General features: G+C 49.3%; 1 protein-coding gene across 1 annotated transcript; it reads left to right on the forward strand.

The window, feature by feature from the left end:
• Positions 1-12,430: 12,430 nt before the first annotated feature.
• Positions 12,431-50,689, forward strand: WNT4 (Wnt family member 4). Its single transcript, XM_038747275.1, has 6 exons — positions 12,431-12,481; positions 13,644-13,732; positions 19,252-19,487; positions 48,243-48,374; positions 48,740-48,882; positions 49,815-50,689. Exons 1-6 carry the CDS (start codon positions 12,431-12,433, stop codon positions 50,280-50,282), a joined length of 1,119 nt encoding a protein of 372 aa, XP_038603203.1. The 3' UTR covers positions 50,283-50,689.
• Positions 50,690-72,089: the final 21,400 nt, after the last annotated feature.

Consider the following 72,089-nt stretch of genomic DNA (forward strand, 5'->3'; position numbering starts at 1 on the left):
AGCACTTGGACAGTACAATACAGCAATAAATAATAATCATGGTATGTGTTAGGTGCTTACTATGTGCTGAGCATTGTTTTAAGTGCTGGGGGTAGATACAATAAAAACAATAATAATGATGATGGCATTTGTTAAGTGTTTACTGTGTGCCAAGCACTGTTTTAAATGCTGGGGGTAGATACAATAATAACAATGATAATGATGATGGCATTTGTTAAGCACTTACTATGTGCCAAGCACTGTTTTAAATGCTGGGGATAGATACAATAATAACAATGATAATGATGATGGTATTTGTTAAGCGCTTACTATGTGCCAAGCACTGTTTTAAGCACTGGGGGTAGATACAGAAATAACAATAATAATGATGATGGTATTTGTTAAGCGCTTACAATGTGCCAAGCACTGTTTTAAGTGCTGGGGGTAGATACAATAATAATAATAATGGTATTTGTTAAGCTCTATGTGCCGAGCACTGTTTTAAATGCTGGGGATAGATACAATAATAACAATAATAATGATGGTATTTGTTAAACGCTTCCTATGTGCTGAGCACTGTTTTAAATGCTGGGGGTAGATACAAGAATAACAATAATAATGATGATGGTATTTGTTGAGCACTTACTATGTGCCGAGCACTGTTTTAAGCACTGGGGGTAGATACAATAATAACAATAATAATGATGATAGTATTTGTTAAGCGCTTACTATGTGCCAAGCACTGTTTTAAGCACTGGGGGTAGAATCAATAATAACAGTAATAATGATGATGATATTTTTTAAGCCACTTCTTATGTGCCAAGAACTGTTTTAAGTGCTGGGGGTAGTAATAATAATAATAATAATAATAATAATAATAATAATGGTATTTGTTAAGCTCTATGTGCCGAGCACTGTTTTAAATGCTGGGGGTAGATACAATAATAACAATAATAATGATGATGGTATTCGTTAAGCACTTACTATGTGCCAAGCACTGTTTTAAGCGCTGGGGGTAGATACAATAATAATAATGACATTTGTTAAGTGCTTACTATGTGCCGAGCACCATTTTAAATGCTGGGGGTAGATACAATGATAATAATAATAATAATGATTATAGCATTTGTTAAGCACTATATGCCAAGGACTGTTCTAAGTATTGGGGTAAATACAAGGTAATCAGATAGTCCCACATGGGGCTCATAGTCTTAATCCTCGTTTTGCAGATGAGGTAACTGAGGCACACAGAACAGAAGTGGCGTGACCAAGTTCACACAGCAGACAAGTGGCCAAGCGGGGATTAGAACCCACTGCCCTCTGACTCCCAAGCCTGTGCTCTTTCCACTAAGCAACACTGTTATGTTGCCAACTTGTACTTCCCAAGCGCTTAGTACAGTGCTCTGCACACAGTAAGCGCTCAATAAATACGATTGAATGAATGAATGCTAGTTGTCCCACGCAGGGCTCACAGTCTTAATCCCCATTTTACAGATGAGGTAACTGATGCACAGAGAAGTTAAGTGACTTGCTCAAGGTCACACAGCAGACAAGTGGTGGAGCCAGGATTAGAACCCACGTCCTCTGATTCCCAAACTCGAACCCAAACCGCAAACCCTCGTTCTTGCCACTAGACCATGCGGCTTCTCTAATACGGAGAGACAATCCCTGCCTACAACGGGGTCCTAGTTTAGAGGATGGTGTTCTCTGGAGCCGACTTTCCAAGCGCTTAGTACAGTGCTCTGCACACAGTAAGCGCTCAATAAATATGATTGAATGAATGAATGACCAGTGGCTAATGGCTTGGTGGGCTGCAGCCCTCATCCGGAGCCCTCCCCTCCCCCTCCAAGTGGGCCTGGTAATAATAATAATAATAATAATAATAATAATAATAATAATTGTATTTGTTAAGTGCTCACTATGTGCCAAGGACTATACTAAGCACTGGGGTGGATACAAGCAAATCAGGTTGGACCATAGTCCCTTCCCATGTGGGGCTCACAATCTCAATACCCATTTTGCAGATGAGGGAACTGAGACACAGGGAAGTGAAGTAACAATAATAATAATAATCATTATTATTATTATTACTATTATGGTATTTGTTAAGTGCTTACTGTGTGCCAGGCACTGTACTAAGCTCTGGATTGAATACAAGCAAATCGGGTTGGACATAGTCCCTCCCCATATGGGGCTCACAATCTCAATCCCCATTTTGCAGATGAGGGAACTGAGACACAGGGAAGTGAAGTAACAATAATAATAATTATCATTATTATTATTGTCAATATTATGGTATTTGTTAAGTGCTTTCTGTGTTCCAGGCACTGTACTAAGCTCTGGATTGGATAGCAAATCGGATTGGACATAGTTCCTGTCCCTCGTGGGGCTCACAGTCTCAATCAATCCCCATTTTGCAGAAGAGGGAACTGAGACAGAGGGAAGTGAAGTAACAATAATAATAATAATAATTATTATTATTATTATTATTAAGATTATGGTATTTGTTAAGTGCTTACTGTGTGCCAGGCACTGTACTAAACCCTGGATTGGATACAAGCAAATCGGATTGGACATAGTTCCTGTCTCTCGTGGGGCTCACAGTCTCAATCCCCATTTTGCAGATGAGGGAACTGAGACACAGGGAAGTGAAGTAACAACAATAATAATCATTATTATTATTATTATTATTATTACTATTATGGTATTTGTTAAGTGCTTACTGGGTGCTAAGCTCTGGATTGGATACAAGCAAATCGGATTGGACATAGCTCCTGTCCCTCGTGGGGTTCACAGTCTCAATCTACATTTTGCAGATGAGGGAACTGAGGCCCAGAGGAGTGAAGTGACTAGCCCAAGGTCACACAGCAGACAAGTGGCAGAGCCCGGATTAGAACCCATGACCTTCCGAGTCCCCACTTTACAAATGAGGGAACTGAGAGGCACAGAGGAGTGAAGTGACTAGCCCAAGGTTATACAAGACAAGCGGCAGAGTCCTGATTAGAACCCATGACCTTCTGAGTCCCCATTTTACAAATGAGGGAACTGAGGCACAGAGGAGTGAAGTGACTACCCCAAGGTTATACAGTAGACAAACGGCAGAGTCCTGATTAGAACCCATGACCTTCTGAGTCCCCATTTTACAAATGAGGGAACTGAGGCACAGAGAAGAAAAGAGACGGAGAAGCAACAGGAAAGCGGAGTCACTTGCCCAAGGTCACACAGCAGACGAGGCCCGTGCTGTATGCACTACGCCAGGTTGCCTCCCCAAGCCATTCTCGGGGGCTACTTACGGGCCCGGGCATCCCCACGAAGGACCCTGGTGACCTCTCGCCACCCCACGGGGCCGTCTTCCTGACAGCAGTCAGACAGATAAGAAGCCTAAACCTAAAGCAAGTCCTTGCTCCTCTGCCTCGAGGGGCAGAAGGGACCATCATGTCAGGGGCACAGAGTTCGAGGGTCCCAAGCCCCCTGGAAACTGGGATCAGGCCTCCCCAGTCAGTTGTGAGGATGATAATGGTGTGGTATTTCCAAAGTCACCGGGAATACTGGTGGCATGGTATTTGTTCAACGCTTCATTCATTCATTCAATCGTATTTATTGAGTGCTTATGGTGTGCAGAGCACTGTACTAAGCACTTGGGAAGTCCAAGTTGGCAACATATAGAGACGGTCCCTACCCAACAGCGGGCTCACAGTCTAGAAGGGGGAGACAGACAACAAAAAACGTATAAACCAAATAAAAGAAATAGAATAAATATGTACAAGTAAAATAGAGTAATAAATATGTACAAACATATATACATATATACAGGTGCTGTGGGGAGGGGAAGAAGGTAAGGCAAGGGGGAGGGGGAGAGGAAGGAGGGGACTCAGTCTGGGAAGGCCTCCTGGAAGAGGTGAGCTCTCAGTCGGGCTTTGAAGGGAGGAAGAGAGCTAGCTGGGGTAGGTACAATTTTAAAGACAAGTTAAACACGGCTGAATCCCAACTGAAAATGGGGAGTCAATCACAGAGGACAGACCTAATAATAATAATAATATTAATAATAACTGTGGCATTTGTTAAGCGCTTCCTGTGTACCAGGCACTGGACTAAGAGCTGAGGTGGATACAAGAAAATCGGCCCCATGCTCCCTGTCCCACGTGGGGCTCACAGTCTCAATCTCCATTTTACAGATTAGGTAACTGAGGCACAGGGAAGTGAATTGGCTTGACCAAGGTCACACAGCGGACAAGAGGATCCAGGATTAGAACCCACAGCCTTCTGACTCTCAGGCCTTGTGTGGTGCCCTGCCAAAGAGAGAGCTGCTCTCTCTGACCAAAAACTTTGAATGCAAAGAAGGACAAAGAGGTAAAGGAGAAAACAGGGTGAAATGCTGCAAACATTACATTCATTCATTCATTCAATCGTATTTATTGAGTGCTTACTGTGTGCAGAGCACTGTACTAAGCGCTTGGGAAGCACAGACATATAGAGACGGTCCCTACCTAACAGTGGGCTCACAGTCTAGAAGGGGGAGACAGACAACAAAACAAAACATATTAACAAAATAAAATAAATAGAATATGTACAAGTAAAATAAATAAATAGTAATAAATATGTAAAAACATATATACATATATGTATATATACATATATGCATATTACATGCAGTAACACAACAGGGGCAACCCTTTTGTGTGCCCAAAACCCCAGAACCCACATTCGCCTTTTCATCCACACACGCACTTGGGCGAACTTCACCATCGGTTGTGTCTTCAGATATGAAGGACAACTATATATATATTCATATATATTCATATATAGATACAATATAATCAGATCAGATCATTCCTGTCCCTCGTAGACTCACAGTCCAAGGGGGAGGAAGACCAGGTAGTTAAATGCCCGTTTTCTAGATGAATAAATGGAAGCACAGAGAAGTGAAGTGACTGGACCAAGGTCACACAGCAGGTTAGGGGCAAGACCAGGATTAATCAATCATATTTATGGAGCACTTGCAGTCTGCAGAGAACTGTAGTAAGTGCTTGGGGGAGAGATTTAGAACCCAAATCCCCGACTCTCAAGCCTCCGCTCTTCTCACGCTGCTTTGCGTTACTTTGAGTTTCACTAAGGAAAACAGAGAGGGTCCGGGCTGGTCCTGTCAGCCCTTTCCTGGAGCATTCGATGAGTGGAGGAAGGTTTGTGCTCACCAGCAGGACTTTTGGCAAACTACTGCTCCCTGGGCATCCTTAAGGCAAGAGGAGGCCTCCAGGATGGAAATGCAGTTTGCATCCAGGAGTGAGTGGGATTATGAGGAGCCCATCCCGCCAGAAGGTGGGGAAAAGGAATTTATCTGTCTGCCTTCCTCTCACCACGGTGGCTGTGCCTGCTCTTCGCGGGGGGCTGGACCCCTTGAGATGAGTTTGGCCTGGTGAGAGGGCCAGGACACATCCTTCCGAGGGGCGAGGGAGCTGGCACCGATACGTTGTCCCGGAATCGGGTGAAGATAGGATGTCACCCCTGGACTACAGAGGGCATAGACTCTGCGTGTGGCCACCGGGCTATTAGGCTCCCTGGGGAAGGGGGGTGAGTCTCTCCAGTGAGACCTTACCCATCCGAAAAAGTGGCAGGCTCCAGGTATTTGGGGCCATAGCTCCTGTACCTTAGCTGTACCGTCACTTCCCGTGCAGGAGGAGCTGGTATAAGCGGCTATCCATGCGCTTACGCTTCTGTTCCGAAGAGGTCTGAACAAAGGAGGAACAGTGGGAGAACGGGGAGGTGGGTTCTTTCCAGATGCTGGCAGGGGTGTGTGGTGGAGCCGATAGATAGCCATGCTAGGGGAGTCTGAGAGATGGGTTTGAAAGGGTTGGGTCATTGGGAATGGGATGATGGTTTTCATCCCACCCCTGCCATAGGCCCAGGCACCAGGCCTCAATGGGGCAGGAGAGAGTAGGGATTCGCAGCTGTCTGACCTGCAGAAGGCACCCAGGGCCCGCTGGGGCCATCCTCAGGGTTGCGGGAATGGACTTAAAAGCGTACGGTCCCGTTCACGTGGCCGAGGGCCTGAGTCTGTTCTGTTAGCCACTGTGGAGTGCATGCTGTTCTGAAAGCTAGGGGGGGGATTGATCTGAAGATGGGGCGGCTACTTTCTGTGGGAAGGACAGAACTGTGAAGTCCAGAGGCTCACCACCTCTTTTTTATGGCATTTGTTTGGCTACTATATGTCAAGCACGGTTCTAATCTCTGGGGAAGGTACAAGTTAGGTCGGACACAGTCGCCATCCCCCATGAGGCTCACAGCCTAAGTAGGAAGAACAGGTAACCCCATTTTACAGTTGAGGAAACAGGCACAGAGAAGTTAAGTGACTCGCCCAAGGTCACACAGCAAGCAAGTGGCAGAACGGGCATTAGAACCCAGGCCCTTCTGATTCCCAGGCCTGTGCTCTCTCCACTAGGCCAGGTATGTCCAAGGTGAAGCGACAGAGTGAGGATTCTGGCCCCTTCCCAAGGCTGGAAACCAGGCGTTACCTCAGACCCAGGTGTGGTATGCTCAGCCCAGGTGCAGGTGGCATCTCTGAGGATCTCTGAACGGGAGCCCAGGATGGGGCATTTCCAGCCCACGGGCGGGCCCTCGGGGCCAAGAGGCAGCTGAAGCAGGAACTTGCCCCTCAGCCCACGGCATCCCCCTCTCTCAGCTGGGCCGGGCCCAAGCTTTTCCTCACCTGAGCCTCGGCCCTCTGGAGACTGGAGCCTGCCAGAGGGGTTTGCTAAGGCAGCGTCCATGACCCAGCTGTCTGGAAGGCTTGTGGTTCCAACAGGCTCTCGGATGAGTGATTAAACAACTCAGCAAGTGTCTGACAAGACAGTTTTCCCCAAACCTGTTGGAACTCGCTAATTCCAGGCCTTGCCGATGCACTGGAAAGCCTGGCGAACAGACAACCTTCTCCTCAACTCCTCTTCCCCTGGCCCCGCCCTGAAAGGCTTCTCGGGGCTCCGGTTCATGGCCAGGGTGAGGGCTCTGACCACGCTGACCCTGTAACCAGCCGGGTCAAGAGGGACACCTGTGGGTCCATTTCTAGAGGAGGGTCTCTGCTTCTGCTCTTTTCTGAGCTGGTTTGTAAAATCTGTCCATCAAACCAATCAAGGTGCTGTAAACCTCAGCCCCTTGGGATGAACCCCAGATTTCCACCAGACCTGCCAAGCTCCAACTCCTTAGGGCAAATGTCTGAGAGTCTGCCAGAATTGGGATCCCCTGCTGGGGGCAATGTCTCTCCATCCACCACCTGCATCTCCAAGCGAACTTGATGCCAAACTGCCTAAATCTTCCAGGGAGAGGTAATCCAACCTGGGTCTGGAGGAAAGAGGATGGCGGAGGAGGGAGAGATCCATTTCCCAGAGGGAAAGATCTTGTTGGGTTAGCTGCGATGGGCTAGGGCTAGCTAAGGACCAGGGTCTCCAACTAAGGGCCGGGGTCTCCACTCAGTACTGAACCTTTCTCTCAGTCCTCATACCGTCCTGATGATGAACTGTCAGAACTGTTGAGGTCCTTTCTTAGCCTTTTTCCTGGGCTGGGCAGCCCCAGCTGAGGCCCTGAAAAACGGGGTCACCAGGCACTGGGAGGTTTCCCAGTTGCGCCCCTGGATCTCCTACCACAAGAAGAGAGACCCCAGTCAGGTCTGCCTCTCTGAGAGCTGGGAGAAGCAGGAGAGAGGAGTAGCCAGAGGTTCAGATCAAACATCTTCCCTACCCTGTCGGGGGAGTGGGTACTGCCTGCTGGCTTCAAGGGGGATTTTGGGTCTGATTCATTCAGTTTCACTGTCTCCACTGGACAAATTAACCAGACAACTGCCAAAGTCTTCTTGATTTAGCACTGAGGAGGCTGAGGGCAAGAGGGAGCCAAACAAGGGAGCTGAGGCTCGGCTCAGGAAGACCCCTCCCAAATAGATTCATTCATTCAATCATACTTATTGAGCACTTACTGTGTGCAGAGCACTGTACTAAGCGCTTGGGAAGTACAGGTTGGCAACATATAGAGACGGTCCCTACCCAGCAGTGGGCTCACAGCCTAGAAGGGGGATGCTCTCCCCACCGCTGCCCTGGCCCCACAGCCCCAAAACGTCAGGAGGAAAAAACAGAAATTCCCAGACCTCCCCATCCCAACTCTCTCCTGTATCCCCAATTCCTATTTCCACCTGATGCAGATTCCCTCCCCAGTCCACTCCTACCTGCCTCCTGCACCTGGTCCAGCCCCCAAACAGTTTCCAGCCATCTTAAAGCATGTATGATCCCACCCCAGGAGTTGGCAGGCATGGGCAGAAGGGGTTGAGTACATGGGGAACAGCAGCAGCTTGGAGGTCGTAAAGGGAAAAGAGAAGGTGGGGAAAGGTGCTGCAGAGCAGTGGCAGTGCATAAATCCCCTCTGCCCTGGATTTGCCCCCCAAACCACCCAGCTATATCCCTACCCATCTCAGCCCACCCAGCATGGTCAGATTAAACTCATGCCCTTCCTTCCTATACTCCTCTAACCCCATACCTCCAGCACTACTTTTTTGTCCCCCAATATCTTCCACGTCCTACTTCTCTCCCTGGCTGCTCACCTACCTCAGTGAACCTAGCCTCTGTTCCTTCCTCTGCCCCCAACCAGGCTTCAGTTCCCATTCCCTTCCTCCAATGCCACTTCCCAGATTTTTTAACTCACGATAGAAACTGGGTGTTCCATACGCACCTGCCACCGGCTCTCCTAGATCACCTTAACATCCCCTGCCCATCCCCGTCCCCCACTGCCCCCAAAGGAGAGGGGTCAGCCAGAGGGTTTTGGAGAGGACCAGGAGGTGCCTTTGACCCGCAACACCTGGCATCCCCACCTCAGGCCCACCTGGACTTGCCCCAGACCGGCTCACTTCTCTCCCCTCCTCCAGTCTGGAAATTCATTCATTCAATCGTATTTATTGAGCGCTTACTGTGTGCAAAGCATGGGACTAAGCACCTGGGATAGTACTCTATAATAATAATGATGATGGCATTTATTAAGTGCTTACTATGTGCACTGTTCTAAGCGCTGGACAACAGGCACATTACCTGTCCACAACAAGGTGGAATCAGCCTCTGAATGAAGGTCTGATTTGGGATGGGGCGGGGAGGGGGTGAGCCCTGCCTGGCCTCTCCCTGCCTTCTCAGCCCCCCAACTCCTTTCCCAGCTGTTTCCCCCAATCCCCTCTTCCTTCCCAGCCCCTTTTCAGCCCCCTCTCAGTCCTCCAACCTTTCTCCAGCCAACCCCCAGCCTCCTCCCAGCCCCTCTACTCCCTTCTCAGCCCACCCTCTGCACCCTTCCCCAGGCCCCTCAAGTCCCCTACCAGCCCTTAATAGCCTCCTGTCCATCCCCCAGCCATCCGAGCCCCCTGCTAGCCCCCTTCCCCACCCTTCAACCCCTGCTTGAGCCGAGCCCCACCAGATCCCGCCTTCCTCCCCGGAAAAGAGTCGGGGCCGAGGAGGCGAAGGAGGCAAGTTTTCCTCCAGGAACTTGTCTCTGCAAAAAAAAAAAAAAAAAATCCTGGAAAAGCTTGGGACGAGCCCAGCTAATTTTAGTTTCTAATGCAAACAGCAGGTGGTTGAAGGGATCGGATCTTCCTGGCAGCTCAATCTCTCTTCTCCCCCCCGCACCACTCTCCCTCCCAGAGAAGCAGCGTGGCTCAGTGGAAAGCGTCCGGGCTTGGGAGAGGACATGGGTTCTAATCCCGGCTCCGCCACTTGTCTGCTGTGTAACCTTGGGCAAGCCACTTCACTTCTCTGGGCCTCAGTTCCCTCATCTGTAAAATGAGACTATGAGCCCCACGTGGGACAACCTGATTACCTTGTATCTACCACAGCGCTCAGAACAGTGCTTGGTATATAGTAAGTGCTTTCTAGGCTGAGGCCTGGGGAGGTGGGCCCCGGGGTAGCCTCGGCCGGACTCGGGGTCCCCTCTCCGGAGCCGGGAGGGGCCCGGTCAGCCCAGGGCCGGGGGAGGAAACTCGATCGATAGGGGTGGGATGGCTGGGATCTCTGGCTTAGCGTCTGGAGCAGGTGGGAAATCAATAAGCCGGTGTTCAGTGGCAGGAGAGAGCCTAAATCTGGGGTTACGGAGGGAACCGGAGACGCCGCTTCGAGATAAGCTGCGGCCTGGTCCGGGCGGGCAGGAGCGGTCACAGGAGTGCCGGAAAGCCGCTTTCCTCCCCATGTTGCTTCAAATCTTCCCAGGAATGGCCTGCGCTGTCGATATTTGAGCCCGCCCTCCTCCTCCTCCTCCTGGGCCACCAGAGGCATGTGGGTCTCTGGGGGAAAGGTTGGTCCGCAGCTCCGGGCCAGGACCTGCCAGTGGCGGCCAGCCCTTCTCTGGCCTCCCGCATCGACCCAACTGCCAGGCCTTGGCTCTCTCCACCCTCTGCAGCCCGGCGGGCAGGTGCCCAGGGGGGCCACCGGGACCGGGCGGGTTTCCACGGCTGCAGGACTGGCTCCTGTCCACTTCAGCACTGACACCCATCTCCCCCTCTCCCTCCCTCTGCCCTACCCCCTTCCCCTCCCCGCAGCACTTGTGTATATTTGTACATATTTATTACTCTATTTTATTAATGATGTGGATATATCTATATATACATATGTATGAGAAGCAGAGTGGCTCAGTGGAAAGAGCTCGGGCTTGGGAGTCAGAGGTCATGGGTTCTTATCCCGGCTCTACCACTTGTCAGTTGTGTGACTTTAGGTAAGTCATGTAACTTCTCCGTGCCTCAATGGGGATTAAGACTGGGAGCCCCACATGGGACAACCTGATCACCTTCTATCTACCCCAGTGCTTAGAACAGTACTTGGCACATAGTGAGCATTTAACAAATGCCATTATTATTATTATTCATTCATTCAATCATATTTATTGAGCACTTACTGTGTGCAGAGCACTGTACTAAGCGCTTGGGAAGTACACGTCGGCAGCATATAGAGACAGTCCCTACCCAACAACAGGCTCACCATCTAGACAACGGGCTCACAGTATTATTATTATTATTATTATTATTATTATTATTATTATTATTATTATTATTATTACTACTACTATCAATAATTCTATTTATTATGATGGTATTGACACCTGTCTGCTTGTTCCGTTTCGCTGTCTCCCCCTTCTAGACTGTGAGCCCGTTGTTGGGTAGGGACTGTCTCTATCTGTTGTTGACTTGTACTTCCCAAACGCTTAGTACAGTGCTCTGCACACAGTAAGTGCTCAATAAATATGATTGAATGAATGAATGACCCCACTGGGCCTGGAGGCCGGGGCTCGGGAACCAGGCCCCATGGGGGCTGCGTGGGCCGCTGTGGGCTGGGAGACGCGTGGCTTGGGTTCCCGGGCCGTCCCTGCCGCTGTGAGGATCAGGGACTCACCTCTGCGTGGGTGCAAGGTCAACAGAGGGGAACCAGGGGCCGGCCCCGGGAAGGGAGAGGGGCTCAGTGAACCAGGCATCCGGGCAAAGGGAAACGGGCAAACTGGCAGGCATCAGCGGAAGCCACATCACACATCACTTTCCTCCAGGCCAGCCCAAGCCCATCTCAGACCTAGCCCATCATGGGAGCAGAGAAATAATAATAATAATAATAATAATAATAGTGGTATTTGTTAAGTGCTTACTATGGGCCAAGCACTATTCTAAGCGCTGGGGTAGGTACAAAGTAATCAGGTTGTCCCACATGGGGCTCACAGTCTTAATTCCTATTTTACAGATGAGGGAACTATACTCACCTGTGCTGGGCAGCAGTGGTGTGGGACATAGTAATAATAATAATAATAATAATAATAATAATAATAATAATAATAATAATAATAATAATGGCATTTAAGTGCTTACTATGTGCAAACACTGTTCTAAGTGCTGGGGAGGATACAAGGTGATCAGATTCTCCCACGTGGTGCTCACAGTCTTCATCCCCATTTTACAGATGAGGGAACTGAGGCACAGAGAAGTTAAGTCTGTGACTTAGAGAAGCAGCGTGGCTCAGTGGAAAGAGCCCGGGCTTTGGAGTCAGAGGTCATGGGTTCAAATCCCAACCCCACCATCAGCTGGGTGACTTTGGGCACGTCACTTAACTTCTCTGGGCCTCAGTTACCTCACCTGGAAAATGGGGATTAAGACTGTGAGCCCCAAGTGGGACAACCTAATCACCTTGTAGCCTCCCCAGTGCTTAGAACAGTGCTTTGCATATAGTAAGTGCTTAATAAATGCCATCATTATTAAGTGACTTGCCCAAAGTCACACGGCCGACAAGTGGCGGAGCTGGGATTAGAAACCATGACCTCTGACTCCCAAGCCCGAGCTCTTTCCACTGAGCCAGCCACGCTGCTTCTCTAGTAGAGGGAGGGGACTCAGGTTTACTGAGCAAAAAGCATCAATAGTAAACCACTTCTGTATTTTTAACCAAGAAAACTCTACGGATACGCTACCAGAATGATTGCAGATGGAGAGTTGGGCATGCTGGGAGAGTTGTCCATGGAGTCCGTACGGCGCAGAGATGATTCTATAGCATAATACAAGACAAAACTGGCACAGAGAAGTTAAGGCACAGAGAAGTCAAGTAACTTGTGTAAAGTCACACAGCTGACAAGTGGCAGAACTAGGATTAGAACCCATGACCTCTGACTCCAAGCCATTGCTCTTTCCACTAAGCCAGGCTGCTTCCCATTTCTGAGCTAGGTGCCTGCTCGCACCTGCTCCTAGCACACCCTACTCCTACTCAAGCACTTAGTACAGTGCTCTGCACACAGTAAGCGCTCAATAAATACGACGGAATGAATGAATGCCTGTCCCCTGCCATGTGCATCCTGCACCCCGTATCCCATAGAGGCTGGCTTTGGGGGGCTCCCTGCAGACCATGCAGTGCTCCGTGCATCTCTCAGGGGCCCTTGGGGACTGAGGGGAGAGGAATTGGTCCTTCCCCTGCAGAGATTATCCAGTGATTGTGTGGGACAGGGGGTGTGGAGAGAGAGGGGGAGGGAGAGAGGACTGTAGTGGACTGCAGAATGAGGGGAGACAGCTCAAGCCCAGAACACACAGGTGAGAGAGATGTGACTGGAAATATCATCACCCAAGGGGTGAAGGAAGCTAGTGGGAGAGAGGTGAGTGAGGTGGGGTTCTAAGTTGCCCAGACAACTCTCCCCTGGAAAGCCCTAACCCCTTCAGCTCCTCTCCGCTTCCATATTAATAATAATAATAATAATAATAATGATGGCATTTATTAAGTGCTTACTATGTGCAAAGCACTGTTCTAAGCGCTGGGGAGGTTACAAGGTGATCAGATTGTCCCATGGGGGGCTCACAGTCTTCATCCCCATTTTCCAGATGAGGTCACTGAGGCCCAGAGAAGTGACTTGCCCAAAGTCACACAGCTGACAATTGGCGGAGCTGAGATTTGAACCCATGACCTCTGACTCCAAAGCCCGTGCTTTTTTTTTGAGCCACGCTGTTTCTATTCTTTATCTTTCTTAGGAGACGTGTCTAATTGGCTGATATTCTTTATCATTCTTATGAGATGTGTCTAATTTGGCCCTCTGGGTGGGTGTGTGTGCGTGAACGGATGTGTATTCTGGATGGGGCAGGTCCAGGCTGTCTTGAGTCCCAGTTCTGGCAGGGTTTTGGGGTGTCCCCCTGCTCCCCTCAGTAGCAACTCCCTTCAGCCGCCCCCGCCAAAGGGAGAAACGACTTTGTCTCCAAGCTGCATCAGAAGGACAACTGTCGGACGCTGCGGCAAGGGTGATGGGGGAGGCACCCCAACTCTCCTCCAGACTCCCTCTCGCAGATGCCCTGGGGTCTCAGTGGTTGGAGGGGGGACGGGGGGAGGGTGCACTCTTGAACAAATGCCCCTTCTAGACTGTGAGCCCGCTGTTGGGTAGGGACCGTCTCTAGATGTTGCCAACTTGTACTTCCCAAGCGCTTAGTACAGTGCTCTGCACACAGTAAGCGCTCAATAAATACGATTGAATGAATGAATGAATGAAAATGCTCCAGAATGAAGTATCAGAATAAATAATTGATTGCACCACTGAATATAGATGAGAGGCAGTGTTGCCTAATGGATGGAGCACAGAGTCAGAAGGACCTGGGTTCTAATCCCAGCACCATCGCTTTTCGGCTGTGTGACCTTGGGCAAGTCACTTTACTTCTCTGTACCTCAGTTCCCTCGTCTGTAAAATGGGGATTGAGCCTGTGAGCCCTGTGTGGGATATGGACTGTGTCCAACTTGATTAGCTTGCATGTCTGCTGTGTGACCTTGGGCAAGCCACTTAACATCTCGGAGCCCCAGTTACATCATCTGTAAAATGGGGATGACGACTGTGAGCCCCAAGCGGGGCAACCTGATCACTTTGTATCCCCTCAGAACTTAGAACAGTGCTTTGCACATAGTAGGCGCTTAACAAATGCCATTATTATTATCTACTCCAGTGCTAAGTACAGGGTCTGGCACATAATAAGCACTTTATATATATATATAACAATAGATATATTATATATTATAATAATATATTTATGTTGTATATTATAATAATATATTTATATTATACATTAGAATAATATAGTATGTATGTGTATGTATATCTATATATGTATGTATATATTATTATAATAATATAGTATATATGTGTGTATATATCTATATATGTGTATATATATATCTGTGTGTATATCTATGTATATTTCAATGTGTGTGTATATATACATATACATACATCTCTTATACATGTAAGTATACATATACTTATACATATCATATACATGTTACATATCTTAACTGCAAGGATGGATATAAATAAACAAGCATTAGAGGTGACTGTTGGGGTTATATGAGTCAGAGCATTGAGCATAAATCAGGATACACTACCTGGAGAAGCAAATTGGTCTAGCGGAAAGAGCCCTGGCCCAGGAGTCAGGGTAACTGGGTTTCAATCCAGGCTCCACTATTTGCCGGCTACGTGACCTTGGGCAAGTCATTTCACTTCTCTGGTCCTCAGTTTCCTCGTCTGTAAAATGGGGATTCAACACCTGTTCCCCACTCCCCCTTGGACTGTGAACAAAGACTGCGTCTGAGCTGGATGTCTGGTACCTACTCCGGGGCTTGGCACGTAGTATGTGCAAATATCACTAGAGGAGGTGGGATGGGAGGGGAGCCGTGAATGTGGGAAGGACTGAGATGGGGCAGATTTTGGCTTTCGGAAGCCAGGATCCCGCAGGACCGGGTCTGCCCCGCTAATCCCATGAAGGGTAGAGAACCATCACCTTCCTGAAAGGAATAATAATAATGATGGCATTTATTAAGCACTCACTATGTGCAAAGCACTGTTCTAAGCGCTGAGAAGGTTACAAGGTGATCAGGTTGTCCCACGGGGGGCTCACAGTCTTAATCCCCATTTTACAGGTGAGGGAACTGAGGCCCAGAGAAGTGAAGTGACTTGCCCGCCAAGCTGGCTCTCTTTCTCCCTTCAAGGCCCTGCTGAGAGCTCACCTCCTCCAGGAGGCCTTCCCACACTGAGCCCCTTCCTTCCTCTCCCCCTCGTCCCCCTCTCCATCCCCCCATCTTACCTCCTTCCCTTCCCCACAGCACCTGTATATATGTATATATGGTTGTACATATTTATTACTCTATTTATTTATTTATTTATTTTACTTGTACATTTCTATCCTATCTATTTTATTTTGTTGGTACGTTTGGTTCTGTTCTCTGTCTCCCCCTTTTAGACTGTGAGCCCACTGTTGGGTAGGGACTGTCTCTATGTGTTGCCAATTTGTACTTCCCAAGCGCTTAGTACAGTGCTCTGCACATAGTAAGCGCTCAATAAATACGATTGATTGATTGATTGATTGCCCAAAGTCACCCAGCTGACAGTTGGTGGAGCGGGGATTTGAACCCATGACCTCTGACTCCAAAGCCCAGGCTCTTTCCACTGAGCCACGCTAGTGGGCCTGAATCTATTGTGCCTCCTTTCCCCCATCGTCCCCCACCAACCACACCTTAACTCAGGGAGCAGGGGGGGAGTTTCTCCCCCCAATCCACTGGTGTCCCTAGGAATGGGTGAAGGGAAATAGGTTTCGAGTCTTCCCTGCTGGGCCTGTCCCTCCTGCCCTTCTCCTGGTTGATAATCCCGGGCCAGCGGATCCTGGAAGAGCAGGCTCAGGATAAGGCCGACCCCTACTGGCCCACCCCCGCTTCATCTGGAGTAGACTGAGCAACCCCCGACCGGTTGCCGGACCCCCAGTTTTCCTAGCCCAGAAGGTGGTCCCAAAGCCAACCGCCTTCCAGTCAGAATCTCAACCCTGCAGCTACATTAGAGGCTGTGAGCCCGTTGTCGGGTAGGGATGGTCTCTATCTGCTGCCGAATTGTACTTTCCAAGCGCTTAGTACAGTGCTCTGCCTGGCTGGCCCAAAAGGTGGTCCCAAAGCCAATCGCCTTCCAGTCAGAATCTCAACCCTGTAGCTACATTAGAGGCTGTGAGCCCGTTGTCGGGTAGGGATGGTCTCTATCTGTTGCCGAATTACACTTTCCAAGCGCTTAGTACAGTGCTCTGCCTGGCTGGCCCTGAAGGTGGTCCCAAAGCCAACCGCCTTCCAGTCAGAATCTCAACCCTGCAGCTACATTAGAGGCTGTGAGCCCGTTGTCGGGTAGGGATGGTCTCTATCTGCTGCCGAATTGTACTTTCCAAGCGCTTAGTACAGTGCTCTGCCTGGCTGGCCCTGAAGGTGGTCCCAAAGCCAACCGCCTTCCAGTCAGAATCTCAAACCTGCAGCTACATTAGAGGCTGTGAGCCCCTTGTCGGGTAGGGATGGTCTCTATCTGCTGCCGAATTGTACTTTCCAAGCGCTTAGTACAGTGCTCTGCCTGGCTGGCCCTGAAGGTGGTCCCAAAGCCAACCGCCTTCCAGTCAGAATCTCAACCCTGTAGCTACATTAGAGGCTGTGAGCCCGTTGTCGGGTAGGGATGGTCTCTATCTGTTGCCGAATTACACTTTCCAAGCGCTTAGTACAGTGCTCTGCCTGGCTGGCCCTGAAGGTGGTCCCAAAGCCAACCGCCTTCCAGTCAGAATCTCAACCCTGCAGCTACATTAGAGGCTGTGAGCCCGTTGTCGGGTAGGGATGGTCTCTATCTGTTGCCGAATTGTACTTTCCAAGCGCTTAGTACAGTGCTCTGCCTGGCTGGCCCGGAAGGTGGTCCCAAAGCCAACCGCCTTCCAGTCAGAATCTCAACCCTGCAGCTACATTAGAGGCTGTGAGCCATTGTCGGGTAGGGATGGTCTCTATCTGTTCCCGAATTGTACTTTCCAAGCGCTTAGTACAGTGCTCTGCACACAGTAAACACTCAGTAAATACGATTGAATGAATTAGAAGCTGTGAGCCTGTTGGGTAGGGATTGTCTCTAACTGTTGCCAGCACTTGTACAGTGTGTAGAGAAGCAGCGTGGCTCAGTGGAAAGAGCACGGGCTTTGGAGTCAGAGGTCATGGGTTCGAATCCCACTCTGCCACATGTCTGCTGTGTGACCTTGGGCAAGTCACTTAACTTCTCTGAGCCTCAGTTACCTCATCTGTAAAATGGGGATTAGGACTGTGAGCCCCAAATGGGACAACCTGATCACCATGTATCCCCCCCAGTGCTTAGAACAGTGCTTTATACATAGTAAGTGCTTAGCAAATGCCAACATTATTATTATTACAGTGCTCTGCACACAGTAAGCACTCAATAAATACGATTGAATGAATGAGTTAGGGGAGAGGCCTCAGTCCCAGGAGAGTCCAGGGGCTGGGGCAAGCAACCTTTCGCCACCCTGCAATCCCATCGAGGCCGGCCTCTTCTCTCCACCACCCACTAACCTTCCTTATTGCCCCACCCTAGCCCCAGGTTCCCAGGAGTGATGACTCCACCTCCCCACTAAGCCCAAGCTGAGTCTTAGGTGGAAGCCCTGGAGCTGCTCCCCAAGAGATCAGCTGAGCTTGAAAGCTCCCAAGTCCCTCAAATGGGGAGCACTGGAAGCGCCTGCCCCAGCTCTGCCCAGGCTGAACAGCTTTGGCCCAGCACAGGTTCCAGATTCATTCATCTAATCGTATTTATTGAGCACTTACTGTGTGCAGAGCACTGTACTAAGCGCTTGGGAAGTACAAGTCGGTAACGTATACTCACCCTTGGCTTCAAGGCTGTCCATCACCTCGCCCCCTCATACCTCACCTCCCTTCTCTCCTTCTCCAGCCCAGCCCACACTCTCCACTCCTCTGCTGCTAATCTCCTCCCTGTGCCTCCTTCTCGCCTGTCCTGCCGTCGACCCCCCGCCCACATCCTCCCCCTGGCCCGGAATGCACTCCCTCCCCACACCTGGCCAAGCTAGCTCTCTTCCTCCTTTCAGAGCCCTACTGAGAGCTCACCTCCTCCAGGAGGCCTTCCTACACTGAGCCTCCTCCTTCGACTCCCCCTCCCCATCCCTCCCGCCTTACCTCCTTCCCCTCCCCACAGTACCTGTATATATGTTTGTATGTATTTATTACTCTATTTTATTTGTACATATTTATTCTATTGATTTTATTTTGTTAATATGTTTTGTTTCGTTCCTTGTCTCCCCCTTCTAGACTGTGAGCCCACTGTTGGGTAGGGACCATCTCTATATGTTGCCAACTTGTACTTCCCAAGCGCTTAGTACAGTGCTCTGCACACAGTAAGTGCTCAATAAATATGATTGATTGATTGATTGATTAGTACACAAGCGCTTAGTACAGTGCTCAGCACACAGTAAGCGCTCAATAAATACGATTGAATGAATGAATGAATATAGAGACAGTGCCTACCCAGCAACGGGCTCACGGTCTAGAAGGGGGAGACAGACAACAAAACAAAACATGTAGATGGGTGTCAAAATCATCAGAACAAATAGAATAAAAGCTATACACACATTATTAACAAAATAAATAGAATAGTAAATATGTACAAGTAAGAGAGTAATAAATCTGTACAAATATATATACAAGTACTGGGGGGAGGGAAGGAGGAGGGAGGAGGAGAGGAAAAAGGGGGCTCAGTGTGAGAAGGCCTCCTGGAGGAGGTGAGCTCTCAGTAGGGCTTTGAAGGGAGGAAGAGAGCTAGGTTGGTGGATCCAAGTGAATTTGTGCTGTCCCTTCCCTCTGTCCCATCCCACTTCCCGCTCCCCGGAAGGCCGCTGGGAAGAGGAGGCCGGAGAGGAGGCCGGCCTACCTGCAGGGCCTCAGCGACTGACCGCTCCCTCGGTCTGTGCCTCCCCAGATACCTGGCCAAGCTGTCCTCGGTGGGGAGCATCTCGGAGGAGGAGACCTGCGAGAAGCTGAAGGGACTGATCCAGCGGCAAGTACAGATGTGCAAGAGGAACCTGGAGGTGATGGATTCCGTGCGGCGGGGAGCACAGCTGGCCATCGAGGAGTGCCAGTACCAATTCCGCAACCGCCGCTGGAACTGCTCCACCCTGGACACGCTGCCCGTCTTCGGCAAGGTGGTGACGCAAGGTGAGGGGAAACAGAGTCTCCGTCGTGCAGAGCCTCATGCCCACTCGCACACGTCCTCGCCTCTCAACGGTTACAGGGCTGGCGGCTGGCACACAAACTGGCACTCCGAGCAGGTGATCCCGTCCTTGGGAGGCAGCGTGGTTTAGTGGATAAAGTCATCATCATCATCAATCGTATTTATTGAGCACTTACTGTGTGCAGAGCACTGTCCTAAGTGCTTGGGAAGTACAAGTTGGCAACATATAGAGACAGTCCCTACCCAGCAGTGGGCTCACAGTCTAAAAGGGGGAGACAGAGAACAAAACCAAACTTACTAACAAAATAAAATAACTAGAATAGATATGTACAAGTAAAATAAATAAATAGAGTAATAAATATGTACAAACATGTATACATATATACAGGTGCTGTGGGGAAGGGAAGGAGGTAAGATGGGGGGATGGAGAGGGGGACGAGGGGGCGAGGAAGGAAGGGGCTCAGTCTGGGAAGGCCTCCTGGAGGAGGTGAGCTCTCAGTAGGGCCTTGAAGGGAGGAAGAGAGCTAGCTTGGCGGATGGGCAGAGGGAGGGCATTCCAGGCCCGGGGAATGACGTGGGACGGGGGTCGATGGAGGGACAGGCGAGAACGAGGCCCGGTGAGGAGATTAGCGGCAGAGGAGCGGAGGGTACGGGGTGGGCTGGAGAAGGAGAGAAGGGAGGTGAGGTAGGAGGGGGTGAGGTGGTGGAGAGCCTTGAAGCCCACGGTGAGGAGTTTCTGCCTGATGCGCAGATTGATTGGTAGCCACTGGAGATTTTTGAGGAGGGGAGTAATATGCCCAGAGCGTTTCTGGACAAAGATAATCCGGGCAGCAGCATGAAGTATGGATTGAAGTGGGGAGAGACACGAGGATGGGAGATCAGAGAGAAGGCTGATGCAGTAGTCCAGACGGGATAGGATGAGAGCTTGAATGAGCAGGGTAGCGGTATGGATGGAGAGGAAAGGGCGGATCTTGGCAGTGTTGCGGAGCTGAGACTGGCAGGTTTTGGTGACAGCTTGGATGTGAGGGGTGAATGAGAGAGCGGAGTCGAGGATGACACCACGGTTGCGGGCTTGTGAGATGGGAAGGATGATAGTGCCATCAACAGAGATGGGAAAGTCAGGGAGAGGGCCAGGTTTGGGAGGGAAGACAAGGAGTTCAGTCTTGGACATGTTGAGCTTTAGGTGGCGGGCAGACATCCAGATGGAGATGTCCTGAAGGCAGGAGGAGATGTGAGCCTGGAGAGAGGGGGAGAGAGCAGGGGCAGAGATTTAGATCTGGGTGTCATCAGCATAGAGATGATAGCTGAAGCCATGGGAGCGAATGAGGTCACCAAGGGAGTGCGTGTAGATCGAGAACAAAATCGGACCAAGCACTGAACCTTGGGGAACCCCCACAGTAAGAGGATGGGAGGGGGTGGAGGAGCCTGCAAAAGAGACTTAGAAAGAACGACCGGAGAGGTAAAAGGAGAACCAGGAGAGGATGGAGTCTGTGAAGCCAAGGTTGGATAGCGTGTTGAGGAGAAGGGGGTGGTCCACAGTGTCGAAGGCAGCTGAGAGGTCGAGGAGGATTAGGACAGAGTATGAGCCGTTGGATTTGGCAAGCAGGAGGTCATTGGTGACCTTTGAGAGTCACCATGGTTTAGTGGATAGAGCCCGGTTCTGGAAGTTAGAAGGTCGTGGGTTCTAATTCTGGCTCCGCCACTTGTCCACTGTGTGACCTTGGGCCAGTTGCTTCACTGTGCCTCAGTTACCTCTTCTGTAAAAAACGCGGATTAAGAGTACAAAATGGGACAGGGACTGTGTCCAAATTAATTAACTTGTATCTCCCCCATTCATTCATTCAATCGCATTTATTGAGCGCTTACTGTGTGCAGAGCACTGTACTAAGCACTTGGGAAGTACAAGTTGGCAACATATAGAGACGGTCCCTATCCAACAGTGGGCTCATTCATTCATTCATTCAATCGTATTTATTGAACACTTACTGTGTGCAGAACACTGTACTAAGCGCTTGGGAAGTACAAATTGGCAATGTATAGAGACGGTCCATACCCAGCAGCGGGCTCATTCATTCATTCAATCAATCGTATTTATTGAGCACTTACTGTGTGCAGAGCACTGTACTAAGCGCTTGGGAAGTACAAGTTGGCAACATATAGAGATGGACTCTACCCAACAGCGGGCTCACAGTCTACAAGGGAGAGACAGACAACAAAACAAAACATATTAACAAAAAATAAATAGAATAAATATGTACAAGCTAGAGTAATAAATACGTACAAACCCCAGAGCTTACAACAGTGCTTGGCACATAGTAAGCGCTTAACGAGTAGCATAATTATTTTGTAATTATTGTCAGCACTTAGAACAGTGCTTTGCACATAGTATGTGCTTAATAAATGCCATTATTATTATTCATTCATTCATTCATTAAATCGTATTTATTGAGTGCTTACTGTGGGCAGAGCACTGTACTAAACGCTTGGGAAGTACAAGTTGGCAACATATTGCCATTATTTCCTGGCCCCGCTCCTAGCATGGGATGAGGGGACAGCCAGGTCACAGAGGTGGAGAGAATGCCTGGCGGCCCTTGCGGAGCTTGGTACTTTGTCAGCTTTCGACTCCATGATCTCAGTGTACAAACTCTCCTACATGCCAGTGGATGTGCCAATACGTCCACCTGCAGCTGGGCATGAGTCCCAAAGCTATGACTGGCAAGGCAGTAGGGGAAAGGGTGGTACTGAGGAAGGTGAGCCCCTGCTGATTTCTGTAAACTCCTGGATTGGCTTAGTGGAGGATCAGTTATAGGTATTTATTGAACACAAGTTAGGCATGTACTAGAGCCTTGGAAAAGCACAACAGAAGAATGAGATGCATTCCCCGCTCACCAGGAGCTTACACTCTAATGGGAGAGGCAGCTATGAAAATATTTATAAATAACATAATCAGAAAAAATGACTGCAAAATTGATGATACGTAAGTGTTGGGGAGGGCATTTTTAAATTATGTAAGTGTTAGAACCGCTAACTGGGGGGAAGCAGCAGTGGAAAAAAGCCTGGGTCTCGGAGTTAGGAGACCCAGGTTCTAATCCTGACTCCACCACATATCTGCAGTGTAACCGTCACTTAACTTCTCTGGGAAGCCCAAGGTGGGACAGGGACTGTGTCCAAATTAACTTGTATCTACCCCAGAGCTTAGAACAGTGCTTGACACATAGTAAGTGCTTAATGAGTAGCATAATTATTTTTTAATTATTATTTCCTGGCCCCACCCCCAGCATGGGGAGAGGGGACAGCCAGCGAAGCAGCGTGGCTCAGTGGAAAGAGCCCGGGCTTTGGAGTCAGAGGTCATGGGTTCAAACCCCAGCTCCACCAATTGTCAGCTTTGTGACTTTGGGCAAGTCATTTAACTTCTCTGGGCCTCAGTTACCTCATCTGTAAAATGGGGATTAAGACTGTGAGCCCCCCGAGGGACACCTTGTAACCTCCCCAGCACTTAGAACAGTGCTTTGCACATAGTAAGTGCTTAATAAATGTCATTATTATCATTATTATTATTATTCAGTTGCTTCATCTGTAAAAATGGGGATACGCTACCTGTTTTCCCTCCCCTTCATTCATTCAATCATATTTATTGAGCACTTACTGTGTGCAGAGCTCTATACTAAGCGCTTGGGAAGTACAAGTTGGCAACATATAGAGACGGTCCCTACTCAACAATGGGCTCACAGTCTAGAAGAGATTGTGAGCCCCATGTAGGTCAGGGACTGTGCCTAATCTTCTTAGATTGCAACCATCCCAGAGTTTAGTACAGTGCTTGGTACAAACATAGTAAGCACTTGAGAAATATCACAATTATTATTAACATCATTAGTAGTAGTAGTTGTAGTTGTTGGAATGTAGTGGTAATGGTATTTTTTAAGTGTTCACCATGGTGCAGAGCCATTTCTAAGTGCTGGAAAATAATAATAATCATTGTGGTATTTGTATACTGTGTACCAAGGAGTGAACTAAGCACTGGGTTAGATAAAAGACAATTACTTCCCACATGAGGCTCAGACTAAGTAGGAGGCAGAACAGGTAATGAATCCCCATTGTACAGATGAGCGAACTGAGGCATGGAGAAGTTAAATGACTTGTCCAAGTTCACAACAGCAGGTAAGTGGTAAAGCCGGGATTAGCAACCAGGTCTTCTGATTCCCAGGTCCATGCTCTTCCCACTAGGCCACACTGTTAGAATTCATAGGGGGGAATTAGATCTGGTCCCTGGCCCTTAAGGGGATCAATCAATCGATCATATTTACTGCTCACTTATTGTGTACAGAGCACTGTACTAAGCACTTGGTAGTAGTGTAACAGAGTTGGCTTCTAGACTGTGAGCCCGTTGGGTAGGGATTGTCTCTATTTGTTGCCGGATTGTACTTTCCAAGCACTTAGTACAGTGCTCTGCACACAGTAAGTGCTCGATAAATATGATATAATCGGGAGTAGGGCTAGAGACAGACACATCAGGAGTGATGAAACAATAAAACACTCTAGGCTGTAAGCTTGTTGTGGGCAGGGAATTTGTCTGTTATATTGTATTCTCCCAAGTGCTCTGCACACAGTAAGCACTCAATAAAAACTAATAATAATAATGGCATTTGTTAAGTGCTTACTATGTGCCAAGCACTGTTCTAAGCACTGGGGAGGTTACAAGGTGATCAGGTTGTCCCACAGGGGGCCCACAGTTTTAATCCCCATTTTACAGATGAGGTAACTGAGGCACAGAGAAGTGAAGTGACTTGTCCAAAGTCACACAGCTGACAGTTGGCGAAGCCGGAATTTGAACCCATGACCTGTGACTCCAAAGCCTGTGCTGTTTCCACCGAGCCATGCTACTTCTGAATGCCCAAAGCAACATGAAGACAAGGACAAATTGACAGAATACAAGCAAAAATGAGCAGGGTGCTGTGACTAGGGAGCAGAATTTCGGGCTCCTTATGGCTCAGAATTCAAGGCTCACCCGTGGCCATGGAGAGCACTCCAGCGGACACCAGTCTTCCAAGGATTTTGTGGGAGCCTCAGGTTGTGAATGTTTTTCTCTTCCCCGCCAGAGTGGTGGAAGGAGAGATGGGACAGAGTCTCCTTGATGGCACGGAGGAGGAGAGTCAGTTCCCAGAGAGGCAGCGTGGCTGGCTGGCTGACGAGGGGATGGAAAGAGGATGCAGCAGAAATCTTTATAATAATAATAATGATTGCATTTATTAAGCGCTTACTATGTGCAAAGCAATAGAACTATTGCTTATCCTAGCCCCTTTTTCTTTCTTCCTCTTATCTGTAATTAGTTTAGTTAATAATACTAGTAATAATGGCATTTATTAAGCGCTTACTATGTGCAAAGCACTGTTCTAAGCACTGGAGAAGTTACAAGGTGATCAGGTTGTCCCACGGGGTGGTGGGGGGGTGGGGTGTCACAGTCTTAATCCCCATATTACAGATATCTGAGGCACAGAGAAGTGAAGTGACAACCAAAGTCACACAGCTGACAATTGGCGGAGCTGGGATTTGAACCTGTGACCTCAGGCTCCAAAGCCCGGGGTCTTTATCTGGGTCCTGTGGCACCCAGAGGATCTGGGAGGAGGAGACTTTGGTCCAGGGAGGGGAGGCGGTAGTTACCAGTTGCTTCGCTCAGCTATGGTGGAGAGCGGCGTCCTAGGAAGTGCTAGCATCTCTTCAGGCTTTTCATGACTCAGGGAACCACTAGCCACATTCATTCACTCATTCATTCATTCAATTGTATTTATTGGGCGCTTACTGTGTGCAGAGCACTGTACTAAGCGCTTGGGAAGTACAATTTGGCAACATATAGAGACGGTCCCTACCCAACAGTGGGCTCACAGTCTAGAAGGGGGAGACGGAGAACAAAACATATTAACGGAATAAAATAGATAGAATAAATATGTACAAGTAAAATAGGGTAATAAATACGTACAAACATATATACATACATACAGGTGCTGTGGGGAAGGGAAGGAGATAAGGTGCGGGGAATGGAGGGGGGAGGAGGGGGAGAGGAAGGAGGGGGCTCAGAGAGATGATGGGGCCCTTCAGTGCCTGGTGCAGTGTTGCCAGGGTAACGGACCAGTGGAGTTGAGTTCTCACTGTTTCTTCCCTCCTGGCATGAGTTTGGGCGAGCGGAGGGACAAGGATTGAAGGACAGGTATCTCCTAGCTGCTAGGGCCCCAGACTGAGCCACTGAACATCCGTTAAGCAATTATCGACTTGTATTTTCCTCAGAACTTAGTCCAGCATCTGGTCCACAGTCCAATGCTGTAAATGAAAATAAGAATAATCAATCAACCAATCAGTGGTATTTACTGAGCACTATGTGCAGGGCATTCATCATTTCATTCCATTGTATTAAATGAGCGCTTACTGTGTGCTGAGCATGGTACAAAGCCCTTGGGAAGTACAAGTCAGCAACATATAGAGATGGTCCCTACCCAACAACAGGCTCACAGTCTAGAAGGGGGAAGAGCAGTGTGCTAAGCACTAGAGTACAATACAACAGAATCAGCAGACCCATTCCCTGTCTATAACGAGCTTTCAGTCTAGAGACGAGCTTTGCATGCAAGGTCCAGCCCAGAGAGGGGCTGTCATTCAATGAATCAATTGTATTTTTTGAGTGCTTACTGTGTAGAGAGAACTGTACTAAATAATAATAATAATAATGATAATGGTATCTGTTAAGTGCTTACTATGTGCAAGGAACTCTTCTAAGCGCTGGAGAGCTAACAAGGTGATCAGGTTGTCCCACGTGGGGCTCACAATCTTAATCCCCATTTTACAGATGAGGGAACTGAGGCCCAGAGAAGTTAAGTGACTTGCTCAAAGTCACACAGCTGGTAAGTGGTGGAGCAGGGATTAGAACTCATGACCTCTGGCTCCCAGGCCCGTTAGAGTACAATAGAGCAGATTTGATAGACACGGTCCCTACCCACAGTGAGTTCAGAGTCTAGACGGGGAGACAGACATTAATATAACTATGGATATAAATAAAATAAATAAATAAATAAATAACGATGGCATTTGTTAAGCGCTTACTATGTGCAGAGCACTGTTCTATGTGCTGATATTTCATTCAGTCAATCATATTTTTAGACTGTGAGCCCACTGTTGGGTAGGGACTGTCTCTATATGTTGCCAATTTGTACTTCCCAAGCGCTTAGTACAGTGCTCTGCATATAGTAAGCGCTCAATAAATACGATTGATGATATTTATTGAGCGCTTGCTGTGTGCGGAGCACTGTACTAAGCACTTGATGTGTACATAAGTGCTATGGAAACGAGAGCGAGCAAATCAGGGCAGTGTCTCGGTGGGGCGGGACTGGACCCCCACCAGGGGTGGACCCTGGGATTCTGTCCTAATCCTGGCCCTCTACATCACGTCAGCTTGCCCGCAGCAGTCATTCATTCATTCAATCGTATTTATTGAGCGCTTACTGTGTGCAGAGCACTGTACTAAGCGCTTGGGAAGTACAGTATCAAGACTTGGCCCCTGGGGCCCCTAGAGCGGTGCAGGAGAGGAGCATGGAAGCTCAGGAAAGCTAGGGTGGAGGGTGGGGACTGGGGTTAGACGGGGGATCAATCAATCAATCAATCGTATTTATTGAGCGCTTACTGTGTGCAGAGCACTGTACTAAGCGCAGGAGAGAAGGCTTGGAGTATCAGTTTTAGGGGGGCTGCTCCAGTGATTCCTCCACGTTCTTCTAGCTTTCCAGCTCTTGTGTATTCTCTCCCAGTGCTTAGTACAGTGCTCTGCACACAGTAAGCACTTAATAAATGCTATTGCTACGACTCCTTGAGAGTAGGGATACAATCTAATAATAATAATGGCATTTATTAAGCACTTACTATGTGCAAAGTACTCTTCTAAGCGCTGGGTAGGTTACAAGGTGATCAGATTGTCCCACAGGGGGCTCACCGTCTTAATTCCCATTTTACAGATGGGGGAACTGAGGCCCAGAGAAGTTAAGTGACTTGCCCAAAGTCACACGGCTGACAATTGGCGGAGCCAGGATTTGAACCCATATCCTCTGACTCCAAAGCCCAGGCTCTTTCCACTGAGTCACGCTGCTACTCGAGCTTTCTCAGACGCTTAGTTTAGTGCTCCTCACACAGTAAATTGCAAACTCCTTGAGGGCAGGAATCATGTTTACCAACTGTATATTAAGACTGTGAGCCCCACGTGGGACAGGGACTGTGTCCGATCCAAATTGCTTGTATCCACCCCAGCGCTTTGTACAGTGCCTGGCACATAGTAAGCGCTTAACAAATACCACACATTATTGGTATTTGCTGTATGCACCAGTTATTGCACCCAGTTGATTTTAAGCTCTTTAAGGGCTGGGACTGGATCTAGTTACTCTGTTGCACTCGCCCAAGAACTCAGTATGGTATTCTGCATCCAGGAAGTGCTCAATAAATACACTGATTGATTGGAAGGATCCCGCCGTCCCCCTCCCAACCCCAAAGACCCCTAAAGTCCTCAAAATGGTACAGGTCCTCAGTGGGTCTATCATCATCATCAATCGTATTTATTGAGCACTTACTGTGTGCACAGCACGGTACTAAGCGCATGGGAAGTATAAATTGGCAACTAAGCAGGATACCTGGATCCCACTCCCAATTCCGTCACCAAAGGAATCCCTTCCATCACTTCCCCAGGCAAGTTGAGGAGCAGCATAGTCTATTGGAAAGAACACGGATCTGGGATTCAGAGGACCCGGGTTCTCATTCCGGCTCCGCCACTTGCCTGCTGCGTGGATCTTGGGTAAGTCACTTCTTCACTGCTCTAGGCCTCAGTTTCCTCGTCTGTAAAATGGGTATTTAGGCCCTGTTCTCCCTCCTTACACTGTGATCCCCGTGTGGGACAGGGACTGCGTCCAACCTGACTCACGCTTTGGTGTCAAAGGTCATGAGTTCAAATCCCTGCTCCGCCAATTGTCAGCTGGGTGACTTTGGGCAAGTCACTTAACTTCTCTGTGCCTCAGTTACCTCATCTGTAAAATGGGGATTAAGACTGTGAGCCCCCCGTGGGACAGCTTGATCACCTTGTTACCTCTCCAGTGCTTAGAACAGTGCTTTACACATAGTAGGTGCTTAATAAATGCCTTATTATTATTATTATTCACATGTATCTACCCCAGCACTTAGAACAGTGCTTGACATACCATAATAAAATAATAATAATAATGGAGAAGCAGCATGGCTCAGTGGAAAGAGCACGGGCTTTGGAGTCAGAGGTCATGGGTTCAAATCCCCGCTCCGCCAATTGTCAGCTGTGTGACTTTGGGCAAGTCACTTCACTTCTCTGGGCCTCAGTTCCCTCACCTGTAAAATGGGGATTAATGTGAGCCCCCCCGTGGGACAACCTGATCACCTTGTAACCTCCCCAGCGCTTAGAACAGTGCTCGGCACATAGTAAGCGCTTAATAAATGCCATCATTATTATTATAAGCACTGGGGTAGATAGAAGGTCATCAGGTTGTCCCACGTTGGGCTCACAGTCTTAATCCCCATTTTACAGGTGAGGCAACTGAGGCACAGAGAAGTTAAGTGATTTGCCCAAAGTCACACAGCTGACAAGAGGCGGAGCCGGAACTCGAACCCACGACCTCTGACTCCCAAGCCCGTGCTCTTTCCAATAAAAGTGGCAAGGCCAGGAGTAGAACCCAGGTCCCTGATTCCCAGGCACATGCTCTCTCCACGAGCCTCTGTTGTGGACTGAGGTAAGCCGCTTTAGCTCCCAGGCCTGCCGCTCTGATAATAATAACTGCAACTGCGGCATGTGTTAAGCGCTTACCATGTACTAAGCACCGGGGTGGATACAAGCAAATCAAGTTGGACACAGTCCCCGTCCCATGTGGGACTCCCAGCCTCGATCCCCATTTTACAGATGAGGGAACTGAAGCTCAGAGAAGTTCAGTGACTTGCCCAAAGTCACACAGCAGGCAAGCTGGTGGAGCCGGGGTTAAAATCCATGACCCTCTGACTCTCAGCTGCATGATCTATCCATGACACCATGCCGCTTTCCTCTCCGGAAGGGAATCCAGGGTGGCGAGGGGGTCCTGCTTCGCCCTCCCGCTGGCTCCTGGGTCTCTCTGTCAGACACCTGCCACAGCTCTGCTCCTCTATAGTGGTATTTCTGAAGCTCCTTAGCACTGTACTGAGCGCTTAGGACAGCACCGCACCTGTCTACTTGTTCCGTTTTGCTGTTCATCTCCCCCTTCTAGGCAGCGAGCCCGTTGTTGGGTAGGGACTGTATATGTTGCCGAATTGTACTTTCCAACTACTTAGCCCAGGGCTCTGCACGCAGTAAGCGCTCAATCAATATGATTGAATGAATGAACGAGCAAGGAAGTGATGGGCTCCCTGCCCACCGGGCTTTTCATTCATTCAATCGTATTGATTGAGCGCTTACTGTGTGCAGAGCACTGTACTAAGCGCTTGGGAAGTACAAGTTGGCAACATATAGAGACGGTCCCTACCCCACAGTGGGCTTCCCTTCTCACCCGCAAGGACCCCGCTCCGAGGGGGTTGGCGGGTTGCTCCCGCGGCAGGGAGCAAGGCCTCGGTGGCGGGCAACTCGGGTGGGAGCAGGCAGCCGGTGGCCCCACGGAAAGTTTGGGCCACACTGCTGCCCCTAGCCCGAATTCATTCATTCATTCAATCGTATTTATTGAGCGCTTACTGTGTGCAGAGCACTGGACTAAGCACTTGGGAAGTACAAGTTTGCAACATAATAGAGACGGTCCCTACCCAACAGAGGGCTCACAGTCTAGAAGGGGGAGACAGACAACAAAACATATAAACCAAATAAAATAAATAGAATAAACATGTACAAGTAAAATAAATAGAGTAATAAATAAGTAAAAGGCTGGGACGAACCCTTAGAAGTGGAATCCCTGCTACAGTCCTTGAATCTGTAAACTGCCAGGGTCCCATGGGAGTAACTGAAATTAGGCACCTCAAACAATAATATGACATTAGCTAGAGCTTCCCTTCCTTCCCTCCATGCCAAATTTTCTGTGACTGATTTCATACGATTTCTAGCTGGTGTATAATCTGATGGTTAATTCCCATGAGCAAAAACTATTTTCATTTTCTCGCCCTAGCGAGACTGCTGGAGGGCTAATATCCTCTAATGGTAACCACGTATATCTCAAAATAAACCTTAATGGGGAGGCTAAGCTACAGAACAGGGGGGACTAGTAGGAACCTGAGGTGACAAGCTCGGTGCGGCAAACATTCCTCAAAGCTCGAGTCAAGACGGTCACACCTCGCAGAGCGAAAAATTCAATCTGAAATTCGGTTTCAGTCGGATACACTTAAGAGAAGCAGCGTGGCTCAGTGGAAAAGAGCACAGGCTTTGGAGTCGGAGGTCATGGGTTCAAATCCCAGCTCCGCCAATTGTCAGCTGTGTGACTGTGGGCAAGTCACTCTCCCCCTCGTCCCCCTCTCCATCCCCCCCCATCTTACCTCCTTCCCTTCCCCACAGCACCTGTATATATGTTTGTACATATTTATTACTCTATCTATTTATTTATTTTACTTGTACACATCTATTCTATTTATTTTATTTTGTTAGTATGTTTGGTTTTATCTCCCCCTTTTAGACTGTGAGCCCACTGTTGGGTAGGGACTGTCTCAATATGCTGCCAATTTGTACTTCTCAAGCTCTTAGTACAGTGCTCTGCACACAGTAAGCACTCAATAAATACAATTAATGATGATGATGACTTCACTTCTCTGTGCCTCAGTTACCTCATCTGTAAAATGGGGATTAAGACTGTGAGCCTCCCATGGGACAACCTGATCACCTTGTAACCTCCCCAGCGCTTAGAACAGTGCTTTGCACATAGTAAGCGCTTAATAAATGCCATCATCATCATTATTATTATTATTATACAGTGCTTCAGCACGTCGTACGGTGTTTTGGCACATAGAAAGGGCTTATGGCCGCAGACCCACCCTCTCTCCCTGGGTCTTGGCACCGGTGAGAGTTCAGCAGGCAGGACCGAGAGACCCTCTTTGCCCAGGCCCCTGTGGGCACCTGTCTAACCCTGAGTTTCCAGCCCATTTGCTGGGAACGTGCTCTGGGTGCCTGGCAGCTGGCACAGAGAGTGGGCCTGGGGTTGACCAGCCTGGGAGGAGAAGCAGCAGTGTGACTTAGTGGAGAGAGCACAGTACTGGGAGTTGGAGAACCTGCGTCCTCATCCCAGCTCTAATCCCAAGATGTGTGACCTTGGCCAAGTCGCTTAGCTTCTCTAATAATAATAATAATGATGGCATTTGTTAAACGCTTACTATTCATTCATTCATATTGATTGAGCACTTACTGTGTGCAGACCACTGTACTAAGCGCTTGGGAAGTACAAGTTGGCAACATATAGAGACGGTCCCTACCCAACAGTGGGCTCACAGTCTAGAAGGGGGAGGCAGAGAACAAAACATATTAACAAAATAAATAGAATAAATTTGTACAAATAAAATAGAGTAATAAATACATACAAACATATATACATATATGTACAGGTGCTGTGGGGAGGGGAAGGAGGTAAGGCGGGGGATGGAAAGGGGGTGGAGGGGGAGAGGAAGGAGGGGACTCAGTCTGGGAAGGCCTCCTACTATGTGCGAAGCACTGGCCTCAGCTACCTCATTGGCAAAATGGGGGTTCAATCAATACCCCTCCTACTTAGAATTTGAGCCCCGCGTGGGACCTGATTATATTGAATCTACCCCAGTCCTTAGTACAATGCTTGGCACATAGAAGCACTTTGCAAATTAGAACAGTGCTCAGCGCTTAGAACAGTGCTTTGCACATAGTAAGCGCTTAACAAATGCCATCATTATTATTATTATCAATCAGTAGCATATATTACACTTACTGTGTGCAGAGTACTGTAATAATAAGAACCATAATTATGGTACTTGTAAAGCACTATGTGCCAAGCCCTATTCTAAGCACTGGAATAGATACAAGTTAATCAGATCAGACACAGTCCCTGTCCCACATGGGGCTCACAGTCTTAATCCCCATTTTTTTACAGATGAGGTAACTGAGGCACAGAGAAGTTAAGTGACTTGCCTAAGATCACACAGCAGACAAGTGGTGGGGCCGGGATCAGAACTCATGACCTTCTGACTCCCAGGCCCGGGTACTATCCACTAATAATAATAGCAATTATTAAGCACTTACTATGTGCAAAACACTGTTCTAAGCGCTGGGGAGGTTACAAGGTGATCAGGTTGTCGGGGGGGGTGCTCACAATCTTCATCCCTGTTTTACAGATGAGGTAACTGAGGCACAGAGAAGTGAAGTTTCTTTTAGACTGTGAGCCCACTGTTGGGTAGGGACTGTCTCTATGTGTTGCCAATTTGTACTTCCCAAGCACTTAGTACAGTGCTCTGCACATAGTAAGCGCTCAATACGATTGATTGATTGATTGATTGAAGTGAATTGCCCAAAGTCACACAGCTGACAATTGCCGAAGCCGGGATTTGAACCTCTGACTCCAAAGCCCGGGCTCTTTCCACTGAGCCACGCTGCTTCTCACTATGCTGGAGAGTACACTACAATACTAATTCATTGATTCAATTGTATTCATTAAGCGCTTACTGTGTGCAAAGCACTGTACTAAGCGCTTTGGTAGACACGATCTCTGCTCACAAGAAGGGGCTGACTTAGGGGTTGAGATGGGGGGGCCCTCCCTACTCCTTCCTGGGCTGTTCCACCAGGGGAAATGGCAGCCAGGTTGGGGGGAGTGCAGGGCTACTCTCAGCCACAAAAAAATCAGTGAGTCCATTGTTGGGTAGGGACCGTCTCTATATGTTGCCGATTTGTACTTCCCAAGCGCTTAGTATAGTGCTCTGCAAACAGTAAGCGCTCAATAAATATGACTGAATGAATGAATGAATGAAAGGACAGAGGCCTGGGTGTCAAGAGGCCTGGTTTCTAACCCCACCTCTGCAGCATTCAGCAATTCACAACTTCTCTGGGCCTCAGTTTCCTCGTCCGTAAAGTGGGGATTAAATCCCCATTCTCCCTCCCCCTTAGACTGTGAAGTCCAAATGGGACAGAGTCTGTGTCTGCTCTGATTTCAGTGGTTAGCGCAGCTCTCAGAACATAGCAAGTGCTTAGCAATGATTATTATTATTGTTGTTTCTCCACCACCTGCTCTGCATTCAGAGGGCAGAATCAAGATTTAGTGAGTCTATAAGGGCCCTCAGGGGGTCTGCCTTTGAGAACAGCCATGGCCCCTGCTTTCAGTTAGAGAAGCAGCATGGGTTAGTGGATAGAGCATGGTCCTGGGAATCAGAAGGACCTGGGTTCTAATCTCACCTCCGCCACTTGTCTGCTGGGTGACCTTGGGCAAATTCATTCATTCATTCATTCAATCGTATTTATTGAGCGCTTACTGTGTGCAGAGCACTGTACTAAGCGCTTGGGAAGTACAAGTTGGCAACATATAGAGACGGTCCTTACCCAACAGTGGACTCACAGTCTAGAAGGGGGAGAAGTGAAGCAAATCACTTCACTGGGCCTCAGTTCCCTCATGTGTAAAATGGGAATTCATCATCATCAATCGTATTTATTGAGCACTTACTGTGTGCAGAGCACTGTACTAAGTGCTCGGGAAGTACAAGTTGGCAACATATAGAGACAGTCCCTACCCAACAGTGGGCTCACAGTCTAAAAGGGGGAGACAGAGAACAAAACCAAACATACTAACAAAATAAAATAAATAGAATAGATATGTACAAGTAAAATAGAGTAATAAATATGTACAAACATATATACATATATACAGGTGTTGTGGGGAAGGGAAGGAGGTAAGATGAGGGGGATGGAGAGGGGGACGAAGGGGAGAGGAAGGAAGGGGCTCAGTCTGGGAAGGCCTCCTGGAGGAGGTAAGCTCTCAGTAGGGAATTAAGAGTTTGAGCCCCGTATGGGGCAGGGACTATGACCAACCTGATAAACTTGTATATACCACAGCATTTAGAATAGTACTTGGCACATAGTAAGCGCTTAACAAGTGCCATTATTATTGTTATAGGGAAGCGCAGGCAGACAGACAGGCAAGCAGACAGACAATTCCCCTTGGTACAAAGAAAGAAACTGTGAAATCAATCAATTAATCGCATTTATTGAGCGCTTACTGTGTGCAGAGCACTGTACTAAGCACTTGGGAAGTACAAGTTGGCGACATATAGAGACAGTCCCTACCCAACAGTGGGCTCACAGTCTAGAAGGGGGAGACAGAGAACAAAACAAAACAGAACAAAACCAAACATATTAACAAAATAAAATAAAGAGAAAGAGGTGGGTGGAGGGTGGGACCGGCAGGATAGTAGTCCTCCCCCCCAGGTCCCCAGGCCCCCACACTCCCCAGCCCCTGGGGCTCCGGCCGATCTGATTTTAAACATCCTGAGTCATGAAGTTTCCCCATTTTCCACGGGAGGCTGTTCCGGAATCCGGGCATTCCCTGTCAGAACACTTCCCTCCCGGCTCCGGGCCCGTGCCATCTCTCCGCGTTCACTCCCCCGCCTGGTACCGGGGAAAATATTCCCGCTCCCTCCTTGAATGTTACACCTTCCAAGCATCTGCAGATGGTCTCCCTGTCCCTCAGTGCTGTCCCCTGGCCAAGCTAAACAGATTTCACTCTTCTAATCTTCCTCCCCTGAGCCAATCTTCCGGGCCCCACTGTGGGGTGGACGCTCTCTCCAACGCCCTGCAATTTGTCTACATTTTTCTGGGACTCCTGCCCCCGGGGTCCCACTAAAGGGGTCAATCTCGGGGGGAAAGACGCTCCTGCCTGGGGCTGGCACTTCATCCTCAGCAGCCCGAATCCCCACATCTGCCTTCCATTCCTGCCCCTTCATCTTTTCCCCACATCTGAGAAGTAGTGAAGCCTAGCAGATAGCGGATAGCGGATAGAGCGTAGGCCTGGAAATCTGAAAATCTAAACCATTTGTCTTCCCTGGGACCTTGGGCCCGTCACGTCACTTCCCCGGGCCCCAGTTCCCTCATCTCTTAAAATGGGGTTTAAGTCTGTGAGCCCCTTGTGGGACAGGGACTGTGTCCATCCCAGTTACCTTGTATCTGCCCCGGCATTTAGAACAGTGCCTGGCACATAGTAAGTGCTTAACAAATACCACAATCATTATTATATTCTGCCCTAGTAAGTGCTTAAATACCACAATCATTATTATATTCTGCCCCCCATGTATCCACTCATTCATTCGATCATATTTATTGAGCGCTTACTGTGTGCACAGCACTGTACTAAGCGTTTGGAAAGTACGATTTGGCAACAGATTCATTCATTCAATCGTATTTATTGAGGGCTTACTGTGTGCAGAGCACTGTACTAAGCATTTGGAAAGTACGATTCGGCAACAGATTCATTCATTCAATTGTATTTATTGAGGGCTTACTGGGTGCAGACCACTGTACTAAGTGCTTGGGAAGTGCAAGTTGGCAACATATAGAGATGGTCCCTACCTAACAGCGGGCTCACAGTCTAGAAGGGGGAGACAGACAACAAAACATATTAACAAAATCAAATAAATAGAATAAATATGTACAAATAAAATAGAGTAATAAATACGTACAAGCATATATACATATATACAGGTGCAGAGACAATCCCTACCCAACAATGGGCTCACAGTCTAGAAGGGGGAGACAGACAACAAAACATATTAACAAAATAAAATAAATAGAATAAATATGTACAAGTAAAGTAATAGAGTAATAAATACGTACAAACATATATAGAGGTTCAGAGACAATCCCTACCCAACAACGGGCTCACAGTCTACAAGGGGGAGACAGACAACAAAACAAAATAAAATAAATAGAATAAATATGTACAAATAAAATAAAATAATAGAGTAATAAATACATACAAATATATATACAGGTGCAGAGACAATCCCTACCCAACAACGGGCTCACAGTCTAGAAGAGGGAGACAGACAACAGAACATATTAACAAAATAAAATAAATAGAATAAATATGTACAAATAAAGTAATAGAGTAATAAATACATACAAACATATATACAGGTTCAGAGGCAATCCCTACCCAGCAACGGGCTCACCGTCTAGAAGGGGGAGACAGACAACAAAACAAAATAAATAGAATAAATATGTACAAATTAAATAAAATAATAGAGTAATAAATACATACAAACATATATACAGGTGCAGAGACAACCCCTACCCAACAACGGGCTCACAGTCTAGAAGGGGGAGACAGACAATGAAACAAGTAGACAGGCATCAATACTATCAAAATAAATAGAAATATAGAAATATACATATTAGAGTAATAAATACGTAAAAATATACACAAGTAATGTTGGGGGGAAGGGAGTAGAGCAGAGGGAGGGAGTAGGGGCTATGGGGAGGGGAGGAGGAGCAGAGGAAAAGGGGTGTTTGTCACCACATTTGTCCCTAACTTTGAACTGGCCTGGGGTGGTCTCCCGGCTTTCCCCCTCCCATTGCGGGATTAAGGTTAAGGACAACAAGGGGCTCCTGCCTGCCATTCCACCCTCTTTCCTTGAACCACCGGCTGCTCAGGTGGTTTCCTTTCTGATCCTGCCATGTTGAGCAATCAATCAATCAATCGTATTTATTGAGCGCTTACTGTGTGCAGAGCACTGTACTAAGTGCTTGGGAAGCACAAGTTGGCAACACATAGAGATGGTCCCTACCCAACAGTGGGCTCACAGTCTAGAAGAGCAGAGATGGTGTCATAATAACAACTGTGGTATTGGTTAAGCACTGAGAGGCAGCACGGCCTAGTGGATAGAGCATAGCCTGGGCGTCAGAAAGACCTGTTCTAATCCCTGCTCTGCCACTTGTCTGCTGTGTGACCTTGGGCAAGTCACTTCCCTTCTCCGGGCCTCAGTTCCCTCATCTGTAAAAATGGGGATGAAGATTATGAACCCCATGGGACAGGGACTGTTACCTTGTATCTACTCCAGCATTTAAAACGGTGCATGGCACATAAGCACTTAAATACCATTTTTTTTAAAAAAGGGCTTACCATGTGGCTCAAAGGAAGCAGCGTGGCTCAATGGAAAGAGCACGGACTTGGGAGTCAGAGGTCATGGGTTCAAATCCCAGCTCCACCAATTGTCAGCAGTGTGACTTTGGGCAAGTCACTTCACTTCTCTTTCCCTCCTCTGTAAAATGGGGATGAAGACTGTGAGCCCCACGTGGGACAACCTGATCACCTTGTATCTTCCCCAGAGCTTAGAAGAGTGCATTGCACATAAGCGTTTAAGAAATGCCACCATCATTATTATTAGGTGCTAAGCACTGAGGTAGATAAAATACAATCGGATCAGATGTAGTCCCTTCCCCACATAGGACTCACAGTCTAAAGGAGAGAGGGAATGGGTATTTAATCCTCATTTTACAGATGAGGAAACTGAGGGACCGAAAAGTTAGGTGACTTTCATTCATTCATTCTTTGAGCACTTACTGTGCGCAAAGCACTGTACTAAGCACTTGGGAGAGTGCAACATAACAATAAACAGACACATTCCCTGCCCACACAAGCTTACAGTCTAGAGGAAGTCTAGACTGGACTAACTCAGGTCACACAGCAGAAGTGCAGCAGAGGCAAGATTAGAACTCAGAACTCCCAACTTCCAGGCCTGTGCTCTTTCCATTAGGATTTGCAGTTTCCCCAGCAGCTCAGACTTACAGGGTCTGTCTGAGAGGCCTCCCAGTCCCCATCCTCCTCCCTCACCCCAACCCTCCCTCTCTGGCATCGATCGGGCTGTGGTCAGTTCTGGGCTCTGTCCAGGCCCGACCCCTAGTTGAGAGGAACTTGGAGAAAGATGAAGAGGATGAAAGGAATGGACAGTGGAGCCGAAGAGAAAAGGGGGAGGAAACAGAGTGATCCCGGAGGAGAAGGGATGGCCGAGGGGGTCAGAAGGCAGGTTTCCGGCCTTTGAGGGGTTACGGAGCTGACGATGCCGACCAGCTGCTCAGCCTCTTCTCTCCCACTGGGGACAGAACAGGGACCAAAGAAAAGGAGCTCAACCTGAAGTGGGTTTGGGGGGTGGATTTAGGTTGGAACCCAGAAAGAGTTTTCTGAAATTGGAGCAGTTCCTGCAGGAGTGATCAGCCGGGTGTCCTCACCTGTGCAGTCTCCTGCCTCCGACATGCAGGGGAGAGTTCAGGCCCTCTGCCCAGATCTTCCCTCCCAGGCCTGAGCTACAGGCTGGCCCCCAGAAAACCTAGCTGGAGCACCTCCCTCTCTTAATAATAACTGTGCTATTTGTTGAGCATTGTTTGTGTGTCACACAGTGTACTAAGCGTTGAGATAGATTCAATGCAATCAGATCAGCCACATGGGGCTCCCAGGCTTAGGGGAAGAAAAATAGGTTTTTCATCCTCCTTTGATGGATGAGGGAACTGAGGGTTGGAAGAGTTCAGTGACTCGACCAAAGTCACTCAACAGGCAAGAAGCAGAACTGGGATTAGAACCCAGGACTCCTGACTCCTAGTCCTCTGTTCTTGTCCTCTGAGTTGGTCTGGTGGATGTGAGGGGAAGGGGAGGGTATCAGCTGTAGCTGAGAGCCAGCAGGATCCTGTCGGGGGCCTGTGGAGATTTCAGTTCGACCGTCCGGGCCCTCAGGGAGAGTGGAGAGGCCAAGAAAGGGAGGGAGAGAGGCCCATATGAGGCCACCCTCCGGCTTCCCGTGGCCCCAGCTTGGGCAGGGCCCAGCCATGGCCCGAGCCAGACTTCTGAGGAAGCCCTGTCCCCTGAGGCCTCCCCTCTCCCGGCTGGTCCTCCTCCCCCTTCACTGAGCCTCTCCTCTGAAATGTCGCCCAGCACAGGGGCCCATTGCTGGGGCAGACTTCTAGTCAGGCCTGGGAGGGCAGGGTGGGGAACACCGGGTGAGGAGGGAGGGAGGAGACCGAGGGTCAGGCGGAGCGGACTGAGGACAGGCTGGCCAGAAGAGTAGGGCCCCTGGTCTCCTCCTCCTCATCTCCCTTTTCAGAGTTCCTTCCCTGGTCTTAGGGGCAAAGATTTGTGCTGGTTCAGGACTGGAAATACCAGAAATACCAGAAACTGAAGTCGTCTCTTCTTAGGCAGCCACAGTGCAAACCGACCAACATGATCCTGCTATTAACCCGATTAACTTGGAGGGGATTCAGTCCCCTCGCCGCTGGGGCTATGAGGCTCTCTGCAAGCCGACCCCGCCGCCCGGCCGGCTTGGGAGCTCCCGCCAGAGTCTGAGCTGCCACCGCCACCGAAGCTGCCCCGCTGGGGGGGTGGCAGGGCTCGGTGGGGGGAGATCCCAGCCGGCCCGGGCCCTCGGCTCGCTCCTTCCCTCAGGCCAGCTGGGGACAGAGGGCCCTGTTGTTCAGGCCGAGCTCGGCCCTCCGGTGTGGCCGGCCGGCTCACTGACCGGGGTGTCGCTGGAGATGGCTGCCCATCTCTGCGCTGGCCCTGCCTCCCTCAGCCTCCGGCTCATACAGACACCCCAGTGAGAGACAGAGGGGCAGTCACAGCAACACACAGAGACCCACACAGGGCCGGAGAGCCAGGTGGTCACACTCCCACACCCCCGCTAAGCCAGAGCCCACCCTCTCCTCCCCCAATTCACACACACACTCTCTCTTCCTCTCCCTCTCTCTTTCTGTCTCTCCCTGTGTCTCTTAAGAAACTTCACAACCCCAGCTATAATAAGAATACTGGTATTTATTAAGCACTTACTATGTGCAAAGCACTGTTCTAAGCACTGGGGAGGTTACGAAGTGATCAGGTTGTCCCACGGGGGGGCTCACAGTCTTAATCCCCATTTTACAGATGAGGTAACCGAGTCACAGAGAAGTGAAGTGACTTGCCCAAAGTCACACAGCTGACAAGCGGCGGAGCCGGGATTTGAACCCCTGACCTCTGCCTCCAAAGCCCGGGCCCTTTTCCATTGAGCCACGCTGCTTCCTTCCGAGGAGGAGAGAGGGAGTCCTGCAGAGACAAACTCCCTTCCCTCAGGATGGAAACACATCTGAAAATACTCACATTAAAGGTGAGGGGGCATGAAAAATTACACACACACACTCCACACCCCTCCAGGGATACCCCTGCCCCACCACACACACACACCCCAGGGAGAAAAGATCATCTAGGGTTCCTCCTTTCCTTATTTTGTCCCCAAATCCTCCCATTAGCCAACCCGAAGCAGGCCCACTTTGCTCAGCGAAACAGGCCCAGCCGTGACCAAGCTAGAAGTAGATAAGAGCCCGGACCTAGGATTCAAAGGTTCATGAGTTCTAATCCTGGCTCCACCACTTGCCTGCTGTGAGACCTGGGACAAGTCACTTCTCTTCTCTGTGCCTCAGTTACCTCATCTGGAAAATGAGGATTGAGCCTAGGAGCTCCAGGTGAACAGTGCTTTGCACATACTAAGCGCTTAACAAATACCATCATTATTATTTATTATTATGTGGAACAGGGGCTGTGTCCAACCGTATTTGCTTCTTTACACCCCGGTGCTTAGTGCAGTGCCTGGAACACAGTAAGCGCTTAACAAATACAAATGTATTTGTTCATGTGGAGAAGCAGCGTGGCTCAGTGGAAAGAGCCCGGGCTTTGGAGTCAGAGGTCATGGGTTCAAATCCCTGCTCCGCCAACTGTCAGCTGTGTGACTTTGGGCAAGTCACTTCACTTCTCTGGGCCTCAGTTACCTCATCTGTAAAATGGAAATTAAGACTGTGAGTCCCCCGTGGGACAACCTGATCACCTTGTAACCTCCCCAGCGCTTAGAACAGTGCTTTGCACATAGTAAGTGCTTAATAAATGCCATTAAAAAATAAAGTCTCCTTGTGGGGCTGAGGCTCACTGGAACCAGAAGATGCCAGGGGGTCCCAATCTAATGACCCTTGGAATTGGTGCCCTGGTATCCTAGGCAACAGGATGGCAGCTCAGCAGCCCTGTGGGGGGACTTAGAGGAGGGTGAATACTTCAATCAGTGATTGATTGAAGAGGGAAAAGGTGGAAGGGTGCTGAAGTAAATCAATGAATCAATGGTATGTACTGAGCACTTACTTGGTACAGAACACTGTACTAAGCACTTGGGAGAGCACGATACAATAGAGCTGGTGGACCTGCACCCTCATTCATTCAATCGTATATATTGAGCACTTACTGTGTGCAGAACACTGTACTAAGCGCTTAAGAAACTTACAGTCTAGAGGGGGAGTCAGACATTGAACTACAGAAAGAGGAATTGGCATGGTCTAGTGGATGGAGCACGGGACTGGAAGTCAGAAGGACCTGAATTCTAATCCCGGCTCCGCCACTTGTTCGTTGTGTGACCTTGGACAAGTCTCTTAACTTCTCTGTGCCTTAGTTACCTCCTCTGTAAAATGGAGATGGAGATTGTGAGCCCCATGTGGGACATGGACTGGGTTGGAGAAGCAGCGTGCCTTAACGTGGCTTGGGAGTCAGAGGTCGTGAGTTCAAATCCCAGCTCCACCACTTGTCAGCTGGGGGACTTTGGGCAAGTGACTTCACTTCTCTGCACCTCGGTTACCTCATCTGTAAAATGGGGATGAATACTGTGAGCCCCATGTGGGAAAACCTGATTAACTTGTATCCCCCCGCCCAGTGCTTAGAATAGTGCTTTGCACATAGTAAGTGCGTAACAAATGCCATTATTATTATTAGCTTGTATCTATCCCAGTGATTAGAACAGGGCTTGACACATAGTAAGTGTTTAACAAATACCATAATTATTATTAATAATTAGCAGGTGGGACTAGGAACCCAGAGGTTCTTGGGGAAGGGGAAGGTGGACACTCAAGGGTTAGTGTTGCTTTCCAAACACCACTGCTGCTGACATTTCTGGGATCTGGGGTAATGATAATAATAATTATTATTATTATGGTGTTTAAGCGCTTACTATGTGCCGAGCACTGTTCTAAGCCTTGGGGCAGATACAAGGTAATCAGATTGTCCCACGGAGGGGCTCACAGTTTTAATCCCGATTTTACAGATGAGGTAACTGAGGCACAGAGAAGTTAAGTGACTTGCCGAAAGTCACACAGCTGATGAGTGGCGGAGGCAGGATTAGAACCCACAACTTAAGACTCCCAAACCCGTGCTCTTTCCACTAAGCCACACTGCTTCTCATGATTAGAAACCCCCCCACAACCACTTGGGGAGCTCCCCCATCTGCAGCAGAATGCTTCCTCATGCCACTCTCTTTCCGGTCACCCCCAGATCCCGGCAGAGTTACCTCGGATAGGTCCAGAGCCAAGGGAATGGGAATTCCAAGGGCAGTCTTTTTCCAGAGACCACCACCTTTCCGGTTCAGCATGGAGGCAGTGCAGGCTAAAGGAAAGACACGGGACTGGGAGTCAGAAGACCTGGGTTCAAATCTCAGCTATTGCACTTTAATTTTATGTGACCTCAGATAAGTCACTTAACTTCGCCTGGGCCCCAGTTTCCTCTTCTGTTAAATGGGGATTAAATATTTCTCTTCTCCCCTGTGAGCCTTGCGTGGGACAGGGACTGCGTCAAACCTGATTATCTTGTACCTACCCCAGAGCTCCGTAGAGTGTTTGGCACATGGTAAGCACTAAATAAGTACCATTGTCAATATTATTACTGTTATTCTCATTCATTCATTCAATCATATTTATTGAGATCTCCCTGTGTGCAGAGCACTGTACTAAGCTCATGAGGGAGGGGCTGGTGGAAAGGAAGTAAATTCCCTTCAACCCGTATTCTTAGAAGAGCAAATGAAGCCAAACAGTAGCCTGAATTTGGAGGCTTGAGTCCAGCCGTTACTGGACTCCGGTAGCCCAGGGCTGGGAGCTGGCTAGGGTTGGGTTGCTGGCTTCTTTCTCAGGAAAATGGTTTTTTTTTTTTTCCCCATTTACCAAACCCAACAATGGCCTGACAGATTTAGTCCAAAGTGCTTAACCTACCCCATTGGCTCTCGGCCCCAACCCAGAGTTTCCTCTCCAAGAGGAAGGCCTAGAGCTCAGTGAGAGCAGATTTTTGCTTTGCGGTTGACCAGGGGAGAACACCCCATCCCACCCTTCCTCCTCAAGATGCCAGTGCCCTCAGCTCTTCAGAGAACAGAGGGGCCCTAAGGCAGGAGCACAGGAGGGGCTACAAAGACACTATCACTACAAATTCCTAGGAAACCAGTGCTTGGCCCCAATTCCCCATGGCTGGTGGGCTGGGGAGGAAGACGGGGCCCACGGAGAGGCCAGAGAGGCAGCCTGGCCTAGTGGGTAGATCACCGGTCTGGGAGTAAGAGGACCTGGGTTCTAACCCCAGCTCCGCCACTTACCTGCTGTGTGAGCTTGGGCAAGTCACTTCACTTGAGAAGCAGCGTGGCTTAGTGGAAAGAGCCTGAGCTTGGGAGTCAGAGGACGTGGGCTCTCATCCCAGCTCTGCCACTTATCTTCTTTGTGACTTTGGACAAGTCACTTAACTTCTCTGAGCCTCAGTTACCTCACCTGTAAAATGGGGATTAAGACTGTGAGCTCCACATGGGATAACCTGATCACCTTGTATCCCCCCCAGCGCTTAGAACAGTGCTCTGCACACAGTAAGCACTCAATAAATATGACTGAATGAATTAATGAGTTATTTTTATTATTAATGATCATTTATTGAGCACTCATTGTGTGTAAAGCACTGTATAAGTGCTTGGGAGAGTACAATATAACATCAGATACATTCTGTGCCCACAATGGGATCACAATCTAGAGGGGAAAACAAGGATAGATAGGGCCTGGAGAGAGGGGATGGATAGAGCCCAGGGAGAGGTGGGGCTTGGGGAGAGGGGATGGACAGGGACCGAGGATTGGGAGGGTGATGAACGGGGCCTGGGGAGAGGGGATGGATAGGGCCTGGGAACGAGGGAATGATGGGACCTGAAGAGAGGGGATGGACAAAGCCCAGGAAAAGGGTTGGATGGAGCCTGGGGAAAGGGGATGGGTGGGACCCAGGGAGAAGAGAAGGGCAGAGCCTTCAGAGAGAAAATAGATGAGGCTTGGAGAGATGGGATGGACAGAGGCCAGGGAGGGACCAGGAACAGGGGATGGACAGGGTCTAGGGAGAGGGGATGAGCAGGGCCCAAAGAACAGGGATGGATGGGGCCTAGAGAAAGGGGATGGAAAGGGCCCAGGGAGGGGGTTGCATGGGACTTGGGGAGAGGGGATGGATGGGGCCTGAAGAATAGGAATAGACAGGCCCAGGGAGAGGGGGTTGGACAGATCCTTTCACAACAACCCTTGCTGTGCCCACTTAGTGGAAGAAAGACTTACCTCACTGGCATGCAGCACCTTGGTTCCCTGACTCCCTAAGCACCAGCATGGAAAGACAGCTTGGTCAGGTCCTGAGCACCTCTGCTCTAAATCTGGGGGACTGCAGGCTGGCTGTTATGGAAGAAGACCGTGATAATGGCAACAATCCCAGGAGCTGGGAGTGCCTGGGGCCAGGGCTGCTGGTCACGGGGGCCTTAATTTGAGTTAGTTTCATATGAACTGCATTTAGTGAGTCTACAGTTAAGTGAGGCCACCTGAGAAAGGCATTGTCAGGGGAAGGTGGAAGGGCGTTTAGGACTCATTGAAGCAGCCTTTCAGTTAGCCACTTACCAAGGGAAAACCAGGATCACATGTAGTCAATAATAAAGAATGGCTCTCCTCTCTGAGCACGTGACTTAGTGGAAAGAGCACGGGCTTGGGAGTCAGAGAACATGGGTTCTAATTCCCGCTCTGCCACTTGTCTGCTGTGTGACCTTGGACAAGCCACTTCACTTCTCTGTACCTCAGTTACCTCATCTGTAGAGTGGGGATTAAAACTGAGAGCCCCACATGGGACAACCTGATTACCCTGTATCTACACCAGTGCTTAGAATAGTGCTTGGCAGAGAGGATTTAACAAATACCATAATTATTATTATGGAAGGAGATGGGGCAGGAAAGTAGTAGTAATAGTAATTATAGAAATAGTGGCATTAGTATTATTAGTATTAGTAATAGCTGCCGGAGAGGCAGTGAGACATAGTAGAAAGAGTTTAGGACTGGGTGTCAGGAGATCTGGGTTCTAATCCCAGTTCTGTCACTTGCCTGCTGTATGATCTTGTATGAATCAATAATAATAATAACGGCATTTATTAAGCACTCACTATGTGCAAAGCACTGTTCTAAGCACTGGGGTGGTTACAAGGAGATCAGGTTGTCCCACGGGGGGCTCACAGTCTTAATCCCCATTTTACAGATGAGGGAACTAGGGCCCAGAGAAGTTAAGTGACTTGCCCAAAGTCACACAGTTGACAATTGGCAGAGCCGGAATTTGAACCCATGACCCCTGACTCCAAAGCCCGTGCTCTTTCCACTGAGCCACACTGCTTCTCTGATTGATGGGTCAATCAATCCATGGTATTCATTGGAGGATTATTCTATGCAGAGCGCCAATCACTGAATTTCTCTGTGCCTCATTTTCCCTTACCTGTAATATAAGGTTACATAAGGGAAGCAGTGTGACCTGGTGAAAGGAGAATGAGTCTGGGAGCCAGAGGACCTGAGTTCTAATTCTGGTTCTGCCAGTTCTGTGCTGTGTGACCTTGGGCAAGTTACTTAATTTCTCTGTGACTCAGTTACCTCATCTGTAAAATGGGGATTAAAACTGTGAGCCCCACGTGGGACACCCTGATTACCTTGTATCTACCCCAGTGCTTAGAACAGTGCTCAGCACATAGTAAGCGCTTAACAAATACCATAATAATAATAATAAGTTCCTGAAATATTGTAAGCACGTAAAAAACACCATAAAAAGACTACCTGTTTTCCTTCTCTCTCAAACAGTGAGTTTCGTTTGGGAAGGGATTGAGTCCAATCTGATTCATTCATTCAATGGTATTTATTGAGCGCTTACTGCGTGCAGAGCACTGTACTAAGTGCTTGGGAAGTACAAGTTGGCAACATACAGAGATGGTCCCTACCCAACAGTGGGCTCACAGTCTAGAAGATCTTGTACATCTCTTTACTCTTAGCATAGTGCTTGGCACCTAGGAAGAGTTTAATAGATGCCATCATTATTTTGGTAGAAGTATTTATTGAGCATCTGCTTAATATGCATCTGCACCTGTATATATGTATATATGTTTGTACATATTTATTACTCTATTTATTTATTTATTTTACTTGTACATATCTATTCTATTTATTTTATTTTGTTAGTATGTTTGGTTTTGTCTCCCCCTTTTAGACTGTAAGCCCACTGTTGGGTAGGGACTGTCTCTATATGTTGCCAATTTGTACTTCCCAACTGCTTAGTACAGTGCTCTGCACACAGTAAGCGCTCAATAAATACGATTGATGATGATCTGCTTAGCACAGGGCACTGTATGAGGCTCCTGGAAAGTTTGGAATAAAGAAGTATCATATTCTCTGCCCACAAGGAGCTGACACTTCCACAGAAAGGAAGCTGAGAGCTAACTCTGGGGGTGACACCAGTTCCACTCCTGTCCCCCTCCTCCACAGAGCCTGAAGCTCTTCTGCAGAGCAAATAGCAGCTCCCTAAACCCGAGAGACTAAAAGCTGAGACTCAGAGGGAGCAACAGCCATGAGAAGCAGGATGCCTAGTGGATAGAACACGTCCAGGGAGTCAGAAGGACCTGGGTTCTAATCCTGGCCCTACCACTTGTCTGTTGTTTGACCTTGGGAATGTCATTTAGTTTCTCTGTGCCACAGTTATCTCAACCGGCAAATGGGGATTAAGACTGAGAGCCCCATGTGGTACAGAGACTGTGTCCATCCTGATTACCTTGTATCTACCCCAGCACTTAGTACGGTACCCGGCTCATAATAAGCGCTTAACAAATAACATCAAAAAACTGGCTTGGGAGGGGGGCAGCACAGATCCCCCCTAGTTCCCTCGTCCTCTGGCAAGGCTGGACTCCCTGTCATTCCCTCTGCCATTTGGCTCCGCCTCGGCCAGGGCTTCCTGAGGCCAAGGTCTCCCGAGCCAAATGAAGCAGATGAGACAGCCGCAGCTCAAACCAGCAGCTGGCTTCCTCCCCAAGGCCATTCGAACTGCCGGCTGCCCGGCGGGTGTGGGAGAGGATGGCACCATCCCAGACCCCAGGACCTTTGGGGGTGGTCAGCTCCTGCGGCCAGTGGTGTCAGGGGATCTGTTGGCTGCTCGCCTCTTGGGGTCGGGGTCACTGGTCTGCAGGCCTGGGATGCCTGAGCCAGGCCATACCTGATTCTGGGATGCGGGGGGTCATTCTGGATCTTCCCCAGAAGTGCCTGGTGGGAGGGGAGATGGCACAGATGTGATGGGGAGGTAAGCTGAGATCCCTGTGGTCAGCGGCCAGGACCTGGGTGGACGGTGACATGGCCTGCAGGGTGGGAGCGGGGTCTTGGAGTATGGAAACCAGCGTCCCCTGTACAGAGGGACATCCCCAGGCCCTCAGGGCTGACCAGACCCTCAGTGGGATGAGGAGAGAAGGAGGCACAGAGGATGCTGGAGGAAGAGCCGGAGGCCAGATGAAACAGGAAGAAACTACCAGTCCCTTTCCCTTCCTGGGCCTTTGCCCTGCAGGGAGGGGGAGACCCAAAGCTTGGCCCCTCTCTTGGGTGGGGGGAGAGAAGACGCTCACCTCTCCTTACCTCGTTACCCTCTGGGTCTCTGCAGGGACCAGAGAGGCAGCCTTCGTCTACGCCATCTCTTCGGCGGGCGTGGCCTTCGCTGTGACACACGCCTGCAGCAGCGGAGAGCTGGACAAGTGTGGTTGTGACCGGACCGTGCACGGGGTCAGTCCCCAGGGTAAGTGCCCAGAAGGGGGGTGGACAGAGCAGGCCTCAGCAGCTCCCACCTCCCCTTTGGAAAGCGCCAGGGGTCTTAGGACCACTGAACCCTGAGGTCACTTGCTCTTAAGTCCTGCAGATGAGGGACCTAAGGACCTTTTTTAGTGCAGAGCCCCTTTGAGGGGTCCCCCGGATGCCCTCCACCCTGTCCAGCCCTACCCACCCCCACTCTCGGCCCCAAGGGAGGAGCCCAAGGTAGCAGCCCCTAATCCGTTCCTACGTGGGGGATGAGGAGGCGGAAGGTGACCCTGGTAAGGCAAGGCCACATGCGAGCCACCTTGAAGCCCTATCTTCACCCTCCTCTCCTCTTCCCCCCGGCTCCAGGCTTCCAGTGGTCCGGCTGCTCTGATAACATCGCATATGGAGTGGCCTTCTCTCAGTCGTTCGTGGATGTCCGGGAGAGGAGCAAAGGGGCCTCGTCCAGCCGGGCACTCATGAACCTCCACAACAATGAGGCAGGGAGGAAGGTAAGGCCTCCTGCTGCTGCCATCCCGTGGGTCCCACCTCCCTGGGGGGTCCCACTTCCCAGGGATCATGCTTCCCGATCCTCTTGCTACTTCCAGAAAGAGCCAAGGCCAGACTTCCCGTCTCCCTGCCCTGTCCATGCCTGCATCTAGGGCTGGGGGTGGGGGTGCACTGAACGCCAACAGCTGTGCTCTCCTAAACTCAGCTCCTCCTCCACTGCCAAGTGCCCCGTGCCCCCAGTCAGGCAGGATGGGACTGCTTCTTCTCCCTCTGTGGCCCTAGCTGCCCCCATCCCCATACTGCTTCCCTAATCCCTGCTTCCCTGATCAGAGAAGCAACATGGCTCCATGGAAAGAGCCTGGGCTTTGGAGTCAGAGGTTAGGGGTTCAAATCCCGGCTCCGCCGCTTGTCAGCTGTGTGACTTTGGGCAAGTCACTTCACTTCTCTGGGCCTCAGTTACCTCATCTGTAAAATGGAGATTAAGACTGTGAGCCCCACGTGGGACAACCTGATCATCTTGTATTCCCCCAGCGCTCAGAACAGTGCTCGGCACATAGTGAGTGCTTAACAAATACCATCATCATTATTGTTATTATTATCCCCACACACACACCCCAGTGACCCTGAGGAGGCGGTGCCCTGGTCATCCCACTTGTCTTCTCCACCCTCCCACCTCCCTGACACCCCCTGACAGCCCTGCCCCAGAGACCCTGAGGAGACAGTTCTCTAACTGTCCCGCTTGCCCTCTCTGTCCTCCCGCCTCCCTGACACCCCACCCCCCACAGCACTGCCCCAGCGACCCCGAGGAGGTGGTGTCCTGACTTTTCCACTTGCCCTCTCCACCCTCCCTGACACTCCCTGGCAGCCCTGCCCCAGAGACCCTGAGGAGGCGGTGCCCTGACCATCCGGCTTCCTCCCTCCACCCCTGCCCCAGGCCATCCTGAACCACATGCGGGTGGAGTGCAAGTGCCACGGGGTGTCGGGCTCCTGCGAGGTCAAGACCTGCTGGAAGGCCATGCCGCCCTTCCGTAAAGTGGGCAACGTGCTGAAGGAGAAGTTCGACGGGGCCACGGAGGTGGAGCAGAGGAAGGTGGGCTCCGCCAAGGTCCTGGTGCCCAAGAACTCCCAGTTCAAGCCGCACACGGACGAGGACCTGGTCTACCTGGACTCCAGCCCGGACTTCTGCGACCACGACCTGAAGAACGGGGTGCTGGGCACCTGGGGCCGCCAGTGCAACAAGACCTCCAAGGCCATCGATGGCTGCGAACTCATGTGCTGCGGGCGAGGCTTCCACACGGAGGAGGTGGAGGTGGTGGAGCGTTGCAGCTGCAAGTTCCACTGGTGCTGCTTCGTCAAATGCAAACAGTGTCATCGCCTGGTGGAACTGCACACGTGTCGGTGATGGGGGCCCGGGCCGGACGGGACGGGGCTCCCGGGCCCGGACACACACCCCGGACCCCCGGCCCGGGACCCTCGGCTCAGGCCCCGCCACCAGGCCCCACGACCCAGGACAGGCAGCCCGGGACGGGGAGAGGAACAAAGAGATTTTTAAAGGAAAAAAAAATATTTAAAGTCCCGAAAGATGAGGGTTGTATTTTTTTGTCTTAGCTTTATTTATTGTCCAAGCCCCGGCCTGGGTCACCCTCCCCCCGGCCCGGCCTGCCCCCTGCGCTCTCCACCGCTGACCAAATGGACCTCACGGCCTCTGCGCACCCCACCGGATCCCACGTCCCGCACCCCCCGCGGGAGTGTTTCCACCCCTGTTTTCTATCCCAGATCTTGCAAACTTTGGAGAAAAAAAAAACTCACGTTGGCCGAGTGTCCGTGCTCCGTGGCGTTTTTTTGTGCGTGGCATGATTCCAGCCGGGCAGGAGTCGTGTGGGGAGCGTGCGGTGAACACTATCTCGGCTCTGCCAGTCCAAAACAGTCTCCACAGCCCTGGCCAAATAGAGGTGGTTCTGCCCAGCAGGCTGAGACCAGGGCCTGAGGTGCATCAATCAGGAGGCGTCAGAGAGGGATGGCAGGGCTGCCCCTCCGGGAGAAGGGAGGGGCACTTCATTCAATCATTCAACCGTATTTGTTGAGCGCTCACTGCGTGCAAAGCACTGTACTGAGCGCTTGGGAGAGTACAATACAATAACACACACATTCCCTGCTCATAACGAGCACGGGTGGAGGGCACGGGTGGAGGGCATGGAGAGAGGGCAGCCTTCTGAGAGCTGATGTTAGGGTGGTTATGTCCTCACAGGGAATGGGGGGAGTTGGAGGTATCAGGAAGTGCAAGTCAAGTGCCAACCCCCAATCCTGGGCTCCCATCCAGCCTTCCTGGTGACCAGAGAAAACTCTGGCTCCCTGCTCTGCTAACAATAATAGTGGAATTTGTTAAGCACTTACTCTGCGCCAAGTATTGTGCTATCTACAAGAGGATCAGGTTGGATGCAGTCCCTGTCCCACTTGGGGCTCACAGTCTAAGGGGGAGGGAGAGCAGGTATTGAAACCCCCTTTTACAGATGAGGACACGGGGGCCCAGAGACGTTAAGTTGCCCAAGGTCACACAGGAGACAAATGGCGGAGCTGAGATTAGAACCCAGATCTCCCATCTCCCAGGCCTAGGCTTTTTCCATTAGACCATGCTGGATCTCAGGCAGTTGCTGTGGTGTTCCCTTGCTCTCCTTCTCCTCCCTGGCTTCCGAGGCAGGGATCTGGGCATCTGTCCTGTCCCTTCTCAAAGGAACCCAGGAGGCAGGGTCAGGGAATAAACCCTAAACCCCAGCCCCAGAGAGGCAGCACGTGTCTACAGGGTCCCTGGATTATCCCTGCTGTTTGGCTCTCTCCCTCACCCTTTTCTACCTTCCAATACTCCCCACATCAATCAGTCAATCGGTTATATTTACTGAGCACTTACAATGAGCAGAGCACTGTAATCAATCAATCGTATTTATTGAGCGCTTACTGTGTGCAGAGCACTGTACTAAGCACTTGGGAAGTACAAGTTGGCAACATATAGAGACAGTCCCTACCCAACAGTGGGCTCAGAGTACATTTTAACCTGCTCCTCTGTGGTATCCAGTATCAGCCTGACCCTTTAGCATCTATCAGGGGGCTCCCCCACGGAGGGTCTCCCTAGTGCTAAAATAACAGCTCAGCTAGAGCCTGAGGCCAGCCAGCTCTGCTGTGAGCTGCTAAAGGCTTAAGCTAGGTCAGGAGTTCCCAGCACTGCCCAGAGATGATGGTATTTACTAAGCACTTGCTGTGCCAAGCACTATTCTAAACACTGGGGTGGATATAAGCTAATCAGCTTGAACACCGTCCCCTGTCCTACAAATTCATTCATTCATTCATTCATTCAATCATATTTATTGAGCGCTTACTGTGTACAGAGCACTGTACTAAGCGCTTGGGAAGTACAAGTTGGCAACATACAAAGCATTCACAGTCTCAATCCCCGTTTTACAGTTGAGGTAACTGAGGCCCAGAGAAGTTTAAGCGGCTTGCCCAGGGTCACACAGCAGACAAGTAGAGGAGCTGGGATTAGAACCCAGGTCCTTCTGACTCCTAGTTCTGGGCTCTATCCACTAAGCTATGCCTGGGAGTTTGATCAAGAGATTAACTCCTTCTCCAAGAGGAATATCCCCCACCATTCCAGCTTTTTCTTCTTCCTGAGCCCCATCAGGGGACTGGACAGACAGCAGGAGAGCAGGCTAACCCACACTCTGAGACCCCTGCAATTCCTCCAATTCTGCTGGAAAAGGGCCAAGCTCAGCCCAGTTCATTCATTCAATCGTATTTATTGAGCGCTTACCATGTGCAGAGCACTGTACTAAGCGCTAGGAAAGTACAATTGGAGAAGCAGCGTAGCTTGGTAGCAAGAGCCCGGACTTGGGAGTCAGAGGACGTGGGTTCTAATCCCGGCTCTGCCATTTGTCTGCTGTGTGACCTTGGGCAAGCCACTTAACTTCTCTGTGTCTCAGTTACCTCATCTGTAAAATGGGGATTAAGACTGTGAACCCCACGTGGGCCAACCTGATTACCTTCTATCTACCCCAGCGCTTAGAAAAGTGCTTGGCCCATAGTAAGTGCTTAACAAATACCAACATTATTATTATTATAATTACTACAATTCAGCAACAAATAGAGACAATCCCTGCCCACAATGGGCTCACAGTCTAGAAGGGGGGAGATAGATATCAAAACAAGGAAAGAGGCGTCAGTAGCATCACTATAAATAGAATTATAGATATATTCACCTGATTAATAAAAATAAGTAGAATAATAATTATAAATATGTACATATATACACAGGCGCTGTGGGGCATTCATTCATTCAATCGTATTTATTAAGCGCTTACTGTGTGCAGAGCACTGTACTAAGCGCTTGGGAAGTACAAGTTGGCCACACATAGAGACGGTCCCTACCCAACAGCAAGCTCACAGTCTAGAAGGGGGAGACAGACAACAAAACATGTTAACCAAATAAAAAGAATAGTAAATATGGACAAGTAAAATAGAGTAACAAATGTGTACAAGCATATATACAGGTGCTGTGAGGAGGGGAAGGAGGTAAGGTGGGGGGGGATGGGGGAGAGGAAGGAAGGGAATCAGTCTGGAAAGGCCTCCTGGAGGAGGTGAGCTCTCTATTCATTAATTCATTCAATCGTATTTATTGAGCACTTACTATGTGCAGAGCACTGTACTAAGCGCTTGGGAAGTACAAGTTGGCAACATAGAGAGACGGTCCCTACCCAACAGCGGGCTCACAGTCTAGAAGGGGGAGACAGACAACAAGACAAAACATATTAACAAAATAACATTAATAGAATTAGGAGAGCTGGCCCCCATCAGCTCTAAGCTGGTCCCCTGGGACGGGGGAAGAGGAAAGGGAGTGAGTCGGGAGGATGGGGAGGAGAGGGGGAGCAGAGGAAAGGGGGGGCTTAGTCTGGGAAGGCCTCCTGGAGGAGGTGAGCTTTCAGTAGGGCTTTGAAGGGGAAAGTGTGCTAGTTTGGCAGATTTGAGGAGGGAGGGCACTCCAGGCCAGAGGTAGGACGTAAACCAGGGGTCATCAGTGGGACAGGTGAGAACAAGGCCCAGTGAAAAGGTTAGCACCAGGGGAGTGGAGTGTGCGGGCTGGGATGTAGAAGGAGAGAAGGGAGATGAGGTAGGAGGGTGCAAGGTGATGGGGAGCTTTGAAGCCAATAGAAAGGAGTTTTTGTTTGATGCTCTTTGACCTCCCTAACCTTTCACCCCTTGGGAGAGGAATTGCTGTTCCCACTGCCCCTGGAGGATTCTAGGCCCTGACAGCAGTCCACTGTTTCACAGCTGACAGGCATTAAATCTCATCTGGGCCGGGGAAGGACAATGGAGATGTCAGCTGGGGGTCTTGGATGGTCTCCAGAGAACATTTGATTCAGAACATCCAAGATGGAGGTGGGGGTGGAAAGGGGGGTTTCTGAGCTCTACTGTTGAGCCAGCAACCTCCCTCTCTGGACAGGGCTCAGAGCCCAGGGGTCCTGCATGCTGAGACTCCTGTGAAGTAAGAGAATCACCTGACCCAGTGGCATCTCCGGACTGCAGGATTTTCTGTGGAGCCCCAGGACGCCAGCCAACGTCGAGGAGATCTCCAGATGAAGAGACCGGTAATGCCGGTCCCGTCTTGTGTGGCCAGGCCTAGCTGTGCCTGGGTCTCCGGGAGATCTCACGGCCCCAGTGCCCACAGACTGCTCCCCATGGTCGGGGCTGGCCCGAAAGGTGGGCCTCAGGCCCTCTGCCCCGGGCCATTGATCAGGTGGGGTATCAATGTTCCCGGTGATGCTGACAGGGCCAACTGAGTCAGAACCAGGAAGACTCCTGCCTCTCCCCCCACTTTCCTTGGAACCCTGGAGGCTGGATGCCAGGGGGACAGGGAACTCTGGATGCTGCTCCCATCTTGACAGCACTTTCCCTAAGAATTATCACGTCTTCCCTTCTTATTCTAAACCCCTGGCTGTTGCAGTGTTTCCATTTGACTGGCATTTTAGGGGTGCCTGCTATAAACATGATTGTCTCTTCAATTCTGCCATATTTCTTGCTTTGGAGGATGTCAATCAGTCATGTATTTAGGCATTTATTGACCTCTTTCTGTGTTCAGAGCTCCATACTAAGCGCTTGGGATACTACATTCCAATAGAGTTGGGAGATCTGTTACTTGCCTACAAAGAGCTTACAGTCTAAAGTGGGAGACAGTCATTAAGATAACTTCCTGCACAGGGAAGGCCCCTCCGCACCTGAGAGGAGGGGCACTGGCCAGCCCTCTAGACTGTAAGCTTGTTGTGGGCAGGGACTGTGTCTGTTTATTGTTGCATTGTACTATCCCAAGCGCTTAGTAATAATAATAATGATGATGATAATTATGGTATTTGTTAAATGCTTACTCCGTTCCAGGCACTGTACTAAGTGCTGGGGTGGAGACAAGCAAATCCGGTTGGACTCTGTCCCTGTCCCACATGGTGCTCACACTCTTAATCCCCATTTTTCAGGTGAGAGAACTGAGGCACAGAGAAGTGAAGTGACTTGCCCAAGTTCACACAGAAGACAAGTGGCAGAGGCGTTATCAGAATCCTTGACCTTCTGAATCCCAGGCCCATGCTTTATCCCATGCTTTAAGCCCATGCTTAAAATAAAAATTATTTTATTTTGTTAATATGTTTTGTTTTGTTCTCTGTCTCCCCCTTCTAGACTGTGAGCCCACTGTTGGGTAGGGACCGTCTCTATATGTTGCCAACTTGTACTTCCCAAGCGCTTAGTACAGTGCTCTGCACACAGTAAGTGCTCAATAAATACGACTGAATGAATGAAGGAATGAATATCCACTACGCTGTTTGCTTTGCACACAGAAAGGGCTCAATAAATACGACTGAATGAATGAATACTGTATCAGCCTCCTCTCCGATCTCTCATCCTCCTGTCTCTCCCCACTTCAATCCATACTTCAAGCAGCTGCCCGGATTGTCTTTGTCCAGAAATGCTCTGGGCATGCTACTCCCCTCCTCAAAAATCTCCAGTGGCTACCGATCAACCTACGCATCAGGTAGAAACTCCTCACCCTGGGCTTCAAGGCTGTCCATCACTTCGCCCCCTCCTACCTCACCTCCCTTCTCTCCTTCTCCAGCCCAGCCCGCACCCTCCACTCCTCTGCCGCTAATCTCACCGTGCCTCGTTCTCACCTGTCCCGCCGTCGACCCCCGGCCCATGTCATCCCCCTGGCCTGGAATGCCCTCCCTCTCCACATCCGCCAAGCTAGCTCTCTTCCTCCCTTCAAGGTCCTACTGAGGGCTCACCTCCTCCAGGAGGACTTCCCAGACTGAGCCCCCTCTTTCCTCTCCCCCTCCTTCCTCTCTCCATCCCCCCCACCATACCTCCTTCCCTTCCCCACAGCACCTGTATATATGTATATATGTTTGTATGTATTTACTACTCTATTTATTTTACTTGTACATATTTATTCTATTTATTTTATTCTGTTAATATGGTTTGTTTTGTTCTCTGACTCCCCCTTCTAGACTGTGAGCCCACTGTTGGGTAGGGACCATCTCTATATGTTGCCAACTTGTACTTCCCAAGCACTTAGTACAGTGCTCTGCACACGGTAAGCGCTCAATAGATACGATTGAATGAATGAATGAAAGAATGAATAAATATGATTGACTCACTGACGAGTCTGCACTCTCCCCTCTTCCCCTTCCCCAGTGAATTCAACCCAGATGACCTGGGAACGGGGAAATCGGGCTGGGTGATGAGATCTGCTCCTGAGAGCCTGAGATGTCAGGCCTAGCTGTGGGCGGCTTATTGGCTGGTTGGCCCAAAGCTGGATCATCGGGGCCTGGACCCTGTGAGGGGCTGACTTTGGTTTTGGGGACTCGGGAATCTGGGCCAATCCTCGGAAGCCAGGAACCCAGGGAGGGATTCATGCTGGGTACTGGCAGAGAGTTTCTATCAGGCCCATGCCAGCCTTTGCATCCTCTCTTATAGGTCTGCCAGGAAGCAGCGTGGCTCAGTGGAGAAGCAGTATGGCTCAGTGGAGTGGAAAGAGCACGGGTTTTGGAGTCGGTGGTCATGGGTTCAAACCCCGGCTCTGCCACTTGTCAGCTGTGTGACTTTGGGCAAGTCACTTCACTTCTCTGGGCCTCAGTACCTCATCTGTAAAATGGGGATTAAGACTGTGAGCCCCCCGTGGGAGGGCTCAGGCTCAGGCTCAGGCTTGGAGACCAGGCTCTGCACCAGCTCCTACAGTTTAGCAGAGCAACATTCTAAACAGTTCCAAAAGGCGTTTAGAACTGCTTTCTGACCCTTTAGGTGCCTCGAAGCCTGCCTGGTCTTTCTACAGGGCCATTCGAGGCCCCATCCTGGATTCCAAGCACATTATCAGATCCCTCCTTAACCGCCCCATCTGTCTCCTCGCTGACCTCCCTGCCTCCTCTCTCCCCTCTTCAGTCCATATTTCACTCTGCTGCCCAGATCATTTTTCAAAAAAGTTCAGCTCAGTGGAAAAGTGCACGGGCTTTGAAGTCAGAGGTCATGGGTTCAAATCCCATATCCGCCCACTGTCAGCTGTGTGACTTTGGGCAAGTCACTTAACTTCTTTGTGCCTCAGTTACCTCATCCCTCATCTGTAAAATGGGGATTAAGACTGTGAGCCCCCCATGGGACAACCTGATCACCTTGTAACCTCCCCAGCACTTAGAACAGTGCTTTGCACATAGTAAGAGCTTAATCAATCAATCAATCAATCAATTGTATTTATTGAGCGCTTACTATGTGCAGAGCACTGTACTAAGCGCTTGGGAAGTACAAATTGGCAACACATAGAGACAGTCCCTACCCAACAGTGGGCTCACAGTCTAAAAGGGGGAGACAGAGAACAAAACCAAACATACCAACAAAATAAAATAAATAGGATAGAAATGTACAAGTAAAATAAATAAACAAATAAATAGAGTAATAAATATGTGCAACCATATATACATATATACAGGTGCTGTGGGGAAGGGAAGGAGGTAAGATGGGGGGATGGAGAGGGAGATGAGGGGGAGAGGAAGGAAGGGGTTCAGTCTGGGAAGGCCTCCTGGAGGAGGTGAGCTCTCAGCAGGGCCTTGAAGGGAGGAAGAGAGCTAGCTTAATAAATGCCATTATTATTATTATTATTATTACCTTGTAACCTCCCCAGCACTTAGAACAGTGCTTTGCACATAGTAAGCACTTAATAAATGCCATTATCATCATCATTATTATTATTATTAGATGCAGCAAAGCTGGGCTGGGATACTCCCTCTTCTCTGCTATTCCTGGGTAGGACTCGGCCAGTGAGGAAGGGGCAGCCCTATCCACTTGAGAGTCTGTAGTTCTGGAGCCTGGAAACCCTCACCTTCAGCCCCAACATAATAGTAACAATATTTGTGGTGTTGTCCCCAGCACTGGGGTAGAAACAATACAAGTAGAAAGATGCAGTTCCTGTCCCACAGTCTGAGGAGGGCGAACAGGTATTCATTCCCCATTTTACAGATGAAGAAACTGAAACTGAAGAGAATTTAAGTGACTTTCCCAAGGTCACATGGCAGACAGGTGGCAGAGTAACATGGCCTAGTAAAATAGACCATGGGCGTGGGAGTCAGAAGGATGTGGATTCTAATCCCAACTCTGCCACGTCTGCTGTGTGGCTTTGGGTAAGTCACTTAACTTCTCTGAGCCTCAGTTCCCTCAACTATAAAATGGGGATAAAGACTGTGAGCCCCATGTGGGACAGGGACTGTGTCCAACCTGATTACCTTGGATCTACCCCAATCCTTAGAATAGTCTTGACACATAGAAAGCACTTAACAAGTACCATCATCGTCACTGGCCAGGATTAATAATAATAATAATAATAATGATAATTGTGGTATTCATTAAATGCTTACTATGTGCCAGGCACTGTACTAAGCGTTGGGGAAGATACAAACTAATAAAGTTGGACATAGTCCATTTGGGGCTCATAGTCCAAATTTCCATTTTACAGAAGAGGCAACTGAGGCCCAGAGAATAATAATAACAATAATAATGATAATAGTATTTGTTAAGCACTTACTATGTGCCAAGCACTGTTGGGATACAATGTGATCAGGTTGTCCCACGGGGGGCTCACAGTCTTCATCCCCATTTTATAGATGAGGTAACTGAGGCATGGAGAAGTTAAGTGACTTGCCCAAAGTCACACAGCTGACAATTGGCAGAGCTGGGATTTGAACCCGTGACCTTTGACTCCAAAGCCTGGGCTCTTTCCATTTAGCCACACTGCTTCTTGACTTGCCCAAGGCCACACGTCAGACAAGTGGTGGAGTCGGGATTAGAACCCATGACCTCTTGAGTCCCAGGCCGGTGGTCAATCCGCTACACCATACTGCTTCACCCAGGTCTCCTAACTCCCAGGCCTGTGATGTGCATCTAGCTTTAATTCTGTTTGTTCTGACAACTTTGACACCTGTCTACCTGTTTTGTTGTCTGTCTCCCCCTTTTAGACTGTGAACCCGTTGTTGGGTAGGAACCGTCTCTATATGTTGCCAACTTGTACTTTCCAAGTGCTTAGTACAGTGCTCTGAATACAGTCAGTGCTCAATAAATACGATTGAATGAACGAATGCTCTTTCCACTAAGACATACTGCTTCCTGGGGAGCTGCTTCATCCTCCATTCCCTTACCATCACTCCCTCTACCCAGTCAAGGAGGATGGGAGACACATGGCATTGAGAAAGACCCTCATCTAATAATAATCATTAATCATCATCATCATTAACATCCCGGCTCCACCACATGTCTGCTGTGTGACCTTGGGCAAGTCACTTCACTTCTCTGAGCCTCAGTTACCTCATCTGTAAAATGGGGATGAAGACTGTGAGCCCCACATGGGACAACCTGGTCATCTTGTATCCCCCCAGCGCTTAGAACAGTGCTTCACACATAGTAAGCGTTTAACATATGCCATTATTATTATTATTATCATCATCATCATCGTAATGGCATTTGTTAAGCCCTTTCCCTATGCCAAGCACCATACTAAGCTCAGGGGTTGTTACAAGATAATTAAGTCAGACACAGCTCCTGTCCCACAAGGGGGTCACAATCTTAAGTAGGAGGGAGAACAGATATTGATCTCCATTTCATAATGATAATTGCAGTATTTTTAAGCACTTACTATGTGCCAAGTATTGTTCCAAGTGCTGGGGTATCATCATCATCATCATCATCAATCGCATTTATTGAGCGCTTACTGTGTGCAGAGCACTGTACTAAGCGCTTGGGAAGTACAAATTGGCAACATATAGAAACAGTCCCTACCCAACAGTGGGCTCACAGTCTAAAAGGGGGAGAGAAAACCAAACATACTAACAAAATAAAATGGTAATCAGATTGTCCCACATGCGGCTCACAGTCTTAATCCCCATTTTACAGACGAAGTGACTGAGACACAGAGAAGCCAAGTGACTTGCCAAGTTCACACAGCAGACAAGTGGCAGAGCGGGGATTAGAACTCACATCCTCTGATTCCCAAGCCGATGCTCTTTCCGCTAAGCCTCGCCGCTTCTGGAAACCAAAGCCCAGAGAAGTTAAGTGACTTGACCAAGGTCACACAGCAGCTTCATACCTTCCCACTGTTGGGTAGGAACTGTCTCTATATGTTACCAACTTGTACTTCCCAAGCGCTTAGTACAGTGCTCTGCACACAGTAAGCGCTCAATAAATACGATTGATTGATTCAAGGCAGTGTTGACTTTAGAGCTGGGTGTAGGTGCCCTCTTGCCATCTGAGAGGCGGTTGGGGGGGGTGCTCTGAGGAGACCAGGTGGGCACTAACTCCTCCTGGGAGTTAGTTTGAGGGGTTGGTTTGAGTCACTGTAATTTGGGGGTGCCCTGAGGGACCCTCACTCCATAACTGACCTGACATAACTGAACTGATGCAGACTCCAGAGAAGCAGCCTTGCTCAGTGGAAAGAGCCCGGGCTTTGGAGTCAGAGGTCATGGGTTCAAATCCCTGCTCCTCCAATTGTCATCATCATCATCATCAATCGTATTTATTGAGCACTTACTGTGTGCAGAGCACTGTACTAAGCGCTTGGGAAGTACAAGTTGGCAACATATAGAGACAGTCCCTACCCAACAGTGGGCTCACAGTCTAAAAGGGGGAGACAGAGAACAAAACCAAACATACTAACAAAATAAAATAAATAGAATAGATATGTACAAGTAAAATAAATAAATAGAGTAACAAATATGTATAAACATATATACATATATACAGGTGCTGTGGGGAAGGGAAGGAGGTAAGATGGAGGGGATGGAGAGGGGGACGAGGGGGAGAGGAAGGAAGGGGCTCAGTCTGGGAAGGCCTCCTGGAGTAGGTGAGCTCTCAGTAGGGCCAATTGTCAGCTGTGTGACTTTGGGCAAGGCACTTCACTTCTCTGGGCCTCAGTTCCCTCATCTGTAAAATGAGGATTAAGACTGTGAGCCCCCCGTGGAACAACCTGATCACCTTGTAACCTACCCAGCGCTTAGAACACTGCTTTGCACAAAGTAAGTGCTTAATAAATGCCATCATTATTATTATTATAACAGGAGGAACTAAAACCCCCCAGGTCTGACTGGTTCTTCCTGGGGGTCAGGGGTCACTCTGGACCCCCTCAGATCACTGGAGGATAGTTCAGTTTGGCCCATGCAGACCAACTTGGTGTTGATGTCCAGGCAGATGCCCTTAAGTAGCATGGCCACCTGGGCCCCATCCCCCCCGCCTTACCTCCTTCCCCTCCCCACAGCACCTGTATATATGTATATGTTTGTACATATTTATTACTCTATTTATTTTACTTGTACATATTTATTCTATTTATTTTATTTTGTTAATATGTTTTGTTGTCTGTCTCCCCCTTCTAGACTGTGAGCCCGCTGTTGGGTAGGGACCTTCTCTATATGTTGCCAACTTTTACTTCCCAAGCACTTAGTACAGTGCTCTGCACACAGTAAGCACTCAATAAATACCATTGAATGAATGAATGAATGACCTCTCCCATGGCTTGCTGCTAGACACACTGCCATCATAGTGTTATCCATACTGTCCCTAGTCTTTGTGCGCCCTTGAAAGAGACCAAATCTTCCACTTGGCATTTTCTCTATTTCCCTCCTAGTTTTGCCCCAGAAACAAGCATCTTACAAGGGTGAACATGTAAGAAACACCCAGCCCACCCTGGACTTCCTCTCCTACCATCATCCTTATTGGCCAAGTTAGACCAGCATCGAATCAAGTTCCAGCAGCTTGTTTACTTTCTGTGTGTGTGCTGAAGACGAGAGAAAGTGTAAAATGAAATCGGGGAAGGAGGGTCAGGAGGCCCAGAATGTGGTCTTTGAAGAAACCAGATACAGGGTGGAATCCCGGGTTTCCCCATTCCCTGGGAAACTAGAACTTCGGGCCCAGCTTTCCCGCGGGACTTTGACCTCTAGAACCTGACTTTCCATCTCGACGAAAACCAGCCGCATCCAGAGTGACAATTTTAAGGTTGGGCCGCTCCCTCGTGTCTGCTGTTCGTGAATACCAATTTTGCGAGAAACAGCTCATGGAGATTTGTGACCCTTTACCATTCGGATTCCTCTCTGGACTAGGTCTTGTTCACAGAGATTCCTCCTCAATCAATCAATCAATCATATTTATTGAGTGCTTACTGTGTGCAGAGCACTGTACTAAGTGCTTGGGAAGTACAAGTTGGCAACATATAGAGACAGTCCCTACCCAACAGTGGGCTCACAGTCTAGAAGGGGGAGACATACCAGTTGCCTCATCTGTAAAATGGGGATTAAGACTGTGAGCTCCCCCGAGGGACAGGGCCCATGTCCATCTTAAATAACTTGTATCTACCCCAGTGCTTAGAACAGTCCTTTCTAAATAGTAAGTGCTTAACAAGTACCATTATTATTATTATCATTATTATTGTTATTAATAATTCCCCCTAGAAGTGTTGGTGTGAATGATAATGATGGCATTTTTTAAGCACTTACTATGTTCAAAGCACTGTTCTAAGCGCTGGGACAACCCAGGGGAGTTGGGTTGGCAACTCTATTATTGGATCCCCTTTCCTTCAGTAGCCGCAGCAATTGGCCCAGCTGCGAGGATTCTGGATGAAGGCTGGGGAATCATATGCCCAGGCCAGAAGGACCAGGACCACAGGGAATTCAGCTGGATGTTCCTGAAGCTACTGATTCCTGGTGGCATAATAATAATAATAATATTAATAATAATAATAATGGCATTTATTAAGCATTTACTATGTACAAAGCACTGTTCTAAGAGCTGGGGAGGTTACAAGGTGATCAGGCTGTCCCACGGGGGGCTCACAGTCTTAATCCCCATTTTACAGATGAGGGAACTGAGGCCCAGAAAAGTGAAGTGACTTGCCCAAAGTCACACAGCTGACAATTGGCGGAGCTGGGATTTGAACCCATGACCTCTGACTCCACATCCTGTGCTCTGTCCATTGAGCCACACTGCTTCACGCTGGCATAAGACCAGCCTGATTAAGGCTCAGGGAGGGGCGTGACAATCTAGCCTAAATCCAGCCCATTCCGCTCTTCCCGAGTGAGGCTTCTCCCTGCCTCTGCTGTCCCTGAGGTGGGTGAGGTAGGGGGAGAAGGAATGGAGGTCTTTCCTTCAGGGAAGGGGGCGACGAGACCTGCACCCTCAGGCCCAGCCTTGTCCGGACCTGAGCCAGAATGGGATGAGACTAAAGAAGCCAAGGGGAGAAAAATGAGAGCCAGCAGAGTTTGGGAATGAAGAAATGGGGGAGGAAGGTTGAGATGGAGCCTGTTCCGCCTGGAAAAATGAAGATCGAGGGGGAGTGAGAGAACTGTTTATACACACGTAAGGGGCTGGGAGACGGGCAGGGTTGATTCTTCTCGTTAGTCGACGAAGGCAGGAAGAGTGGGGAGGATCCAGGGAAATATCAGGGAGATGCGGTCAGCTGCAGGAGAGGTCAGGCAGGGTAACAAACGGAGAGGAACTGGGAATCTCTGGATGAGGGACAAGAGGAAGTCGGCAGGCAGGATGGGTCCCAGAGCCGGGAGTTTGAGGCCCACTCTCCCAGATCTCCCCACTCTGTCCCCACTGGGGTTCAGACAGGGCAGCAGCAGGGGATGGGTCCTAGGCAGTCGGAGAGGGACTGGCCGTGGGCCAGGAAAGACCCCAGGCACGCAGAAAGGAGCTGGAGACAGACTGTGAGCCCCATGTGGGACAGAGACGGTGTGTCTGACCTGATTATCTTGTGTCTACCCCAGCTCTTAGTCCAGCGCCTGGAAAATCATAAGCACTTAACAAATACCATAATAAAATATAAGGCTAATAATTATGGTGTTTGTTAACCACTTATCTTGTGCTGTCGATTCACCTCTGAGCCATAGCGATGCCATGGACACATCTCTTCCTCCCTTCAAAGCCATACTGAGAGCTCACCTCCTCCAGGAGGCCTTCCCAGACTGAGCCTCATCCTTCCTCTCCCCCTCCTCCCCACCCCCCCCGCCTTACCTCCTTCCCCTCCCCACAGCACCTGTATATATGTTTGTAGGTATTTGTTACTCTATTTATTTTATTTGTACATATTTATTCTATTTATTTTATTTTGTTAATATGTTTTGTTTTGTTGTCTGTCTCCCCCTTCTAGACTGTGAGCCCACTGTTGGGTAGGGACCGTCTCTATATGTTGTCAACTTGGACTTCCTAAGCGCTTAGTACAGTGCTCTGCACACAGTAAGCGCTCAATAAATACGATTGAATGAATGAATGAATGAATCTCTCCCAGAACGCCCCACCTCCATCTGCAATCGTTCTAATAGTGTATCCACAGAGTTTTCTTGGTAAAAATGCAGAAGTGGTTTACCGTTGCCTCCTTTGGCACAGTAAACTTGAGTCTCCACCCTCGACTCTCTCCCATGCTGCTGCTGCCCAGCACAGGTGAGTTTTGACTTGTAGCGGATTGCCTTCCACTTGCTAGCCACTGCCCAAGGTAGGAATGGAGTGGATATGCCTCTGCAAGACTCTCCCTCCCATAGTCGAGACTGGTAGACTACTGGAAACTCTCCACGTGCGACCCTGAGAGGGGATGTTAAGCACTTACTATGTGCCAAATACCAGACTAAGCCCTGGGGTAGATACGAGATAATTAGGTCAGACACAGCCCCTGTCTTAAACAGGACTCACATTCTAAGTAGAAGAAAGAACAGATATTTAATCTCCATTTGACAGATGAAGAAACTGAGGCCTGGAGAAGTGACTTACCCTCTAGACTGTCAGCTCCTTGTGGGCAGGAACTGTGTCTATCAGCTCTGTTGTATTCTCACAAGCAAGCACTTAGTACAGTGCTCTGCACACAGTAAGTGCTCAATAAATACGATTGAATGAATGAATGAATGTTGGGTAGGGACCGCCTCTATATGTTGCCTACATGTACTTCCCAAGTGCTTAGTACAGTGCTCTGCACACAGTAAGTGCTCAATAAATACGATTGAATGAATGAATTTAGTACAGCGTTCTGCCCATGGTAAGCTCTCAGTGGGGACTGGGAACTCAGGGCTGGGGCCTGGGAGCTAAATTGGGCATCCCTTCCATAATTCCTCCACCCGAAAGCTAAATGGATGGGAAGGGCTTGGGTTCAGGAAAGGTAGGGTGGTGGGGGCTAGGTGCTGTTGCTTCTGCCCTCTGTTGGTCATATCTCTGGATCCTACTGTTGGGACTAATAATAATAAATAATAATAACGGCATTTGTTAAATTCTTACCATGTGCCGAGCACTGTTTTAAGCGCTGGGATAGATGCAAGGTAATCAGGTTGTCCCAAGTGGGACTCACAGTCTTAATCCCCGTTTTACAGATGAGGGAACTGAGGCACAGAGAAGTTAAGTGGCTTGCCCAAGGTCACACAACAGACAAGTGGCGGAGGCGGGATTAGAACCCACATCTTCTGACTCTCAAGCCCATGCTTTTGACACTAGGATATGAGTAGCCCCGGGTCCAGAATCAGGTCTTCCCCCGCCAGGACTCTATGTTCAATGACAGGCAGGGGACTTTTCTCATCTGGGCTCGATAACCAGGCCCTTCCTGGAATTGGTGTGGGCCTCATCCCTGGACTGCTCTATGAAAATGCCACCTGAGGGCAGAGCCGCCTCCTTCCTCTCCCCCTCCTCCCCCTCTCCATCCCCCCCCCACCCACCTTACCTCCTTCCCTTCCCCACAGCACCTGTATATATGTATATATGTTTGTACGGATTTATTACTCTATTTATTTATTTAATGTGTACATATTTATTCTATTTATTTTATTCTGTTAATATGTTTGGTTTTGTTCTCCGTCTCCCCCTTCTAGACTGTGAGCCCACTGTTGGGTAGGGACTGTCTCCATATGTCTCTATAGAGAAGCAGCGTGGCTCAGTGGCAAGAGCCCGGGCTTTGGAGTCAGAGGTCATGGGTTCGAATCCTGGCTCCGCCACCTGTCTGTTGTGTGACCTTGGGCAAGTCACTTAACTTCTCTGAGCCTCAGTTACCTCATCTGTAAAATGGGGATTATGACTGTGAGCCCCACGTGGGACAACCTGATCACCTTGTATCCCCCCCCAGCGCTTAGAACAGTGCTTTGCACATAGTAAGTGTTTAACAAGTGCCATTATTATTATTATTATTATTATATGTTGCCAGCTTGTACTTCCCAAGCACTTAGTACAGTGCTCTGCACACAGTGAGCGCTCAATAAGTATGATTGAATGAATGAATAATGCCCACCCTTTCTGGGCAGCCCCACCTGGCCTGGAGGCCCAGGATTACCTGTCCACTGCTTCTCTCTGTCCATCATAATAATAATAATTATGGTATTTGTTAAGAACTTACTATGTGCCAAGCACTGTTCTAAGCCCTGGAGTAGATCCAAGGTAATCAGGGTGTCCCACATGGTGCTCACATTCTCAATCCCCTTTTACAGATGTGGGAACTGAGGCACAGAGAAGTTAAGTGGCTTGCCCAAGGTCACACAGCAGCACAGCAGGTGGAGCCGGCTTCAGAACCCATATCCTCTGACTCCCAAGCCGATGCTCTTGCCACAAGAGGAGAAGCATGGCTTAGTGGAAAGAGCACAGGCTTTGGAGTCAGAGGTCATGGGTTCAAATTCCGACTCTGCCAATTGTCAACAGCTGTGCGACTTTGGGCAAGTCACTTAACTTCTCTGTGCCTCAGTTCCCTCATCTGTAAAATGGGGATTAAGACCGTGAGACCCCCGTGGGACAGCTTGATCACCTTGTAACCTCCCCAGCACTTAGAACAGTGCCCTGCTCATAGTAAGCACTTAATAAATGCCATCATCATTATCATCACTAAGCCACACTGCTTCTCCCCTGCCTCCCCCACAGCCTCCTGGCAGGCCAACAAGGCCTTTCCCTATAGACTGTAAACTGAATGTGGGCAGGGAATGTGTCTGCTACATTGTACTCTCCCAAACACTTAGTACAGTGTTTGGCACGCAGTAAGTGCTCAATAAATTTGATTGACTGACTGATTCTTCCCACCCAGATTCACATTCATTCATTCAATCGTATTTATTAAGTGCTTACTGTGTGCAGAGCACTGTAATAAGTGCTTGGGAAGTACAAGTTGGCGACATATAGAGAACGATACCCACTCAACAACGGGCTCACAGTCTAGAAGGGGGAGACAGACAACAAAACAAAACATGTGGACAGGCATCATCATCAGAATAAATAGAATTACATTATCACCAAAGTACCATCCTCCAGAACAGCATTTTACATATCCAACTCGCTTCGTACTTCGAAGTGCTTCTGAGTAAGGCTACTTACTAGGTGTCCCCTTTTGTCCTGGACAAGGCCCATTTTGGGATCTCCTGCCTTAGCTCTCTTCCTCCCTTCAAGGCCCTACTGAGAGCTCACCTCCTCCAGGAGGCCTTCCCAGCCTGAGCCCCCTCCTTCCTCTCTCCCTTGTCCGCCTCTCCATCCCCGCATCTTACCTCCTTCCCTTCCCCACAGCACCTGTATATATGTATATATGTTTGTACATATTTATTACTCTATTTATTTTACTTGTACATATCTATTCTATTTATTTTATTTTGTTAGTATGTTTGGTTTTGTTCTCTGTCTCCCCCTTTTCGACTGTGAGCCCACTGTTGGGTAGGGACTGTCTCTATATGTTGCCAACTTGGACTTCCCAAGCACTTAGTACAGTGCTCTGCACACAGTAAGCGCTCAATAAATACGATTGATTGATCCCCAGCTTCCGACGAAGCCAACAACCGACTCTGCGGAGGGGCCAGTCTTCTGAGGCAGGGAGATGGGGGAAGGGGAGATCCAGAGGTGATGAGGCTGGGGAACTAGGTGGAGGGCGATGAGGGCTGGGGGAAGAGTGAGGCAGCCAGGAAGGGCGGGAAGGGTGAGGTCCAGGGATTCATTCATTCATTCAATCGTATTTATTGAGCACTTACTGTGTGCAGAGCACTGGACTAAGCACTTGAGAAGTCCAAGTTGGCAACATATAGAGACGGTCCCTACCCAACAGCAGGCTCACAGTCTAGAAGGGGGGACAGACAACAAAACATATTAACAAAATAAAATAAATAGAATAAATATGTACAAGTAAAATAAATAGAGTAATAAATATGTCCAAACATGTATACATATATACAGGTGCTGTGGGGAAGGGAAGGAGGTAAGGCGGGGGGGATGGAGAGGGGGAGGAGGGGGAGAGGAAAGAAGGGGCTCAGTCTGGGAAGGCCTCCTGATGGATGGAAAGAATCTGCCCAAGCCCAAATCTGAGTCAAAGCCCCAACCAAAGCTCGAGCCCAGGGCCCCCAGCAGTGGGGATGTGGATAAAAACCAGGAGCCTCCATGTCCTCTGATAGACAGGAGGAAATGGGAGCCAGAAGGCCCAAGCAGGTGGGAATAGGAAGAGGAGGAGAGGAGTGAACAGAGGGAGCCTGGCTTCTGGCTGGAAGAGACAGCGCTCCTGTCTTGGAGGCCTTCCCAGACTGAGCCCTCTCCTTCCTCTTCCCCTCCTCCCCCTCGCCTTACCTCCTTCCCCTCCCCACAGCACCTGTATATAGGTATATATGTTTGTACATATTTATTACTCTATTTATTTATTTGTACATAGGTATTCTATTTATTTTATTTTGTTAATATGTTTAGTTTTGTTCCCTGTCTCCCCCTTCTAGACTGTGAGCCTGCTGTTGGGCAGGGACCGTCTCTATATGTTGCCAACTTGTGCTTCCCAAGTGCTTAGTACAGTGATGATGATGATGATGGCATTTATTAAGCCCTTACTATGTGCAAAGCACTGTTCTAAGCGCTGGGGGGATACAAGGTGATCAGGTTGTCCCACGTGGAGCTCACAGTCTTCATCCCCATTTTACAAATGAGGTAACTGAGGCACAGAGAAGATAAGTGACTTGCCCAAAGTCACACAGCTGACAACTGGCGGAGCCGGGGTTTGAAGCCATGACCTCTGACACCGAAGCCCGCGCTCTTTCCACTGAGCCACGCTGCTTCTCTATAATGATGGCATTTATTAAGCACTTACTATGTGCAAAGCACTGTTCTAAGCACTAGGGAGGCTACAAAGTGATCCAGTTGTCCCACGGGGGGCTCACAGTCTTAATCCCCCATTTTACAGATGAGGCAACTGAGGCCCAGAATAGTGAAGTGACTTGCCCAAAGTCACAGAGCTGACAATTGGCGGAGCCGGGCTTTGAACCCCTGACCTCTGACTCCAAAGCCCGGGCTCTTTCCACTGAGCCACGAGGGCTCTGCACACAGTAAGCGCTCAATAAATACGATTGAATGAATGAATGGATGACGCTGGGGAGAGGGGTGAAGGCGGGGAGAGGCCGGATTTGAAGGATGGAGGAAGAAGGGGCAGAGAAGCAGTGTGGCTCAGTGGAAAGAGCACGGGCTTTGGAGTCAGAGGTCATGGGTTCGAATCCCAGCTCTGCCACATGTCTGCCGTGTGACCTTGGGCAAGTCACTTAACTTCTCTGAGCTTCAGTTACCTCATCTGTAAAATGGGGATTAAGACTGTGAGCCCCACGTGGGACAACTTGATCACCTTGTATCCCCCCCAGCGCTTAGAACAGTGCTTTGCACATAGTAAGGGCTTAACAAATGCCATTATAATAAAAAAGGGCAGGCAACGAGCTGGGCCTGCCATGGTCGGCTAAAGAGATGACTTCACAGGCTACTCTGTAGGAGCCATTTCCAGCTGGAGCCCCAGGGCCCCCTAACCCCTCTGATCCTGGACCACCACCAAGCAGTGTGGCTCAGTGGAAAGAGCACGGGCTTTGGAGTCAGAGGTCATGGGTTCGAATCCCCACTCTGCCACATGTCTGCTGTGTGACCTTGGGCAAGTCACTTAACTTCTCTGAGCTTCAGTTACCTCATCTGTAAAATGGGGATTAAGACTGTGAGCCCCACGTGGGACAACTTGATCACCTTGTATCCCCCCCCAGCGCTTAGAACAGTGCTTTGCACATAGTAAGGGCTTAACAAATGCCATTATAATAAAAAAGGGCGGGCAACGAGCTGGGCCTGCCATGGTCGGCTAAAGAGATGACTTCACAGGCTACTCTGTAGGAGCCATTTCCAGCTGGAGCCCCAGGGCCCCCTAACCCCCTCTGATCCTGGACCACCACCAAGCAGTGTGGCTCAGTGGAAAGAGCACGGGCTTTGGAGTCAGAGGTCATGGGTTCGAATCCCCGCTCTGCCACATGTCTGCTGTGTGACCTTGGGCAAGTCACTTAACTTCTCTGAGCTTCAGTTACCTCATCTGTAAAATGGGGATTAAGACTGTGAGCCCCACGTGGGACAACTTGATCACCTTGTATCCCCCACCCAGTGCTTAGAACAGTGCTTTGCACGTAGTAAGCGCTTAACAAATGCCATTATAATAAAAAGGGGCGGGCAACGAGCTGGGCCTGCCATGGTCAGCTAAAGAGATGACTTCACAGGCTACTCTGTAGGAGCCATTTCTGCCTGGAGCCCCAGGGCCCCCTAACCCCTCTGATCCTGGACCACCACCTCCCCACCGGGAGATTGGCGAGGAAAGATGCTGACATGAGCCCCCACTGTTGGGTAGGGACTGTCTCTATATGTTGCCAACTTGTACTTCCCAAGCGCTTAGTACAGTGCTCTGCACACAGTAAGCGCTCAATAAATACGATTGATTGATTGACAAGGTGCCTGTCTAGGACTCCCGTGGGGAGGGATGAAGTGGGCTGCACTGCAAGCCCCAGGCCGTCAGCGAAAGCCCTGTCCCAAGGCCTGCGTGCACATGTGGGCACATGTTCAGGGATGCATGTGTGCGCACATGCATGCATGCATGGAGTCAGAGGTCACAGGTTCAAATCCCGGCTCCGCCACTTGTCAGCTGTGTGATTTGGGGCAAGTCACTTCACTTAGAGAAGCAGCATGGCTCAGTGGAAAGAGCCCGGGCTTTGGAGTCAGAGGTCATGGGTTCAAATACCGGCTCCGCCAATTGTCAGCTGTGTGACTTTGGGCAAGTCACTTCACTTCTCTGGGCCTCAGGTACCTCATCTGTAAAATAGGGATTAAAACTGTGAGCCCCCTGTGGGACAACCGTCAGAGGTCATGGGTTCAAATCCCGGCTCCGCCAATTGTCAGCTGTGTGACTGCAGCGTGGCTCAGTGGAAAGAGCCCGGGCTTTGGAGTCAGAGGTCATGGGTTCGAATCCCGGCTCCACCACAAGTCTGCTGTGTGACCTTGGGCAAGTCACTTAACTTCTCTGAGCCTCAGTTACCTCATCTGTAAAAATGGGGATTAAGACTGTGAGCCCCACATGGGACAACTTGATCACACTGTATCCCCCCCAGCGCTTAGAACAGTGCTTTGCACATAGTAAGCGCTTAACAAATGCCTTCATTATTATTATTATTATTTGGGCAAGTCACTTCACTTCTCTGAGCCTCAGTTACCTCATTTGTAAAATGGGGATTAAAACTGTGAGCCCCCTGTGGGACAACCTGATCACCTTGTATCCCCCCAGCGCTTCGAACAGTGCTTTGCACATAGTAAGTGCTTAACAAATACTATCATTATTATTATTATTATTCTCTGACTTAGTCCTTCCCAGACTAAGCCCCCTCCTTCTTCTCCCCCTCCT

This window comes from Tachyglossus aculeatus, chromosome 5, assembly GCF_015852505.1.
Source record: "Tachyglossus aculeatus isolate mTacAcu1 chromosome 5, mTacAcu1.pri, whole genome shotgun sequence".
Taxonomy (NCBI): domain Eukaryota; kingdom Metazoa; phylum Chordata; class Mammalia; order Monotremata; family Tachyglossidae; genus Tachyglossus; species Tachyglossus aculeatus.

Excerpts from the sequence above, each read along its gene's own strand:
- WNT4 (XM_038747275.1), top strand. The coding sequence starts at position 12,431 with ATGATTGCAGATGGAGAGTTGGGCATGCTGGGAGAGTTGTCCATGGAG. Across the intron at positions 19,488-48,242 it reads CGGCAAGGTGGTGACGCAAG|GGACCAGAGAGGCAGCCTTC; the intron begins GTGAGGGGAAAC and ends GGGTCTCTGCAG. Across the intron at positions 48,375-48,739 it reads GCACGGGGTCAGTCCCCAGG|GCTTCCAGTGGTCCGGCTGC; the intron begins GTAAGTGCCCAG and ends CCCCGGCTCCAG.